The 71634-nt window shown below is 44.7% G+C and overlaps 2 protein-coding genes across 2 annotated transcripts; one reads left to right on the top strand and one right to left on the bottom strand.

Moving 5' to 3' along the window:
• Nucleotides 1-25942: 25942 nt before the first annotated feature.
• FAM43A (family with sequence similarity 43 member A) lies at nt 25943-29161 on the bottom strand. The gene has a single exon (XM_037040217.1). It carries the CDS (start codon nt 28193-28195, stop codon nt 26912-26914), a length of 1284 nt encoding a protein of 427 aa, XP_036896112.1. The 5' UTR covers nt 28196-29161; the 3' UTR covers nt 25943-26911.
• A 12843-nt stretch (nt 29162-42004) lies between these two features.
• LSG1 (large 60S subunit nuclear export GTPase 1) lies at nt 42005-70438 on the top strand. Its single transcript, XM_037040203.1, has 14 exons — nt 42005-42403; nt 43851-43977; nt 47600-47720; nt 47899-47985; nt 48519-48605; nt 54861-54921; nt 55994-56170; nt 59387-59806; nt 60733-60834; nt 60998-61141; nt 63260-63383; nt 65707-65786; nt 67085-67258; nt 70248-70438. The coding sequence occupies exons 1-14, from the start codon at nt 42305-42307 to the stop codon at nt 70425-70427; spliced, it is 1983 nt and encodes a 660-aa protein (XP_036896098.1). The 5' UTR covers nt 42005-42304; the 3' UTR covers nt 70428-70438.
• The last annotated feature ends 1196 nt before the right edge of the window (nt 70439-71634 follow it).

Genomic DNA, 71634 nt, shown 5'->3' with positions numbered 1-71634 from the left:
GCAGCACTTCCTAAGGGCTCTTTTCTTTAAAAAAAGGGGGGGGGCTGTGGTGAAGGTTTAAAAAGATCACAGCAAGTGCTTTGCATTCATGCTTTCATTCCCTCCTCTTGTGTGATCTAAGACATTGCTAATCAATCTTGGCACTTTCCCCCACTTAATACAGATTTGGCTTCAGGAGCATTTGCAACCCAGTAGCCCAAGCCATCACTACCAGTTGATCTATGAGCACGGGCAAACAAACTTAAACCTGATTGTCCTCCCTTGTCTGGTCCTTGCTAGGTATTTGTATACTCCCAAATGCACACTCAGGAACCAGACAGAGATAATGGCAGTGATGCTATGCCACGAGAGCGAGGCTTAAACTCCACCTGCCTCCAGTGTGGAGGGTCTTTCCACCCCACACTCACACTCCCTTACACTGCCTACACAGCACGTAATATTTCCCACCTTCTACCAAGGTGTATCCCTAAAAACCAAATTGTAAGTGGATTATATTTTATAGTAATAATAAAATACTTGGAGGTTGTGTTTCTGACTAAGAACTTGGCAACAACAAAAAAAATCAAGGATGATCAACAGTAGGTCATGCAAAATTATCCAACAGTAGACTCTTACGACTAATTGAAGTGTGAAACTTTAAAGTTCCTTAAAATGAGCCTAAGTATACTCTCTGTGTATGGATTAGTCAGTGTTTATAAAGTGCTCACATACCACATAAGAGCACCCAACTCTCCTGAATCACCAGTTTAACCCACCTGACACGAATATGAGAACATCAGTAAAAGGTAATTAACTTTCCAGTTTAAAGAAGTGGGTTTGCCTTCCTAGGAATTAAGGAGGCTTTGGTGGATAATTTGGGTAATACAGATTTAGAAAAGAAGCTTCCCTTGGCAGCTTTTTGGAAAAGAAAAGAAAAGAAGCTGCCAAGGGAAATCTGAACCATGGCTTTCTCTTTTTCCTAAAGAGACGACATTGGTCGATGTTTCTTGAAGCCTGCTCTGTGGGGGGCGTTGTGTGAAGGACTCTGACAAGGAAAATGATTCAAACTCATCCCGTTGACTTCAGAGCTGTACTTGTTGGGACCATGCTTTCAAAAGTAGCTGTCGCACTATTTAAGTATTTGAGAACCTCACCACAGAGCTTGATTTTATCCCAGATGTCACCTTTTTGTTTATCTTACTTTCTCGTTTTATTATACATTTTAATGTTTTTACTAATTTTGCTTAATTTACTATAATCATGTGAAAGTTTCACCCAAATGGCCTGGAATCTGCAGGAACTACTACCAGTGCTTCTCAACCCTAACTATACATCAGAATTACCCAGGGGACCTTTCAAAATCCCTGAGGCCTGGTGGCACCCCAGACTAATTAAATCAGAATCTTTACTTAGGGGTGGGGCCTAGGCATCAGGACGTTTAAAGCTCCCAGGTGATTCCGATATGCCCAGATCAAACACCAGTTTCAATTATCTTCTTCAATGAAAGCAAGCAGGTGTCCCTCCTCGCTACTCAGTAAATACATGTCCATGCCGGAAGCAGGCCTCCCAAAGCTCTTGGATTTAGTTGGCTCGGTTTGCAGAAGAGCATCTGTTTTCCCCAAATAGTGGGCTCTGGTTTCCAGTTATCTGTTAATATGATAATTAGATAACAAGAGAGAAGCCTTTGTGGATTTTGTCCATTCTTGACTCCCAGAAACTATCACACTGGACTCCTTTTCCAGGCCTCTTGATGAAATGTGAGACAAGAACACTTCACCAAATGAGTATGCTCAAGTCCAAAATCAAGGTGTCAGCAGGACCATGTGACCTCCAAAGGCTCCAGGGAAGAATCCTTCCTTGCCCCTTCAACATCGGGTGGTTCCTGGCATCCTTGGCTTGCAGCTGTATCACTCCAGTCTTTGCCAACTTCTCCCTGAGTGCCTGTGTCTCTCCTCATAAGGACAACAGTGATTGGATTTATGACCCACCTTCATCCAGTGTAACCTCATCTTAACTTAATTACATCTGCAAAGGCCCTGTTTCCAAACAAGGTGACTTTCACAGATTTTAAGAGGACATCACTGGTGAGGGGAGAGAGTGCACTCCTGAACCCATAAACCTCATAAATTACTTGTGGGGATTATTGTCCTTCATCCCCAGGATGAGGGCAGTAGAAATATCTGTCCCAGTCTATCTGTAAATCTACTTGGATACTTCATCCTTCCGTAGAATATTAGAAAGAAAGCCATCTGCCCACAATCAAAAGAAAACAATTTGTCTAATTAGGTTGGTCTTTTAAAAGTTTTTAAGACAGATGAAAAAAGCAGGTTTTATGCTTTAAGGGAGTTTTTCACATTTTATTCCACATTTTTAGCCATTTTGGAAGTTTTATGCCTATTTAGAAACAGCAAACATGTAATACTTTAAGTGTAATCAACTCATTTTTTCTCCTAATGAAGCTTAACAGACTATATCACAGACACACACACACACACACAGAGTGAACTGCAAACTCCTTTCAGTGTTCCAGTTTAACAGAACAATTCATTCTCAGTGGCCCCAGGAAGTTCAAGGGGAGCCCAGGCTGATGGTCTGCCTACATTGGAATTCCTATGTGACAATCATTTAAAGTCCCTTAACATCAGTTGATTCGACTTCATCAGTAACAAATCCAGGGCAAGTGATAGCCAGATCTATTGTTTATATTGCTCTTCAGCCCCACGGCCCAGGAGTATTTGCAACATTAAACCATGTTAGGCTTTGAGGAATGCAAAGAGGCATTTATAAAACCCCAAGAGGCCCTAAGGTTCCTGGGCTGACCTATAGGTCTGGGTTTGGGAATTCACTATTCCCACTCCCATTTCTTCGTGTCATTCGAGCTGTTACCTTGGAGATATCACAGCCCATAAGTGCTTCCCTCTGTGAAATGAGGCCCATGATCATTGGCTATAAAACATCAGGGGAGCTGGAAGAGCAGCCAGGAAACATTAACTTATTCTCACCCACAAGACATACTGGCTCCATGCTCAGAAAGACAGCAGGCAGTGAGTAGCAGATCAGGGATGGAAAAAAAGGATAGCAATAAGAAGTCAAAAACAAGGACCCAGGCACTGGAATTGGATTGCCTGGGTTCAAATCTTAGAGTCCTTGCAGGTAGGGGACAAGGCACTTAACTTCTCTAAGCTTGTTTGCTCATCTGTAAAAGGATGGTAATGACAGTGCCTGCTTCATAGAACTGTGTGGGAGTAATGTGATCACAAATGTAGCATAGTGCCCAACACATAGTAAGCACTTAGCAAGTGCCAGTTCTTATTAACTTGAGTACCATCTCTATTGAACGTTCCTGGATGCCTGCATCAGAGTCCTAAATAGTCATGCTTGGGCATAGCAGGAAGGAATAAGCATGATAGATTATTGACGTCTGCCCAAGGTGTAGAAAAGGAGAGTGGATCTACTGGAGCCACACATTTGTCATTCCTGCAAGAAATATGGATTCAACTCTGTCCTCCGAAAACCCCTTTTTCAAGGCCCTCCCTATGGGAGGTATTCAGGATAGGAGTGGTGAAGTAATTACTTGGTTAGTGCTTCTTGCTATAGTGATGTGGACAGGAAGGGAGAAAATGGGAACTAACTTGGGTTCAGAGATTGAGACAAAATCTCTCTCCCCAACATGGTTTTTGATATCTCCATTTTGTGAGTCAGGTAATCACCTGGAGTAAGCAGAGTGTTACCAGCAGGTAAATCCTTGCTTTGAAACTGAGTGGACTCGCATGCAATGTGGAAGTAAAAACCTGGAAAACTGATGGGCTGAACACCTGGAGGCAGACATGGTAGAGGAAGCAACTGGTCCCAGCTTCTCCAACAACTTAGCCCACGCCAGCTCCACTCTGGTGGTCAGCTCCCTTATTCATAAACCAAAGCCGATCATCTCAATCAGGGGCATTGTGAGGCTCAGACGGCACAAGGCTTAAAAATGTGCTCTACATGAAGCTGTTTTACAAGAGTAGGGGAGGAAATTGCACCCACCTATTAAACACCTAACCAAATATCAAAAAATATAGTCAGCTATAGTAAACCTGTTGGTATTTCCCGCAAATTTCAGCCAACCCTCTTTGGTACTTCTCTGTCTCCCTCTCTGTCTATCCTCACCCTGGGATATGTATTAAACTGTAAATGAGCCTCCACTTTACCTTTCACAACCAGTCCCTAGTCAAAACCTTTGCAGACTAGGATGTCACCACCTCATTCACCCAGAAGTTAGACTTTGGCCAAACTGCTCATTCAAAGCTAAACACTGCTCTTATAAGTATGTGGCTCCAGATGCAACATCCCAACCAAACCCTCCAGACAAGCAAGAGCCAAAGCCAAGCATTTCAAACACTGCTCCACCAACCATATCATTTTTAATTGCTGTGGCCACAGCTGTGACTTTGAGTAAAATCACTTCCATTCTCGGGGCTGCAGACCCTCCCTTAGCCTGGCGTCTGTGCCCGGAGTTGGGGGGAGCAGCCTAAGAGAGAACTAGAGCCTCACAGTCTTGCTGTGTCACACACACCTGGTGAAAGCGTCAGAGCAAGCCTCCTCAGAGTGTGCCACTTTGGTGTGCAGATTACTTTGAGCTGAAGTCAGTCACGACCCAGTAGACCAAACAAATTATCCAAGGTGATGAGAGAAGCAGAGAGAGGAAGAGGAGGAAATAGCTTGGTGGGAAGAAAATGATCAGAACCCGAAAGGCCTGCCAACATTAACTGCTGAATTTGACCTTAGGAAAAGTTAAATTATTGTGTTTTGTCTTGTGCAGACGCTGTACTTGGAACCTGGACAAGTGAGACATTATACAATCATGATGTCATGCCAACCTGGTGAGGCAGGCGCACATGCCCCATTTCCCAGAGGAAGAAAGGCAGGTGACATGGTTTACCTAAAGTATGCATCTGGCTGAGCTGGGACTCCAGACCAGGTTTCCTGGTTCTAAGACCAGGCAGGAGCATTAGTGAGCAGGCCCTGTCTGGATTTTTTTTTTGGAATATTGGCAGTGACCTGGGTTGGACTCATTTCTATGAAGAAGAAACATGAGGCAGGCAGATTAATATAACCAGGACAGTGGAGACCTATCTAAACACATGGGGAAGCCTGAGGAAGATCAAATAATCAGAATTCCCAGGCCTGCCAGGTTTCCCTGTCCCTCGGCAGGAGGTGGGTGTGAACATGTGCTGTTCTTACACAAGCCCCAAGAGTAGAGAGGCTGGAGCCACGCAAGGAGAGGCAGGCGGGTGGGTAGTACATCCGTGTGAGGGCAGTCAGGACTGAACCTTGCTGCTGAGACCTGGAATTCCCAGCAGACAGCAGGTCTGAGAGGAGCTGCCAGGTCGGACACAAAAACAGGAAGGGGAGGAAGGAGGTGTTGCGTGTGTCGGTGGGCAGGGCTGGGAGTGTGCACCATGCAGGGCATGCGCCTCGTGTTACCACACCCAGACTCCCTGCCCAGGGCTCACCAGCCCGTCTCCCCTGCTCACTTCTGCCTGTGTCATGCTCAGAGCATCCTGGGTTGGTGCCCTACTTTCTGTTTGTTTCTTTACTTACATTGTATTATAAAATACTCCCAAATACAGTCAAATGTAGAGAATAATATAATAACTTGTGCCCACCACCACGCTTTGTCAAATCCTAACATTCTTTTCCATATTTGCTTCAAATAAATTTTTTAAAGATTTTATTTATTTGTCTTTAGAGAGGAAGGGAAGGAGAGAAACATCAATGTATGGTTGCTTCTTGTGAGTCCCCTGCTGGGAACTGGCCTGCAACCCAGGCATGCGCCCTGACTGGGAATCGAACCGCAATCGTATGGTTCACACGCCCTCACTCAATCCACTGAGCTACACCAGCCAGGCCTCAAATAAATTTTTGAAAGACAAAAGCTCACAGACACCTTTGAAGCATCCCTGATTTCTTTTCTCCTCTATTCCCAGGGGCAACCATTCTCTGGAATTGGATGTTTAGTCTTCCCATGCATGACTTTTTACTTTTACCATATGTGGACATTCATATACGACCAGTGGTATTTTCACATATTTTAAATTAACCTTAATGGTATCATAGTGTTAACTTAATATAAAATAATATAACATTAATAAATTATAATAGTACCTTTTATATTATATAAGCTAGATAATATATGAAATGTGATGGTAAACAAATAAAGCAACTGCTGCTTGCTTTGTTTTTGCTAACTTTCTTGATTTGGTATTCACCTATGTTAATGCTAATTCATTTCTGTTGATGCTCTATCGTATTTCATTGTATAAAATACTATAATTTATGTATCCACTCTCCTTTTGATGGACAGGCAATTTTCCCACCTTTTTTCCAATGTTTCAATTTGTTGCTATTGCAAACAATGGCATAATGAATATTCATACACACGTGTGGGTTTGTCCAGACTACATACCTAGGAGCGAAATTGCTGGTTTGAGGAATGCATATCCTCTACCTTAGGCCTCAGTCTTTTTTCAGCCTCTTTGCTGCTCCTGGAAATCACAGGTATTTCCCCCGCCATGGGCACTCCTAGAACCGAGAGTGAGATCAGGAAGTGCTACCCACCGAAACAGAAACTGCGAGCCAGAGCACTGAGCCCGTGTGTGGGCGCTCACTCCGAGCAGGGTGTGCGTCCTTGTTGGTGTGACGCGGAGGGCCTCAAGGAGCTGAGGAAGGCAAGCTGCTGAACTCAGCCCTCAGACTAGATCTGAGCCTGCAGTGACCCCACCAGCTATATTTTGGAGCCCACCCTATAATAAACAGCTGCTTTATCTTTATTTTTTTCTGTTTAAATATTTAACTTTCTTTTCTCCTATCAAAGAAATGTCTACTCTTGATAGAAATTTTAGAAAAATATTTTTGTTAATCACCAAAAATATCACTCCTTCCAGAGATATTTGCTATTAACTTTTTAGTCTATTTCTCTCTAGTATGTTTACTTAGCACTTTTTTCTTACATACATTGTATTCTTATATTTTAACCTCATATTATATAATTGTCCATATTGTTAAAAACACTATAATTGTAATAAATTCACATTATTCTCTCTTTTCCTTAGTTTTCTGTTATCCACTTAATTATTCTTATATGTTGGATATTCAGGTTGTTCCTAATTTCTATTTTCTCAGTTAAAACACAGCGAGCATCTTCGGGGATAAATCTTGAAGGCAGTTCTAGATTCTTGAGAGGGGATCTTAGAAGTATAATTCTCAGAAGGGCAAGGGGCATTTTAAAAACTTGTGGTAGGCATTACTAAACTTTTCTAGAAAGACAACCATGTTACAGGCCCACTGACGTAGTGTTCAGAATGCCCAGCCGGCTACCTTCACCCAGCCAGCCAGCTAGTTGTAAGATCTCTTTACACTAGGGCTCAGATGTGGAAAGAGGAAGAACCTTTAAATGTTGGCGTGTCTAACCACAGACTGCTGGGTTTGGTGGAGAAGAATGCTTGGCATCCTTCCAAGCAGTGTATATTAAGCTGCTTCCTTCCATGAGAACTAACAAGACACCAAAACGGATGAATCATACTGTGAGAAAAGTTGCACTCCAGAACCAGATCTCTTATATATAGTAAACAGTTGAGATAGGCCACTAAGACATTAGTAGACGTATTATTTAAATTTCTTTAGCTTGAACAACAACAACAAAAAGACTCTGGCTAATTTAAGCAAAACAAAAAGGAATTTGTTGGAAGGCCATGGAGATAACATAGATGGGTGTGCTGTCAGGCAGGTTCTGCGCCAGCGCGCAGGCCGCAGGCAGTCATTCATGCCCTGATCATGGGGTGGCGCTCTCTGGAGCTGGGCAGGGCATGGCCTGCACAGCCACAGCAGTGACCCTGCTGGAATGGCTCACACGACAGCGCTGCCCAGACTGTCTGGGCTGAAGGACTAGGTTTTTAAATTATCATTACTATTAAAATCCACTGTACATCAATACTTGGGCAAATTAAGTAGATATAAATTACTAGAAAAATGAAATGCCACTTCATGTCTCAGCAATGTCAAGTATGATAAAAGTTACTGAACATTCAGCTTTTGAATTCACCTCACTAAAGACTGGTAACACATGGTTTGGGAAACAGCACTAGCCCACAAACCACACTTTGAGTAGTACTCACCTGGGTTGTCCAAGCTGCACACAAGTGGAACGAAATGAGTAAGTCCAGGATAATGAGATCCAGTGGTCAAATGGAGTAGACTTTTCTCTCTGCCTGTTGGTTCTATTAAAACTCATTAATTGCTTTCTCCAGATAGCAGAAAACAAAACAACGAACAGCTCTTTATTATGTCTTACAGGCTATACCACCAGAGAAAGAATTATTGATCCCAAATCCCAAAATTCCAGAGAAGGGACTAGCGGTGCAGCCCAAGTCCGGTGATCGCTCCTCTGGCGAGGAGCCCTGTTGGCCATGGTCGAGAGCAGGTGCCTAAGGAAACACCAGCGCTCTTGCGCACTGTGCGTGTGGTGCTGGGGGCAGCTCTCAGAGGGGGTGGGTGGGGTCACCAGAAAGAAGTGAATTTGCCAGCAGATAACATAGTAGATTTCCAATGATTAAGTTGCCATCTTCCTATATCTATATTAACTGGGTAGATTTTCTGAAATATACTCCACCCCAAAAAGGATTTATGATCAAACAAATGTAGAAATAACTATAGAGTTTGTTGCCTTCATAGAGATTCAAAAGATATATTAGCATACAGACTCTGAGGAGCCCTGTTTTGTTTTATTTTTAAACATCTGTTTAATTATGTTTAATCCAGCGTTTCTTTGAGCTTATTTGATCACTGAAAGGTTTTGGTTTTTTTTTGATGTAACATCCAATAACACCCTGTGGAAATTAGCGTTCCAAAAACACTTTTTAAAAAGCCCTTCTAGGTCATAGATGTTCTCCAAAAAGATGTGGCTCAAATCCTTAAATAAATAAATAAAATTAAACAAACCAGAGAGGTAGATATTCACAGAAACTTGTAACTGTTTACAAAGAGTCAATTTATAACTTAAATTAAACACCATCAAAGCTACCAGTTTCTGGGCTCAGAGTTTTGTATGTTTCATCTTGTTAACATAGGGTACATCTCTACAACTCCAAACCTTTCTCTGGAACATTCCTTTCTCAGGGCACTGTCACAGGTTGCTTAGAACACTTTTCATGTGATGCCCTCTCTGAGGTAAGGTGTATCTTTATGTCATTATGTGGCTTGGCCACAGTGGTTTGCAAAACGAACTTAATAGCACAGGGCAAGTGTTCTACCCTGCGTGCTCGTGTGATAAAAGGCCCCAGTGGGGTGAGCAATACACTTGAGTGCAGCGTTAACAGCACCCCACATCTGGGGAAGCTTGGAGGCAGAGCTGACATTAATAAGTATAATGAAGGCCTTCTCCTCCCTAATGAGAGATTAGAATCTTATACCAGATCAGCCAACTGGATTATAGGGACAAGTAAAGGGCAGAGTAAGTGGCCTGGACAATCAGGATCAGATAGATCCTGATACAGGTTGGTCACCAAGTCTGGAAACACAGACAACTATATAATAAATGGTTTATTGATATTACATTATAATGCATGTTAAAATAATACCTATGTTTCCAGACTTGTGGTTACTCTATAGTCAAAGCTATTATTTGTATCACGCTGTCACTAAATATCAGGAGGAACTGTTCTAAATGCTGTCCTTGAATTAGCTAATTTAATTCTCACAGCAACCCTATGAAGTAGGTATTACCATCGTTTCCATGGGAATAGGTGAGGAAACCAAGGCACAAAGGGATTCAGTATCTGACCCAAGATCCCACTGTTGGTGAGTGGTGGAGTTGAGCTTTGAGCCCAGGAAGCCTCATTCCAGAGCCATACTCACCACACTGCAGCTGCCGCCCCTGGAGCCCAAGACTCCTGGGCTTTGCTGAACAGCCATCAGTGAGCAGGGATTTGGTGTTCTCCACCTTATTTCTTTTTCAACCACAGGTGACATAGGAGTAATCACCATAATGCATCTACGCTGTCTTTGCAATTTGGTCCTCATCACAATCCATTATGGTAAGTCAAGCAGAAGCTATAGTTCTACTTTATAGATAAGGAAGCTGAGCCTTTAATGGGATCCCTACCTACCAAATGGCAGAACCACATCTTCTGACTTCAAGAGTCTTATGATTTTAATCATCTCATTTCCTGTGTTGGGTTCTGTGATAACCAACATCCAAGATGGTCCCCAATGATCCCTGCCTCTTATCCTCTCCCACATGAAAAAGACTCACTTGGGGAACCACCAGAGTGGTATGGAAATGACAATGATGACCTTTGAAGATAAGTCATAAAAGACGTCAGAACGTCTGGCTTGGTCTCTCCGGATCGCTCACTCAGGTGAAAGCCCACTGCCGCATTGTAAGGATGCTCCTGCAGCCCCACAGAGGTGCCCTGGAGGGGAATTAGTCTCCTGCCCACCCTGCACAAATGTGCCAATCATGTCCATCAGCCCCCACGGAAACAGATGCTCCGGCCCCAGTCATGACCGCAGCCTCAGTGGACATCTTGACGGCAATTGCACGAGATACCCTGTGATAGTTATTCTCTGCGCTAATTCGTCTGGCCTTGGGATGCACAGATTAAACATTGCTGGGTGTGTCTTTGAGGGTGCGTCTGGGTGAGACTAGCATTTGAATCCATGGATTCAGTCAAGTAGATTGTCCTTCCCAATATGAGGGGCATCATCCAATCTGTTGAGGACCTGAATAGAATAAAAAATGGAGAAATGAAGAATTCACCCCTACTTTTTCCTGCCTGGCTGCTTAAATTGAGTCACCTCATCTCATAATCTCTCTTGCCTTCAGACTGGGACTTACACCATTGGCTCTCCTGGTTCTCAGGCCTTTGGACTCTGAATCACACCAGTGGCTTTCCTGGGTTTCCAGTTTGCAGTCAGCAGATGATGGCACTTTTCAACATCCATAATTATGTGAGCCAATCCCTTATAATAAATCATCTATAGATACACTACTTGTTCCATTTTTCTGGAAAACCCTGACTAATACAGATCCCAAGCCAAATTTATTCAGTTAAGTCACTTCCGAATGCCTGACTATACAATAACTGTAAGACTGAGAAGTAATAACTGTTTATTGTTTTAAAGACAGATTTTAAACTTTTGAAAAAGTTCTGAGGAAATCTGTTTTGTAGCTATAGATAACTAATACAAGTTCCAACTCCAAACTTCTGATCCTGATAAAGGTCACTAATGAGCTAGGAAAGCCTTTGAAGTGCTCTCTGGGACTCAGGTTCCTTCCCTACTAAATAATAATAATCTAGAAAATTTCTGAGTCATTCCTAAGGTAAGTCATGAACAATTACAACTGGGTTCAGGGACAGCTCATTGAAAAGATGAACTCCTAGCACAAATAGGTCAGTTCATGGCAAACCTGCACCATGTATCTGTAAATATTGAAGGAATGTTTCAGTTGTGCCTCTGATCTATCAACCCATAAAGATCTCATTTGAGACTCTGTTAGCAATGGCCCACAAATGGTCGTGGAGTGTCTCTTAGGGGCCCTGCTCTGTGCCGAGATACCCAGAAGAAAGCGGGCCTTTGTTCACATGCGCGGTTCACCAAAAAATGCTTTCCCTTACCCCCACCTCCCACAAACCATTCCTTGCCCAACACCCATCTCTAATGCCTCTGGACCCTCCCACGTCCACCTCATCTGACCCTGCCCCCTACCTCAGGAATGGTGTGTTCATAAACGTTTAAAAAGCAGCTCTCTTGTGACAAAAGGTCCCAATTTGTACCCTTTCTTCTTCTCTGTGGTGTTACTACTTCTGCTGAGGTTGATTTAAAGCTCCCAACATGACATTCCTAAGTGCGAGTAGAGAAAAGCTATACATTGTTTCCCAAGAGAGTACCAGAGGCTCTAGCACACCCCTGCATTTTGGACACCCCACTCCCTGACTGTCCTCTTGATTATTTTGAAATGTCCCTGGGACCTTTCTCCCTCTCCCATCCCTGGCATCTTTCCCTCAGCCCAGCCTTTCATTATCTCCTGCCTGGACTGCTGTGAAGGCCTCTTCCCTGTTCTCTCCACCACCAGGCTCTCCTCACTCCCATCCCTCCTCCCCATCACCATGGAGTGAGCACACTTACACTGACCTCTCATGGCACCCCGCTGCCCATGGATTCTTAAAATCCTTCAGACTCACGGTTTCCAATGGAAAGGTCAAAGTAAGTTGTTGGATAACCAAGCTCTTTACAACCTGACCCCTGATTATCTGAAAACTAGCTCCAGCTAGTTTTCCATCTGAAAAGGAAGTTAGAGACCAGATATCACTAATATTTCTGACACTATGGTTCTAAGCCAAGTTTCTCTCTCTCTGTGCCTTAGCTTCCTCATCTATAAAATGTGAATAATATCTACCCATCTCAGAGGGCTCCTGAAGACCAAGTGAGATAATGTAAAAATACCATTGCAAGCTACACTAAAATATGTTAGTTACTATTTATGAAATTTGATTATCGTGTTAAAGTCTTTAAAACATTCCTCGGGGATTTAAGTAGATTTTAACATGATTATAGTCCTTATGGTGAACGTTAAGTCAAGGGAAAAGCTGGAGTACACTAAGGGTGAGTCCTCCTGAGTGAGGACTCCGCCCACACTTGGGTAAACTCAGAGATCAGATGTCCACTGGGTGAGCAGTGGGCAAGGCGCAGTAGGCCAGGCCTTTATCAATAGTTTCTATTATTTCGTTTTGTTCCCCAAGGCCTACACAAAGGATTGGCCATTAGAATCCAGGCATGCTTGTTTTTAAATGTTCAGTCAGCCTTTTAACAAATATGCTAAAGAGAATTAACATAACACATGCTTGTTTGCCTTTCCCAGGGAGAGCATAACTAGGTCATTCTAGTATTTCAAATGCCTTCTTTCCAACACCATTATTAGATATTACTATTACTACTCAGCCCTTTAAAAGCAAGGTCAAAATTCGGGAATAAACCAGGTCTTACTTTGATGTTAAAGTTCAATGGTGACACTCTGCCCTCTGGCCTTCATCCCCACGTCTCCAAGCCCAATAAAGGTCTAATTAGGAAATTGTTACAGTGTCCTTGAGAACTACTGGCTCACGCCTCCCTACGGTGTTCCTTCATGTGCCACCATGGCCACCCATGCCCTTCGTCTGCTGCCACTACCACGATCTTGGCTGTGCAGTTTCTGCTTCAGTCATTCCGAAGGATATTTAGAATAAAAAGCTGAATCCTAAGCAACTCACCTTTTCATCAACGTACATGATCTACAACAGTAGACAGACACAGATGGCCAGGTGGCCTGTCCACAGGGGACCATCTATCTTGCAACAGTGTAAAAACCCCTGCTGATGAAAGACACTGAGTAAGGAAGAAATGACTCACTTCTCCTACTACCCCCAAAGCAGGAGTTAGCCAGGGCCTCCAGTCCCCTGCCTAGCAGATCAGAAACATCCTCTTGGTATCTGAAAACAGGCATGAAAGCCTAATCCAGTGGTGCCATTATGAAAAGACTAAATATGTTATCAATTTTAACATCAAATTGTTATTATGGTAAAATCTTTGGTATTTGTAAATTATTTTACAGGTAAAAAAGTACTTTCCTCATGATTGGTATTCTGCTCGTATAGCCATACTGATAGATAAAACATTGGATTATTCCCATATCTGTGGGCAAATTGTCACTGACTCAAGCCTCCTTGGGTGATCCTTCTGGTGTCCCTCTGACCACCCAGTTCCTTCCCCTGGAAACTCCTCCGTCCCCCACCCCCATGTCTCTCTTTCTCTCTCTCTCTCTCACACACGCCCCTATCCAGGATCCAGGAATGGAAGAGTTAACACCTGGCCAAACAGGGGCTCCCAGGACCTGAGCTAGGCCAGTGCTATGACCAATGTCCATTCAGATAGTATGTGAACAGGCCATGCTGGTCATCAAATATTCTAATGCCCCCCGGTCTGTCTGGCCTGAGGAGCCTGCAGGGTCCTGGCACTCTGTGCCCCACACTCTGCTCCTGGCTCTGTGGAAGCCCCAGTGTGGGAACACAGGCCAGTTAGCTCCAAAAGGCATGGGGCAAATGCTGAGTGCCTGGTCAGGCCCTTCTTTAACTGTGAGGGAAGGGTGAGAAATGCTCTCAATAACTAGCCCTTAAAAGTGGCCTCCTTTCCCTCAGCTGCACCCCAAATCTCTAGGTTGAGTGCCTCTTAAAAACCAGAAATAATAACATGTAACAGTCATATGGGAAAGTCCCCAACCTGCCATCTGCATCAACTTCCCTCTATTCAATCGGATGGAGAGAGATAATAACCTATCTTAGGCTTAATTAACATCTAGGCCTTGCTGCTGGGAGATTCCCAAACCCACGTCTCCCAGTAATTGCAAACCTTTATTTATTTGGGCGCTTTGATGACAGCCACATAATGGGAGCTATGGCCCCAGCCCCACCCATAGCCTCATACTTGTCAGCTGCCAATCTCCTCTCCCCACTCCCACCTGCCCCTCCCTGTTACTCTCTTGCCTGTCTACCCACCAGTCCCCCAGTATCCAATGTCCATATCCCTCTGTCCTATGTCATTCTGTGCTTACGGAGCACTCAGAAGCTGGAGACTTGGACCACAATCCCAGATTGGCCAGTTATTTCTCCATCATCCATCATGAGATATCTGCACTTGAAGTACCCAGCACTTTGCCTTGCATTTAGTAGATGCTAAACACTTCTCAGTGGTCTCCCCTTTTACTCTATTTCACTCTTTAACCCCTAGGTCCCTCAAATGAAAACTGTGGTACTGATGTTGCCCTGCCTGCCTTCTGAGTGGTTCTAAGTGTTAGGTCAGAAAGTAGCTAGGAAGCATCATTTCTAAGTTGTACAGTAGCACATGCACAGAGGGTGGCCTCCTCCGAAGGAGAGAGGGCTGGAGTGCCAGGGGAGTCACCGGCCAGACACGGCCTTCCAAGGGGACCGTTCCTTGTCAGGGGCACCTCTGTCTAGGTCTGGCCTTCAGGGATGCAGGTCCTAAAGAAATACTGAGTCTCCATCCTCAGGAAGTTTTGTGGGAAGCAGGACTCTCAGGGAGCAATTGGAGAAGAACAGAGTAAGCTCAGCTGCGATGAGACCAGAATCTGTCTTGAGATCCAACCCCAGCCTGCCCTCCAGATTCCTCCAGGAAAACAGCAATGAAAATTCCTCAGATTTGTATCACACTTTTTCATAAAAGTGGCTTATGTTCATGATTTCCCTTGAATTTCACAATGTCGCAGGTAGTATAATGATTTACAAACAAGAACCTCGGAGAATTGCACTTCATTGTGCAACAATACCCAGGGAGCCTTATAGAACTAGGTATAAACCCCCAAACAGGCTGCAAAACCAAGGATGAGGGACTAATCCAGGAACAGAGTGCAAACCCAAGGACAGAGTAAAATCCAGAGTCAGTTATAAACCCAGAGTGGGGTACAAACCCAGAGTGGGGTACAAACCCAGGCCTCTGAGCTGGACTTCTGTGTTCCTCCTCAGGTGGCAGTTACTCCAAAAAGACACAACTTACTGAGCTTGCTGTCTCCTTCCTTCCTTCTTTCCTTCCTCCCTTCCTTCCTTCCTTCCTTCCTTCCTTCCTTCCTTCCTTCCTTCCTTCCTCTTTTTCTAGACAAGGAAGCATTTATTTAAACTATTTGCAGGTTTATCCCGAAACTTACCAAAGAATAGTAATGAATAAAGTAATGCCATAATACATGAACACCCATTCCAGTAAATTTTCCAGATAATCCTGTTAGGTACCATAAGATTTTTTAAATTTCATTTTGAATTAAAATATGCCTAAAATGCAGTATATTGCTTTTTTTAAGTTTTGAATTCTATTAGCTTATTATAAATGTAACATGCTAAGAAAAGTAAAAATCTACCCAGTACAGTATGGCATATAGTGAAAGCCTCCTCATCCTCCCACACTGAGCCAGGATGCTGATTTAGCTGGTTAGCAGAGCCCTCTCTGACTGGGGAGAGCGGGACAGCTACCAGAGCTTTTGATCTGCCTGGTACATGGGGAAGAATGAGCCGACTTGCTCTCTGCAGCCTCACGGGGAAGTGTGACAGGTCGCAGGGAGGCAAACCTTGGAACTTTGCAAGAAACAGAGCTATCCATCCAGGGGCTGAGCTGTCTTAAGAGAAAGAGATCTCCTAAAGGCCATAGGAATTTGCAGAACCCCAGAGAGGAGACAGTCCACCTCAAATGTCCCTTCTAGTTTTGAGCTAATATTTGCAGTGCCCGTTTCTGAAAAGTTACTTGAGCTCTGGACCCTGAGCTATTTAAAGCAGCCCTCAGGACCCAGTGAAAACTGGATGATGAAGGCCTTCACGCACTCCTATCGATGACGATTTCCCCCTATCCTCCGAAGCCTTAGCTTTTATAAACGTGGCCAGTGGTCATGAGATGAGTCCGGTGGAGAGACTGCACACCTCTAGGCCAAGCCCATTTCCCCTTTTTTCTGAGCCCACAGCTAGAATTCATTTTCCAGATGAGCTTGAACTTACATACAGCTGTAAGCTGAGTTCTGGAACACGGTCAGAAGTTGTATGTATCACTCTAGGCCTGCCCATTAACAGCTTCAAATGATCCTCTACACTCTCTCTTCGCTGGAGGACATTCTCTGGCCAGAGCCTATGACCCAGAGAGAATTCTGAGGCACTGAGGTGGGGGTCAGCAAACATCTTCTGGAAAGTGCCAGAGAGTAAATATCCTAGACTGGTGGGCTTCCGCCTTTGCTGCAACTACTCACCTCTGCTGTTGTAGTGCAAAGTAGGCAAAGACAACAGGTAGGTGAATGATTGTATTCCAATAAAAGTTCATACACAAAAACAGCCAGCAAACCCAATTTGGGCACAAATCCTGCTCTAGGAGATGGTGGAGCCACGATATAAGGAGCCTGGGTAGAAATAAACGCTTACTGTGTTAAGTCAGTAAGAGTGTGGGATTTGTTAAAGCAGCTGCCATTCTTTACCCTGTTTAATTACCAACCATATTCTATTCCTCTGGGACCACCCCTCCCCCTCTGGGGCAGTTGGGGTAAGTTGGCTGGCTCTCTGCTGCATTCCCTCAACACTGTGAACTGACCATACCTCTTTTATGTAGCATAGGTATTTCATGTTTTGGTCTTTTCCACTAGATTATGAGCACCATGAGAATAAAGACTATTTTTTATTGCCCTTTCTTGTTTCCTTCTTATTTCCCACCTCCAACCCCCACTTCACATTCCCTCCACTTTACCTCCAAAGCTAGCACAGTGCTTGGCACACAGTAGATACACTGCTTATGTTTCCTCGGTGAAGGAGAAAAGAGGAATGAATGAATGAATGAATGAATGAGTGAAGACACACACAAGTTAAGGTCAAAATTACCTATGTTATAAATAACTATATCATTTATCATCCAAACTAAGACACTTTGAGTGAGAGGGGGCTCTACTATATAATCATGGGCCACCTAACAATCTTGATCAAGGATCGACCACGTATACAATTGTGGTGCCCCAAAAGTATAATGGGGCTGAAAAGTTCCTATTGTCTAGTGAGCCTAGTGACATCATAGCTACTGTAGCACTGTAGCATAGCGCATTACAATGGCTTACAGTATTCAGGACAGCAACATGCTGCACGGGCTTGTAGCCTAGGAGCAGATAGATTACACCATACAACACAGGTGTGCAGTGGGTTCTACCACCTAGGTTTGTGTAAGCGCACTCTATGGTGTTCACATGACAATGGAATCATGTAATGACACATTTCTCAGAACGTATCCCCATCATTAAGTGGCACATAACTATAATTAAGTGAGGACATCAGGCACAAATAAGGACTACCTAGGAGCAAATCTATGGTCATCTTAGCAATGGCCTCTTTGAATCACAGTCTCCAGCAATATAGAGCATTCCTGAAGGAAATAGGTGATTCCTATTAGTTTAAGAACCTTATAAGATTTAAAACCAAGAAAAAAGAAAGCTCAGAGTACAATGGAAAGGAAAAGGTGATGTGATTTGAAGTTTTCCTTGGCAGGGATCTGGAGGATCAGCATAGCTCTCTCATTGCACCATGAGTTTTCACTGACCGCTTCACACTAATGCCAACCACAACAACCTGAGTTTCCAAGACAGCTCATATTTACCCTTGAGCACTGTCCCAGGCATACCCATGATGACACACACACCGCAATTGCATCAGGACAAGAGGATCCTAAATATTCCTGTGTGTACTCTATATAGACTGTCTCCAAGGAAGACCTCAGAACCTCCACATTTCTAGAAATTAGTCCGCAGAATTACTTTACGAGAAGCGTGTCCATTTCAGAAGCATCTATTTGAGAGGTAGATGAAATCAGGAATGCAAATATGTATGGGAAGTATTGGGAAATAGTGTGTGTGTGTGTGTGTGTGTGTGTGTGTGTGTGTGTGTGTGTGTGTCTGAGTATAGAATACTAATCACACTAGAAATATTGATCTTGGCTGATAATTACATGTTGACAAAATGAATCCCATTACAGGGAACAAATGAAAATCCAGCCAGAGAGCACAGCGGCTGCCCTGCTCTCTGGTCACAGCTGATGGGGGAGGCTGAGCTGGGGATGGAGCCACGTAGCATGTGTGGGCATCTAGACTTCGGCTATCTTTCCACAGAAAGCCTGCCCTTTAAATGTTCACCCACCATTTTCTATGTTTAACAGATCACTTCCTCGTGTTTGCCTCTTTCCCCTCCTTGAGCCCTGGAATACATTTCACGGAAAATGGCCACGTACACACTCACCCTGTGAGGGAGCACCACGGCGGCTCGCTCAGCCCGACTGTGTTATTTCCATCTGAGTATTCCAGCAGCAACCACTCCTTTCCTGCACTGCACTTCACAAACACCTGCTCGTCCAACATTTGGGTTTTGAGCCTCCAAATCACCTGAGAGTCAGCTTGGTTGAGTATTTCTATCTCCATTTCACAGAAAGAACTAGCCCCAAAAGGAAACTTGCCCAAGGTCAAAGATCTAATGTATGAGAAAACCAGGGCTAGATCTAGGTCTCAAGTCCAGTTTTCTTTCTGCTGTACCTTGCAGCCTCACCCACGGGAACAGAGCTCCCCACCTCACCCTAACCCAGCCCCCCAGTCTCACATTGGTCAGTTAATATGGTAACTTGCTAAGACCTGGGTCAAAGGAATATAATGGCAGAGATATAGTGTAAGATTGAAAACTGTTTTGACTTCATCAGTGTGAACTCATCCAAAAGGACATGTTAACATGGCCATGGACTCTGTGAGCTTCCTTCATCTGTAAGAGCTGCTGCTTAGATAGCAGGAAAGGCCCCCATCTCATTGGTGTGTCTACACGTCTCATCTGGACAAGCAGCGTGGTTTGGTCCATGCACAGATGGGAACACCTAACAATGTGGTGCTCTTTTACAGAGATGAGCTTCTCTACCGGAAATCCGGTGATGAGCAGTTTTCCCTAGGAGTCAGGACACTGGGAACAAGTCAACATGCAAAGGCTGAGACAAGATGATCTGTGGAGGAAGCCTTGGAGGAGGACAGACGGCAGCTGTGGGCAAGAAAATGCTGATGGTTTTGTAGCGCTGTAGATGGTACCTGGGTATCATTTGCAGATGGTTCTAGTAGTGCTTAGTTGTCTTTAACTTCATTCAAAACAATTTTGTTAGATTGCATTGTGACAGCTCTCATATCAATGTACATTTTTTAAAAAATTATCATTATTGGTGAATTTTTGTGCAGTTATTTTAATATTGAAGATGGAGGAATATACACAACATTTTGTGGGTAATTATGCTTTATTGTTCCAAGAAAGGTAAAAACACAACTAAAACACACAAAAAAGATCTATGCAGTGTATGGAGAAGGGGCTGTGACTAATAAAATGTGTCAAAAGTGGTTCATGAAGTTTCTTAGTATGGTTGACATTTTGGCCAAATAATTCTTTGCTGAGGGGCTGTCATATGCATTGGAAGGTGTTTAGCAGCAGCACCCTGGCCTCTACCACTAGAAGCCAATAGCAGGGTGTAGTTGACATACTCAAATATCCAAATTAATATAGCCATTGGTGAAAATGAAAAATGTGTCTTTTATTTTACTGAAAAAATTAAATGGACTTTTTGACCAACCCAATATATTCAAAGCCTTTTATTTTTATTTTTTATTTTTTTAAAGATTTTATTTATTTATTTATCTTTAGAGGGGAAGGAGAGGGAGAGAAACATCAATGTATGGTTGCCTTTCGTGCGTCCCCTGCTGGGAGTTGGCCTGCAGGGAACCTGCCTGCAACCCAGGCAATGTGCCCTGACTGGGAATCGAACCGCGATCATCTGGTTCGCAGGCCCGTGCTCAATCCACTGAGCTACACTATTCAAAGCCTTTTAATATTCAAGAGTTCCTCATCAAAATGTCAATTCTGGGCCTCAGTGTTCTCATCTGTAAAAAGAGGGGACTGGACTGGAGAAGCACTGAGCTTCTGTCTGGCTCTCAGAGCGAGGGAGGTAGAAGGTCTTGGAATGAGCTGGTGACCTCTTGAGCCATGGTTGGCTAATCCTAGAATGAGGGAAGGAAGAATCCCTGACAGGCAGCTAACAATAAATTCTCTTAGGAGGAGAATTCAGAACTAAGGTGTTTCCTGGATAGGGAGGAGCCTGCTGCAAAGGTTGATGGGAAAGCTTGCCCGGGTTATCAGCTCTCTCTTATTCCCAGGCTTGGTGTAGGGGGTGTAGGGGGTGTAGGGGGTGTAGGTGGGTTCCAGTCACTATTGTTAAGAAAACAAAACACTCTGCTTCCAGGTGCACTCATACCCTTTGGTCAGACACTCAGGCTCTGCCGAATTTCCTTGGATAATGTATGGATTATTTTCAAACTAACTTACCCCAACCCGAAAGATATAAGAAAAAGTATGGAACTTGGAGTAAGGAGACCTGTGTTCTGGCTACAACTTGCTGAATGAGCTTAAGCAAATCATTTGATGGGCCCTAACTTGTCCCTTAGATTCAGTGTTAGTCCCCATTTTAAGACCCACCATGGTCTCCAAGTTTTGAAGTAGTGAAAGGGGTGCCTAACAGGCAACTACTGGTCTGCCTTGGCCAGAGGAACGTCACCTCCAAGTTAGACTCTGGTGAAGGTCCAGACCACAGTGGGTCCTAAAGATGGGCTCTGACAACAGTTTCTAGCCCATGGTCAGAGGTTTCTTCTATTGTGTCCCACTAGGGGATGGAAGAAGACAGAAACACACTTGACCTTGACTTTTGCCTCTTCTTCAATTCAAAACATTTGTGCTGAAAGTCTTGCTATTCTCTAATCAAACCCACCCATTTTGCCTGTGAGAATCTTGAGGCTGGAGAAGGGAAGGGACTGAGCGGTTCCATGTGAGGGAGTCCGGGTCACTTGGACCAAGGCTCTTCCGGCAGGCTTTCTCCCTTCATTCAACTAAAATTAGAGAGCTTTGGCAATAGCCTTGGAGTAGAAATGAGACAGCCAAAGCCAATTCCAAATAAACCATCCTTCTCCAAACTAGAACCATTCCTCCCTCAGAAGGTCAAAGAAATTCCAAGGAAAATTTTGGGAATTGATCTACCTTATGTAGAGTGAAAGAGTCCATTGAATCCTAATCTTTGCTTTCCAAACACATATCCTTAAAATCTTGGCTCCCCCATCTGGATGATGATCTTGAACCTTATCAGACCTATTTTCCTGACCTAAAGTAGAATCACTTCTTTACTCCATCCTTAATGTTTCCTGAGCATCTACTAAGTCCCAAGCTCTGTGCTAAGTTTGGTGAATCCTAACAATACATGCCTAAAGATACACGCCAGTCCTTGGATTACTCAGCCAACAAGAAGGGATGATTAACAATATTCATGATGCAATGGGGAGAGCTCCCCCACCCTTAAACTAGATCTACTTTTCTAGGGTAAGGTCTCGCCAGCCTCAATCTCAAGTGGAAGCAGGAGAAGACCATGTCCTTCTGGGGGCTGCCTCCCACCCAGTAGGAGCATTCTCCCCAGGAAGGCAGGCATCTGACATCTCAATCTCCTGCATGGTGCAGCTAGTAGATACTCGCGCCCACTTGGTAATGGGAGTGGCATGTTGATGAACAGCATCACTAGTATTTATCATCAAGCATTTACCATGTATGAAATGTAGGGTATAAAAGAAAGGAGAAAAGTCAGCTGTCAGTTTCTGCCATCCCAAAGCTAAGAAGCTGGCGATAAGCCATGAAAACTGGAGGAATGTGGAAAGGGCATGAGTTTAAGAGCTTGGACCTCTGGGTCTTGGTCCACTTTTGTGTAGCTGTGGGTAGGACGGGCAGGACGTTATCCTTCTTTGCTTTGGTTCCTTCATCTCTAAGTGGGGGCAGGGCCACAGCACGCCCTGACATTGTAAGAGCAGTGCTGCCCAATAAATGTGTGCTTGATTCGTTTTTTCCCTTGAAGTTTGGGTTTTCTTTTCTTTTGGGTGATTTAAGGTCTGAGCTAGGTTTGTGGGAAGAAAGAGAATCGAAGCCAGGATCAGATGGGAAGCTGGATAATAAAAGAAACCAATGGAGAATGATGTGTTACTGGAGAAGGTGGGCTGGGAGAGCAATGAAGAGGAGATGCAGGAGAGGAAGCTATCATAAGGGCCACTCTCTGTAGAGGAGGTTAGAGACAAGGACCTTTGCTAGTGCCACTGAACAGCCTAGAGAGGGAAAGGAATGAGTGCTGACATGCAGGGACACCTAGCCATTCACACCACCCCAACAAAACGGTGGTTAGGCAAGGCTGCTCAAATTTCGTCACTTCAGAGCTGGTGGTGGGGGTTTGGTCCAAGGTACACTGTGACCTGTGAACATGAATAAGCCAGGAGGAGCAGGAAAGATCCCAGATAACAATGAGGCAAGATCCAGATGGCCATGTTGCAGAAAGACCTGGTACCTACAGTACAGAGTGCCCTGGCCCCAGCAGCCTCCTGCCTGCCTGGAGCCCGAGTCGTTTCCCACATGTCAGACATGGCTCCTCGCCCCAGCAGTCCACGCACGTTTCCAGCTCTGTCACGCATCACTTACCAGCAGATGCTAGGGCTGCTGATGCATACCACGCAGAGGAAAGACTTGTGCTTATTAAATTCCTAAATCCTGTCAGAAACGAGGGCAACTTACTCCTAATAGAATTTTTATGTTTCTCGTGATCCTTGGTGACTCCCATGAGGTTTTTAATCTCCAGTGTGGTGCTGGGGATGGATTCTACCAGCCAGTTCCCTCTTTCACAAGCAAAACCCTGAAAAGTGACTCTGTCCCTGGGAGGGAATTGTCCTTTCTTAGTAGAACAGAGCCTTTTTAATTTGTTTAAAACCTACCGTCCTGCTAGGACAGTGAAAGGGGTGTTTTCTTTAGGGAGCAGCACGTGTGTGTGTGGAATGGGCGTTCTTCACACTCTGATAGTTGGGAGAGTATGTAATACCATTGTTTATTTCACACCACCCTGCTCCTCCCTCCTTCCCCTCAACAACTGAACAAGAGAAGTCCATGTGTGGGCTCACACTGCCACCCTGCAACAGTCTCTCTTGTCGCAGAAGTCACTCCGTTTTTCAGGCATTTGATGCCGCAGTGTTGGACATGGAGGATTACTTAGGCCGGGGAAGAATGTGGAAAGTGTCTCACTGCATTTAAAATACCATCGGGTTACATAAAGGAGAAACACAGGTCTCACCTTGCAAGAAGGAAAAGCTAAATTCGATGAGTAAACCAGAGACCTCAGGCGCTGCTCTGGTACGTGTACTTCACCCACCTGTACTTCGGTTTGCTGCTGTCATACTGCTCTTTTCCCTCTGAGTGTCAGAAGCAAATTAGTTTTCATTTTTTGTTTCTGTTTGTGGGTTGTTGTTGTTGTTGGGGTTTGTGGGTTTTTTTTTTTTATTTAAAACATCTCTTCTTACGCTAGTGATATCATGCCTGGGAGACTGAGCTGTAAGAAGAGTGAATCATGTATCACCTTCACATCTCTTCTAGAATTACATCAGCCAGAACCCCAGGGTGCAGTGAGGATAAAAGCCAAAAAGTAGAGGGGAGGAAGGAGGAAGGGAGTTGGGTTTTTTGCAGGTTGCCTATTTTCTTCCTCTTTCCTCAATTCCTAAGCCCCCCTTCCCTATTTATAAGTCAGATAACAGGATAAATCAGACTTTAACAAGACAAAGTTGCCTTATATTTATTGGTAGTGTTGGTTTAAATGTCATTTGTCTGCCCTTTTTGACCAGTCACCATACCCCCATCAGTCACCGAAGAAAGCCAACCTTAGCATTCTCACTGGACACATAAACTGGGTAAGAACATGGACATGCGGACCCTGCTCACCCCCAAGTATTGGCCATATGATCTTCACCCTGTTTAATGGTCTCATTGGTTTCAAATAGCAAAGGAAATTGACAATGTGTAGAAATAATTTGAAATGTGAAATCCAGTCACGCAAGATAGCAATGGCCTACACACCTCTCTGCTGGTCAGGTGACGACAGTGTGGAAGGCACCTGATGTGGGTGTGTAGGTAAAATGGGACTTGACTTTCCTGACCTCTCTCTAGCTGGGGGGTTTAAAATGTCATTCAATGAGCCCTGGCCAGTTTGGCTCAGTTGGTGGGAGCATTGCCCCATACACTGAAAGGTCGTGCGTTCAATTCCCAGTCGGGGCACATACCCAGGTTGCAGGTTCGGTCCCCAATTGGGGCGCATGTGAGTGGCAACCTATCGATGCTCCTCTCTCACATCAGTGTTTCTCTCCTTTTCCTGAACCTTGTCTTAATGCCCCTAAGAAGCCACTGAATGTTTTTAAAATTATTTCCCACCACCTTCCCAACCTTTGCTTTTCTAAAGATAGTCTTACGCCTGAAGCACTCCCATTAATTAGGAAGAAAGATCTTCCCCTCCTATTCCTCTATGGTTCCAGAGAATTCCAGGCTCCTTCAAATTTCTGGGTCTAGCTGCTTAGAACGTATTTATGATGAAAACAAAGCAAAGTAGCCTCAGGACACGAGGGAAGGCCAGGAGTACAATCCATTTCTGCATTTCATAAAAAGGGGCCCCAAGGGGCAAAAGGAAAAATTCGTTTGCAGAAGGCATAGTTTTGGCAGTGTCTTATTTACAACTCCTAGCTGACCGGGTGTAGCCAAATTAGAGACATCTGTTTGGAGTTTACAACAGAAACAAACATACAGAATACATGAAAGCTCAAGCACACACACAGCAAGCTGCAACAGCTCTCCTCTGCCTTGACCTCCACACCATCCCCACACTGGGTCACGCTGGGTTGTAGAAGGGAATGGGTTCTCCCACCTGCCTCCCCACCCATGCCACTCTGCTCACTCATGCCATCATTGGAACCTCCCAACTCTCCCCTATCCTTGATTTTCCTCCCAGAAAACAAACAAAACAAAGATGGTCCTACTCCCCAGAAAAAGCCCAATGGAGACTTTCTTTAGGTCTCTGGTTCATTTTTAAGGCTCCCTAAGCTGTTTGTAAAGGGAAAAATTGTATTGTGTTTTAACACTTGATCATTAGCATGAACCACAGAAGGTGGTAAAACCTCCCAAGATATTGAAGCCACTCCTCCCTAAATAACCTCACGGGCCTGAGGGTGAGGAACAGAACTCACCCTGCAACTCTGAGAATTAACTCAAAGAGACCAAAGAAAGCCCATACTCCCAGAAATTAATTAAGAATATGGGACATACCTGAGAAGGCTGTTCCAAGCCACAGTACCCAGAGTGGCAAGTAGCCAGAGAGGACCCCGACTTCGCATAAAGTCCTTCCCCTAATCACCTCTGAGCAAGGCAAAGGCCACACGGCCTGACCACTAGTCCCACACTGCAAACCCCCTCTCCCACCCCCCCAGTGCCCCGCATTCTCAGCAGCAGCTCCAGACGCTCACCTGTTCTGTTCAATTTTCCTCTTTATTTCTCTCCCCACTGGCGGGCAAACAGAACCAGAGTAGTGCTACTCTTCAAAAATAACAAAATGCTTTATACACATTTCTGTATATACAACTGAACAACATTTTACATGTCCCTTTTGCACAGCAAAAGATATAAACATCCAGCTCTGATAACACAGTTATGTACAAAAACAAAGATGTCAAAAATACTTCACAACAGTGCAAAAATATTTTTACACAGTATCATGGAGTGAGATCTTTTGAACGAGAAGGAAGGTGTGTGTGTTTCTAAAGGAAAACTCCTTTTTTAGATGTTAGATGTCTTTAACTGTAAACAAAATACAACTTTCTTTCATTTCCCTCCCCCCCCCAAAAAAAAACAATTAACTGAGGAATTTGGCAGAATTTCAAGGGTCTTAGTGTGAGGTAAACAACCCAAGTACTCGCACCAAAACACTGGGGGCTCAGAGGCAGCACTAAAGCCTCAAGCCTGTGAGAGTCAATTCCTTTTCCTTTTAAATAACATGCCAACGACAATGCTAGCCTGCTCTCCCTAAGAGGGATGGGGAGGAAGTTAACCCCTCCTCCTGAGGCCCCAGCTGCCCCACAAACAGGAAACTGGCCGGCAGGCACCTGACGCCTGCGGGGCTTTGCTAACTTCTGCGGGCATTTCCCTCACCCTGGACCCCAGAGCGTTGTGCCTCTCTTCTTCCTTGTAGGGTTCTCCACCCCAGCTCCGCACATCCTGCCACATCCCCACAGGCAGCCTGAGCTCCACTTAAAACAGAGCCACATGTGTGGAGGGAGAGGGGCAGAGGGAACTCTGGGCCTTAGGCCTCCGTTTCCCCTTTCCTGCGCGCGAGCAGGGGCCGGCGGGCTGGGGTGGTGGGGAGAGGTAAGGAAGGCAGTCGAGAAGACGTGGGGGGTCACGGTGCGGCGCCAGGGCGCGCGCGTAAGGTTGCGGGGAGCTCAGTGCGAGTTCGGCTCATCTGGACTGGTGCGGTCGGTAGGGCCGGACTGGTCCCCAGCCGTGGCAGAAGTGGCGTCTGGGCCCCCGCCTTCTATGGAACTCTCGCTGCCGGTGCTCTCACCAGACAGCAGGCGTGTAACCCGCAAATCGGCCTCCAGGCTTCGCACGTCGTTGCCGAAGCTGAGCTCGCCCAGGTCGTTAATAACCTGCGACAGCTCCGCTTTCACGTCGGAGGAGCTGCTCAGCAGCAAAGGCTGCGGCCCAACCCCGGGACTCAGCGAGACCCCGCCGCCCCGCAGCGCCTCCTCCCGGCCGCTCTCCACTGTGTCCAGCAAGTCCCCACATTCAAAGTGCATAGCCACCACCAGTGCCCGCTGCTCCCCGGATTCTTCTGCCGTGTCCTCCTCTCTGACATGATTTTCCTCCTCCTCTTCCTCCTCTCCCTCCAACAGGTAGCCCTCGTTGTGCTCCTCTTCCTCTCCTTCCTGAAGCTCCTGTTCCTGCTGTTCGCCGACCAGGTCCTCAGTGATGGAGCCGAGTTTGGGCGCGCTGCGGCTACGCTCCACCGGCGGCTTGTAGCAGCAAGGTCCATGCAGGAGCAGCTTGCGCAGCGGCACTAGTGGGATGGTGTGCGCGCCCACCAGCTCCTGCTGCTGGTGACGCGCGTCGTCCCGCCGCTTAAGCCGTTTAAATTCCGCCAGTGCGTTGGCCGATGTTTGGTAGAGCAGCAGGGCCATGGCCTGCGCCTTCTCGGGCTTGGACACTAGCACCGCGTGGCAGCGCAGCATTACCGCCTTATGCTTGAGCTCGTGCCGGTACACCCAGGCGAAGACCTTGGGTAACCGCGCGTCCGCCACGCAGTAGGTAACCCGGTGCAGCAGGTAGAGGTGGCCCGGACGGCGCAACGCGCGCTCCTCCGCGTGCACCATGCGGATACCCTGCGCACTCACAGTCAGCTTCATCTTGGTGCCCTGACGGCCTGCCTCACTCTTGCTCCAGATTTTGCCCACCGCTAGGTCAGTGCAGCCGTCGCCTCGCGCCTGGATGGTGGTAGCATTGCCCAGGTAGAGCACAGTATAAGTAGGGTCCTCGCTGGTGATGTGCAGCTTCTTTCGTTTGGAGCGGAACATGCTGCCCACTCGGCTCAGCGCGCCTTCGGGGCACGCCCGCGCCAGGGAGCTGAGGGCCGAGTAGTGCAGGCTCACCGCGTAGTGCTTGGGCTTGGACGCCTGCCTTGGCGCCTCGGCCAGCAGCTCAAACTTGTGTTTCTTCCACGGCAGCATCTCCGGAGGGCGCCCCGGCGCAGCTGGGCGGCGGCGGCGGCGGCGGCGGCGGAGCTCCGGGTCCGAGTCCCGCTGAGCCACCCGCCTAGGCCGGGCTCGGCCCGGGCAAGACCGAAAAATAAAACTCTACTGGGAGTGGCCCAGTGGTAAGGAGTTGAGGGCGGGAGAGGGGTGTAGTGCTCGAGAACCCTGCGGGGGTTACGGGTAGAATTTTTTAAAAGGTTAGAAAATACTCAGCTGCGAGTGTGAAAAAAAAGCACACACAGGATTTACCCTGGTCTGGACAGGAGGAGAAGTAAAAAGTCTTAAGCAAGCAAAATGAGAAAAAGACCGAACGAGAGTGGTGTGGAAAATATCTTTAGGAAACAAACAAACAAAAAGATGCGCCCCTGAAAATAAATAGAGGGACCCCAAGCAAAAGCAGCTGAGATGGTGCGAAAATAACGCAGGAATTCCTCGGCGAATATGAAAAGGGCCCACCTCTCAAACACAATTCCCAGGGCTGGGGCCAGAAGCCTCGGAAACTCAACAGCCAGTGAGCCTAGAGGCCAGTGCTCCCACCCTCAGGGGGTGCTGGAAGCGGAGAGCCCCTCCGCCGGGCTGGTGCCAGGATCAGCTGCTTGTCCCAAGTGTGGTCAGATGGTGGGTCTGGCTGGCCGCGGAGGGCCCCGCGCAGCAGTCCCACCGTGGCTCTCACTGCATTTTGGCTCCGACCGGACGCGGGGGACTCTCGCTCCGCCGCTCACTGTCCGGGCTGGCTCTGCCGGGGTACCGCGGGGCTCCAAAGGCGGGGTGCGTACATGGTCGGCTCCGGGACGGTCGCTACCTCATTTCTTCCTTCCAGGATTGTCCAACTCCGCTCCCAGGCTTCGCTGGGTCTGCTACTCTCCTATGAAGCACGACCCCTCCGGTACTGGGAGAGCTGGCCAGCTCGCCAGCCTCACATCCTTGCGCTCCGGGAGGAACAACTCGGGTAAATATAGGCCGGAGCGAACCATTCGCTGCGCAGGGACAGGGGAGGAGCAGAGATTATCTGTTTGGGTCTCGGACGCCCGGCGGGTTCCCGGTCTCTTAAAGGGACCTGGTTGCAGCCATTGGTCAAGGGAATGGGGAGACTGCTCTAACCCAGCAATTACACCCCAAAGTTGCCAGCATCTCTTTTATCTACAGGTATCGCCAAGATCTGGGGTTACCCCTCTGGTGAAGCATCTTGAATTCTGGCACTCCACCCTCAAGATGAATTGCAACTCACTGAATAAATGTCTCCATCGAAACTTATGGAGGAGGTGGTACAAGGTGGAATTTTATGCTATAGTTTATTATGCAAAAAGGTTGGCGAAAATAGTAGCTTTTCCATTGCGTGACAGCTCTCTGAGAATGGAAGGGTGCTGTTTAATATTTTTCTTCCAGATTTTTGTTCCACTAAAGAAAATTGAGAGGGACAAAGAAAACACCAAGACATATGTTTCATTATCTGGAGCCTTTCTCCACAAGTAATAGTAAGATGGCTGGAGGGAATGATATAGTAGGTAGTCTGTAAGTAAGGTCCTGCCCACTCCTAACCCCTGCAGTGCCCCCTGCTGCTGTCAGGGTCCGAGTTATCCCAGTTTTCTGAGATAGTTTCCCAGCAATGCTTCTGTGTGATCAGAACTCAGTTTGGGTCACACAGAAGCATAAGACTGATTTGACATGCCAGTCATTCAATTTTATTACATCACTGACACATTTTAAATGAGAATTCTTAGTAAAAATTCAAATGACATTTTTTACCTGAGTGTCAAATAATGGCAGGCTACCCTTCATTGGGAATGAATAGTTACATGAATCGCACTTTTTTAAATATGTCAATTAGACAATGTAGCTTCAATCACCTGACCAGCTTGATCTATTAATTCGTTTCTGGGTTTTGAAACAACATGCTTGCTTCTATGGTCTTCTCAATCAAAGCAAAAAACAAACAAACAAAAAACCCTCTTAGCTAGAATGTGTGATAAACGCCAGGTGACCCTGTGTCAAACATCAAATTCCTCCTGCAGTTGGACGGTGTGACCCACAGTCCACAGGCCCTGTCCATGGGGAGATGGTGGACGTCTCCGGCTTCCATGCCAGATTTCAGAAGCACTGTAGCCCCTCCTGGAAATTCCCTGGCCTTCTACCTTTGCTAACTTGTAACCTTTTGACAACTCTAACCCAGTTTTCTCAGAGTCACTGGTGCTGAGTTTCCACTTAACTAACTTCTTAGTATCTTTTGGTGCCAGTCCCTGACGTAGTAGTGCCTTGCAGCCCCAATTCCCGTCTCCAAAAAGCTCCCAGTCCAGTGAAGCTCCCACCCAGCTCTGGGTTTGCAGTTCTGTGAGAGCACCCCGTATCCCCAGTGCCCAGTGCAAACAGGCACTGCTTAATTGTTGAGTTAATGAACGGGACATGCATGTGAACAAGGAGACAGAGTGAGCCAAATGCCCTGAGAAAGACCCAACACTGGAAGAAGAAAAGGTTCATTGTGACTAGGAAAATCAGAGAGGGCTCTACAGAAGTAGTAATGTATGAAGGATAAACAAGCAGGGAAGAATGAATGGGCTTTCTGGGTATAGGGGGCAATAAAGTTGTAGAACACGAAAATGCATGCACACGTGCAGATTAGGGTGGAGTTTAACGATTGTAACGATGAAAAGAAAATCTCCTGACCAAAGAAGAAAGTCTCTTGACCATTCATTTTGGTGCCCCCTAGTCTCTGAGGGGAGGAGTGGTGTTTCCATGGCCGGCCAGCCGCAGCCTGTCGTTAGACCAGAGCTGCTATGTCTCACTTCTCAGCTGCACGGACAGATACCAGGCATGAAGCTGGAAAGAGCTAGTCAGGGCTATAATAAGCTGTGTTAGCTAAAGTCAATTTCTTTCTCTCTCAAATTTCAGAATACGTTGCAGTGGCAATGAAGTAGACAGTACGTGCGTCAAACAAAAAAATCCAGTAAAAATGCACCATGACCTTTTAACTGTTCCATAATTTCAAAGTCTAAACTCTACAAAAATATACATCATACTCAACCAGTTAACATTTCCAAACTGCTTGGAAGTTCAAGGGTCAGAACGGTTTGGGGAGGAGGGGGTAGGACATGTGGGAGCTACGGTCGGCCTCAGGGTCCGCAAGGGGCACCACCAGGAGCTTCACGCAGTGGCAGGGAAACCAAAGGTGCAGAGTGGCAGGGAGGGTTCCACCGGTGGATCAGGCTTTTCAGTGGCAGCCAGAGTGTCAGTCCCAGACACACAGGCCCACGGAGTGCTCCTGTGGACTGGTTTCTGCCCCACCGGGACTGCCTTCTTAGTAAGCTTGTTTTCAACCTCAGAAGGACAGAAAGGCTCTAGATAAACAGGAACACTCCTGTGTGTGCGTCACTCTCTGTGGCTGTACTCTTAGACCCAGAAGGAGGACCAGGCTCCTTCCTGGAAGCCCGGGCCAGCCTCTGGGGCCTGCCTCACCTTTTGGGGAAGCTGGCCACCCCCTTGGAAAGCACAAGTCACAACTGAACCTTTGTTTATTTTGTTGGGAGAGCTGGCAGCACCATTTATGAGCCCACACCACAGAACTGAGATGTCGGGCATTTCCAGAACAGAACTTCAGCAAAGAGGGTTGGGAAAGGGGTTAGACACCCCACTGGAGGGCAAGCCACTTTTTTGTTGTTGTTGTTATGACGCTGCCCCATCTACTGGTGCCAGGCAGAAGTACCACTTGGTGAGATGGTTTTTCACAGAACCGGATAAACCAGTGGCTGAATCAACCAGCAGCCAAGACACAGCTGCAAAGCAACCTGGCTTCTAAGTTGACATCTGAGAGTCAGCCTTTTAACTCCCAGAAAGCTTTCAGGCTGCCTTTCTCCCACCTAATTTCCTGCATAGTGCTCCTTCCTTTTGGCTCCTTCCCCCAACATCCTATTTAATGAACACTGACTTCAGACACACAGAAAACGAAGAATCTGGAATCTTCAAAGTCACTCAACAAATATTTGTTTAGAGTCTATTGAGAATATGACGTAGTTTCTGGGGGTATTGCACTAAAGAAGGCAGACAGGTCTTCGCCCTCATGGGATTTATGTCCAATGGGGAGGTAGATAATAAGCAAACAAATAACTAACAAGATATCAGATAGCAATAAGTCTCTGAGGAAAAGGAAGAAAAAAGCATTAGGAGTGTAAGGTAGCTGGTTTAGACGGTGTGGCCAGGAAAGACATCTCTGGGCAGAAGCCTGAATGAGATGGAGCCAGCCATGCAGAGATTTGGGGAGCGGAGAGCGACATTCCATTCTGTGCGGACAAACATGGTAGCCATATAAGGCTAACGAGCACTCGAAATGCAGTTGGTCCAAATCGAGGTGGGAAGCAAGTATGGAATGCACATTGAATTTTAAAGAGGTAGTAAGACACAAAATAAAAATAAAAAGATCTCCATAATTTTACAGTAATTGTATGTTAAATGATATTTTGACTGTGTTGAGTTAAATAGACTATATTATTAAAATCAGTTTTGCTCGCTTCTTTGTACCTCTTTAATGTGGGGACTAGAAGATTAACACCTATGGATATGGACAGCACTGTGCTAGGCAAACTGTGTAGCTAATGGGAAGGCCTTAAGGTGGGAATAAGCTTAGCAGTTTCAAAAATGAGCTCCAGATTCAAAGATCCCACCATGTGATCCCAGCCTTTTACTCTGCCAGCCCTCCTAATTCCTGACTCCCATCACATGAGTCCTTTCACCTCAAGTGCAGGTCGAGAATCTACATCAGCAATCCTCACAGAGTGGACTCACCCACTAGCTACGTCAGAATTCACTGGGTCAATCCCTAGATCCCACCCATAAATTGAAATCTGTTTCAACTTCTGCTGTGATTGAGCACTTATTAAAGTTTAGGGGGCCCTGCCCTAGCCCACTTCATTTCTCCCAGTAGTATCTCCTTCCTAGCCTCTTATCTTTCTGCTCCTCCCCATCCAAGACCCTGCAGATGAGTGTCGGACCCACAGTTTCTTTACAACACACCCACCCAGCAGAGCCCTGTCCCTGGGCCACTACCACAGTGCATGTGCTCTGCTTCTGGAGCTGCACTGCTGAGGACATGCCCTCAGACACTCTACCCTCGACACACTGTGCTCTCTCCCACGGCAAGCAGAATAATGACCCCACCACAAAGATGTCTCTGTCCTAATCCCCAGAACCTGTGATTATGTCACATCGCATGGCAAAGGGGAAGGAAGATTGTAGATGGAATTAAGGTTGCTAACTAGCTGACCTTGAAACAGGGAGAGTATGCCCAGTTAAACAGATGGGCCTAATGTAATCACCAGGCTCCCTCAAAGTGGAAGTGGGGACCTCAGGAACACTATGTGAAGTGAAAGAAGCCAGACACAAAGGTCATGTATTGCAGTAGTTCATTTGTATGAACTGTCCACAACGGGTGGGTCCATAAAGACAGAACGTGGATCGGTGGCTGCCAGGAGCTGAGGGAGGGCGGAATGGGGGAACACTACTAAACAGCTGCGGGGTTTCCTTTTGGAGCCATGAAAACATCTGGGGACTAGATGTAGTGGTTGCACATTGTGATCATGCAAAATACCACTTAATTGTTTACTTTAAAATGATTAATTTTATTCTATATGCACCGCATCATGATTTATTTTTAACTGGAAAGAAGGAGGCAGGAGGGGATCAGAGTGATGCAATGTGAGAAAGTCTCCACCTCCCATTGCTGTTTTTGAAGATGGAGGAAGGGGCCAAAAGCCAAAGAACACAGGCACCTCTAGATGCTGGAGAAGGCAGGAACTAATTCTGCCCCATATCTTCCAGAAAGAACACCCTGTGACACCTTAACTGTAGCCCAGTGAGACTGGTGTGGAAGGAACTGTAAATCTGTGTTGGGTTAAGCCAGGTTTCTGGTCATTTGTCACAGCAGCAACACACCCCCCCATTCAGACATCTCTTCTCTCATCTTGACTCTATTTCTCCTCCCACTCCCCTGGTGCGTGCCCTGGAACTTCACCCCTTTTATGAAGCTGTGCACTCCCCATCAGAGCCAAGCAAGGGACCTGGTACTTCCTTAAGAAACCTGAGGCAGTCACAGCTGCTTTTACCACGTGCCAACCCAGCACCACCTCACTTAACCACATCCACACCCATTCTCACCTCTCTCCCCCAGGCTCAAAAGTCTTTCTTTTTCTGTACCTGTCCCCTCAAATCCATCCTCCAAACCACAAATCTGACCTTATACTTTTTTCCAGTATAAGCATCCAGTGGCTTCCTACCAACCACAGGTCACAGGCTCTAGTTCTCAGAAAACACATGAGGATTTTCAGGTCTGACACCTACCTGCCTCTCCAGCCTCATTTATCACTTCTCCTGGCCTTGTAATTTCTGCACTCACCATGCCCAGGAGACTGTTTCTTGTCTTCCAGCCATTCTTATGTGGTTCTGTTTAACTGGAATGACCTCCTCCTGCCACTTCTCCTGGCTGACCCCTTCTCATTTTTAAAGAGCCAACTCAGGTTCCATCTTCTCCAGAAAAATGCCCTGGCCTCCCTAACTCCTTGTCTGTGCTGCCATGTGTATCTGTACTTCTGCGCTTGCCTTGTTGTGATGGTATCTTTGTCTGCCTCCCTCCCTAAACTGTGAGCTCCTTGAGGAACATGACTGTGCTCAGTTCACCCTCTGTCCACAGCTACTAGCAAAATGCCTGCCAAGTTGGTGTACCATAAATGTGTGTGGAATGAACAACAACCTTGTGTTTATTTTCACAGTGATTAGACAATCAAAAACAGACCGTCAGAACTGAAGGAGGCCTCCCGGACAGCCGTCATTCACCACGGCCCCCCAGCTTCTGCAGATGAGGCTGTGAGAGTGAGGCACGTGGGCAGACAGCTATGTAGCAGCCGAACCAAGATTAGGACCCACGTAGCCTGCATCTAAACTCAGGGCACTTTTCTTCAGCTGAACATAAAGCCAGAGGCTTTTAAACACATAAATGTGTAGAACACACATTCTACACTCTTTGCCCTTCTGTGTGACGGGCTGTGCTTTGGGGACTTATCGCTTCATTGGATAGACTGGGCCAAAGCAGCCCTTATCCACTAATTATCCTTCTCCCTGTGACCTAAGGGCTGCCACTCACTGGGCCCTTAATCAAAAGACCTTGTGCCCTGGCCAGGTAGCTCAGTTGGTTAGAGCATCATTCAATATGCCAAGGTTGTACGTTTGATCCCTGGTCAGGGCGCATACAAGAATCAACTAATAAATGAATAAATAGGTGGAACAGCAAATTAATATCTCTCTCCCCTGCCATTTCTCCCCCTCTCCGTCTCTCTCCCTACCTTCCTTTCCTCTCTCTCTAAAATCAATCAATAAAACACAGTCCCCTTGTTCTTAGCTCTCACTGCCACCAAAGAGGTTAGAATCAAGCATGACTGTCAAGGTCATGGTCAAGATCATGATCAGGTCCATGGGAGTCTGGTGGCCCATTAGGTTCCTCTGCTCTTCCCAGGACCCTCGACCTCTCTGGGAGTTTGACTTCAAAAAGTAGCATAGACAGTAGGTAGAAAATAGATAGGAGGGAGGGCAAGAATAGTAGGGGAAATATAGAATCTAAAGAAGTTGAGACACGTGGTCATAAACTACAGGGGGGGAATGGTGGGGGAGGGGGTATGCAGGGGAATGAAGGGAGGGAATAGAACAACTGTAATGGTATAATCAATAAAATATATTTTAAAAAAACAATGAGAGTTATAGTGGTTCTTAGTCCTCAGGAAATAGTATAAAGAAGTACCAATGAAGTTAAATATGTATAGTAAATACTTGGAGACTTTAAAATTGAGAGTAGAGAGGATATTATGCAACCTACATTTTAGTTTATCTTTTGTTTTTTAATTCTCTCTGGGCATGTGGGCCTGGCTAGGGGCACGTAGGCCCCCATGTGGGCCTTTAGCTAGGCTATGCATCTGAGCTAGCAGAGAAGCAGCTGTTCAATCACAAATATTAACCATCCTGGTCTCTCCCCACTGGGTGGTGGCGAGGTACATGTGGTCTCACCCTTAAAGAGGGCATAACCCAGTATTCACTGATGCAGAGTGGACTTGAGGAGGTACTTCGGGTATGCTGCAGGAGGTGAAACACAGGTGCAAAAAACTCTGATCTATGATCATGAAGTCTGAGCTAAACACAGAGCACTTTAGCAGTTCAAGGGAAAAAGAACTTCTAGCCAATCGGTAAAGAGATGAGGGGGTGGGCTTCATGCTTCACTAAAGGATGAGCAGGTTGCTATGGACAGAGACAGAGGCAAGCAGTCCAGAGGGAGAAAATGACTCCCAAGGACACTGGCTGGTGCTGTGAACGTTTACAAACTAGGCAAAAGCAGGGAACTCAGCAGGATGGTAGTTCCCAGTGCCCTCAACCCTCACATGGCAAACAGGGCAGGATGTAATCTTCTCCCCAAGTTACCACACATGGTGGAAATCCTCATGTGTTTCCCTGAGAACCAGAGTCTGCGCACCTACTATGTGTCAGACACTATGTTAAATGCTTCTGGATGTTTCATCCTTATAAGAGTATTGTGGGGCCCGTGGCATGCTCTTCATTTTACAGAGAAAATGGGCTGAGATTTGCAGGAGTTAAGAAATTTGCCCAAGATTTCCAAAGCCTATGCTCTCTGTGTTTTAGTCAGGCCAGGGCCTAACCCTGGAGGCCGTTGACCAGATGACAGAGGTGTCTCCTAAGCTGTGGTGAGTCACTGGAGGCATTTGAGCAGGGACACGCCATGGTCAGAGCCAGAGCTCACATCCCAGCCCTGACTCACTGAGGGTCCCAGAGCGAGCCGCTGCCCCTCTCTGGGCCCTCACCTCCCTGTTTGTGAGCTGAGTAATCCCCTTCCGGTTCTACGATGGTAGGAGGCTGTTTTGGTTTCCTGGGGCTCCCATAACAAATTGCCATAATCAGAGTGGCTTAAAACAACAGAAATTTTTTCTCTCACAATCCTGGAGACAGAAAGAAAGAGCCATGCTTCCTTGCTCTTCCTAGTCTCTGGCAGTTGGCTGCAATCCTCAGCGTACAGACAGGTCACTCTAATCTTTGCCTCCATCTTCACATGATGTTTCCGTGTCTTCTCTGTGTGTGTCCAAGTCTGAATATTCTTATAAGGACACCCATCAGGGCCTTAGGGCCCGCTCCAATCCAGCATGACACTGTTCAGCCCAACACAGGGGCCTTGACAAGAAGTTGCTGGAGTGAGAGAGGAGCAATAGACAAATCAGATGTTTACAAATTCCAGAGGTCACCGCGTGGCCGAAGCCTCCAGAAAGGTTCTCACCATGACCTTTGTTTGCCATGAAGCCTCTCCCTTCATGTTTGCTAGGAATGTTTGCCACCTGAATAACACTGAGGCAGGAATGCAAAGGCATGAGAAGGAGGACAAGAAAAGTGAGACGGTGAGCCTTGCAGGTGAGCCTTTTTCATCAGTGCCACCAGAGGCAATGACCAGCCAAGAAGGAGCAGAGTGGTTTGTCCTCGCTGAAGGTGGAAGGAGGAGAAATCCCCATCCCTGCGTGGTTAGCTTTAATGCAGAATCCTTGGATGGTGACATTTCCATTTGTAGTAATAGTATTTGTGACTAATGATGATTGAATTGGCTAGATGGTAGTTCCCAGTGCCCTCAACCCTCACATGGCAAACAGGGCAGGATGCAATCTTCTCCCCAACTTACCATACATGGTGGAAGTGCTGCAAGCCAGCCCAGGCACCCTTTCTGAAACCACTGTTGTTCCTGTTACCTTAGATTGAAGGCAAGGAGTCTGTTGAGCACCTCAGTGGTCCTCTATTTCAAAACTCACTTTGAAGTATGAACTTGTTTTAGAACACTCTGACATGTGGTTGTTCAGCCATCACTTGAACCCCTCTGATGGCAGGGATCTCACTACCTTAAAAGGCTGTCTATTCCACCCTTGAAACACTCTGACTGCCAGAAGGCTCAAACAAATTGAACCTAAAATTGTGACCCTGTACTTTCTCCCCATTTGTTCTAGTTCTGCTTGCCTTTCTCAACTCAGAACAATCTTCTTTCCCTTCTCTATTTCAGTCTTCACACGGAGAGCAACTGGCCCCCACATACCCTGGGAGTCTTCACCTTTTCCTTATTCCTTCACCATCCGAGTTGACATACTAACACTTAATAGATTTGTCAGTGATTTAAGGGGAGGGGTGACGTTGAGAAAAAAATCCCCATGGTCAGAAGGCCTTCGTGGCGGAGTAGGGTCTGACCGGTAGTTTCATTCATAGCTCCACCACTGACCTGAGGCATTTTACCTTGGGTGAGTCCCTCAGTCAGGCAGATGACTGCTAAAATGTAAGCTTTTGGGGGGAAATGGGGAGTTAGGGGAAGGGAGTTTATCCAATGCTAACTCCCAAGAGTCTAGTGACAAATCAGTGAAGGAATGAATTAATTAAAGAAATCTGGTGCTTTCTCTCTGCAGATTTTAGAGTTGGTGATTATTAATTTTACTTCTGGCCTCTTTTACCTTGTTTTACTTTGCTTAACTTTATTGGATCTCAAAATTTACAAATAGCCCTGGCCAGTGTGGCTCAGGGACATTGTCCTGTAAGCTGAAAGGTCGCAGTTTGATTCTCAGTCAGGGCACACACCTGGGTTGCAGGTTTGGTCCCTAGTCAAGGCTTGTGTTAGAAGCAACCAATCGATGTTTCTCTCCCTTTCTCCCTCCCTTCCTCTCTCTCTAAAATCAGTAAGCCTGTCCTCGGGATGAGGATTTAAAAAACGTATAACTAAAAGTTCAGAACAATAGCAATGCCCTTTCTCACTTGACCATTGTGAGGAGAAAAAATAATCTCAAAATCATCTTTGAATTAAAGGCCCTGGATATTCCACATATAACTACAAGGACCAGGGTAAAATTCATAGGTGCAAATACAGTGTGCATAGGATCTTGTAGCCTGCATCACCAAAGCAAGAGGTCTTTTACACTTTTCATTGCACACACAATGACTTGCACAAGTAGCAATCAATGTTTGATTGAAGTGACTCAATGGTTTATAATAACCATTTTCAGTAGGGATAAATAGAGAATGACAGATAGTCAAAGGAAGTTTCCTTACTGATTCAGTGGCTCCGTGGCAACTGGCAGACTTGTGTTCACAGTTCCCAGCCTTATGCAGACTGCTTCAATGTCCTTGTGGAACACGGTGGTATAGAGAGTGGGAGAGGGGAGGGGCAGGGCTGCAATCTTGCCTTGGAACAATTTTTCTTCCATTGACACATTTTTGGCCAAGGGCTGAAAAGAAAAAACAGGAACCCCACCCGCTTTCACCTCTCCCTTCCCAGACTGATGTGGATCCCAGAGGCTCAACAATGTGGAGCTGGAGTTGAAAGTTACTTCAAGGTTTGTTCCCAGGTGTGGGTGTCCTGGTTGTAACTACATCTGTTTAGCCACAGTAAATCAAGTGTTATGTAACATCACAAATGAGGAACACTCCCTGTGTTGCTTTTTGGAAGCTACATAGGAGGCTTCCAATCCTGAAATCAATGGAACCTCCTTCAGGGGTCAGCTGTTTAGAGAACTGCAGCTTCATCACGAGGGGTCAGCCATATGGGAAATCAGGAGGATCTGATCAGTCTGCCAGTCATAAGCCCAGTGGAGGAGCGTCCTGACAAAGTGAAGAGGGGAGTCTGGCTGGGTTGCGTTGTTTCCTGAAGTGTGTGGGTAGAATGACTTCTACAGCTGGAGGGTATGGACCTGGGCTGATTCATCTTTGCAACCCCCTCACTTGGGCAGCAGCCAGCACCTTGCCCCACCCTTCACCACTACCATCATCACTTTCCCCTCATTCACACTTGGTCCTCTGAATATGGACCGACGATCTTATCAGCATCTTCAATTCCCTTCCTCACTCTTCTGAATGAAATAGCATCATAATCCCTCAACATGGGTGAATTATACATCTGGATTCTTACCTGCATAAACCAGTTGTTGGGGAAAAATTTGTTCAGCTGTGAAAATTGGTATGCCATAAACTACTAGGCAATGACCTTGCAGCATTATCTTACTTGCTGCTTCTGCAGGACAGGATTGTTATCCCTACTAACCAGATAAGAAAACTGAGGCTCTTCTTTCTCTATGGCAGATTTGAGGAACATCTTGGGGGAAATATTAAAATTACTTATGCCTTACTTGTTAGTTTTGAACAGTTGCTGCTATTTTAATCTTACAATGTCAGGGTCTTTTTTGATTCCCCACCAGTCTTGATTAAGTTATAATTTTATTTGGTCAAAATTTTTTGGAGCCCATGAGAATGACTACAGAAACCCAAAGTGTTTACTTTTCTAAATCTCTCAAAGTGACAAAATCTGGAAAAGGTGGTCGAAGTCCTGACTGAGCTCTAGGGATGAGATGGCAGGTTTCTTTTATATCGTCTCATTATTATTATTATTGTCATTAGAATGCAAAAGTCATTTAAACTTACTTTATGATTGTGTTTTATCTTTAACTGCTATGCTGCAAGAGAACTGTCTGCTTATTCTCTTCTATGAGTCTTCTCCATTTTACTACTGGAGATTATGTTCAAGATTTTTTTACAGATACACTGTTTCTGAGTTGAGAAATGGGAGAAACCATGTTCTGATGCTTTCCCTTACTGATCTGCACGCACTGACTTTCCACAGCCTATGCAGTACACAGTGCGGCCTTGGCACAAATCCAGAGATGGGTGGATGATATGGCCCCAGTTCGGCATGCCCTTAACTTGCTGTGACCAACTTGCAGCCAGTCCACTTCAGTGTCTTCATCCACATCACAGGAGAGTAGACTTATCTTGCTGCTCAAAGCCTGGCCCATGGACCAGACTGGCAAAACTAGCATCACCTGGGAGTTTGTTAGAAGTACAGAATCCCTGGCCACATCCCACACCTTGTAAATCAACATCTGTTACAGAAATTTCCAGGAGGGTTCATATGCACATTAAAGTTTGTAAAGCACTTGGTTCCAAATACATGTTAACAACCCTCTTTCTCTCCTTTCACCAGGAACATGTAACATAGCTGATAGGACTTGGGTTCGACTTCGGACACCACACATATCCCACCTGACTTGAGTAGGCTGCTTCCTCTACAAGCATCATATCACTGAGGTGGTCCACCTGACTAATGAAACGTAGGTAACATGCCCAGCACCTCCAGGACTCCAACCTGGCTTTTTATTTATTCCCATTATAGGACACTAACGTAAAGTGAGAACGAAAGCCCAGGCCGCAGAGCAGAGCCAGCTCGCTGTTTTCGCTTTACTTACAGGAAAATTTTAATGCAATTATAACTGGAAATTTTAAACTTTTTACAATTATAGTTGACTCTTTAAAAAGGCGGTGGTTGGTGCGCCAACCTCCAGGGCAGTAGAAAATCCTCCTATAACTACTATTTTTAAAAAAGCTTTTAGGTCAGATCCTGTTGGTTTCCCTGCAATTTGCCAAGCTCTGGAAACATTATTCCCCCTTTTGTTCCCAACTCCTTACGAGACAGGGCTTTTTTTTCCTCCCCAATAAGCAGCTCAGGAACACTAAGAAAACAAAAAGCTATTTAGTTGCTGGGACTCCAAGCGGTGGGGCCAAACCTTCAGACACCCGCTGAAAACAAGAGCCAAGAGCCAAAGTAATTCATGCAAAGGCTCAGAAACACCCTTCCCTCGAGTCCCCGCCTTCTTCGGACGAAAACAGCAGGGAGGCGGGGTTACCACCGCGAGTACCACGGGCCCTGTTTCCTAGCTCTTCCGGGTTTCTCGCTGGACGCTGATGATCGACGCACGAGTTTGGAAGATACCATGCTCTGATTCAACCCCACTATCAAATTTCGAGCCATTGCTAGAGATACCTATAGAAACTTAAGTTGCTAGAAAACTTCAGATTTTTTTTCTACTATAATTTCAAACTCGAGATATAAGGAGGCAGTTTTGAGCAAGTTATCTCTGTTTATGTTCAACGGAGGCCTTCACTACTTGGGCTCGCTCATAACGTCACTTCCTGGGGTCCGGCGCTTGAATATCGGAAAGCGTGCGTTTTAGGCACTGCAGTTTTGGCGTTTGTGTGGCTATGGGCCGCAAGAAAGCCCCGGGTACTGGATCCCTGGGCCGGGCACTTATCCGCCATCAGGCTCAGAGGAGTCGTAGCCACCGTCACACCGACTCCTGGGTGAGACAGATCTTGTCATTTTTTTCAGCCTTTCTGTCCGGCTGTGAGAGTGAATGCTGCGAATCCTGGTAGGGTTTTGAAGGATGAATACGTTTCTCTCAGGCCAATAAGCAGGTCCTTTTTACGGACGGAGGGCACAAAGGTGGAGACCTAAAAGTAGGACTAATATGATGAAGCAGGAGTGAGATCTCGAAGGGTCTTTATGTCGGGATAACAGTTTGGTCTTTGCCTTACAAGCCATGGGAGCATTTGGAAGTGAGAGACATAAATTCTACTTCTTTTTGTATTAATTAGTTCAAAGAAATGACCCCCTCCTCAAGAGTGGCTGGTTGCTACTAGAAATCCAGCGTATCTCTAATTCCTGCTTCATCCTTATTTTTTCCTAGTAGTGGCCCTTAAACTTCATCTCCAGAATGTGGCTGGCCCATTGTTTTCTCAGGGCTAGAAAAGATCGTATTTTTATGACCTTGAAAAATGGACGAAGTGTTTTGACTTGTGCTTGCTATTTTGACCCTTCATAACCCCAGGTATTTGAGACAAGAGTCTGCTAAAGTCAATGATGTCCTTGGGGGTAGCTGTCCATGTGCCGCTGATTTCCATCCATATAATATGCAGAGTAAGCCGCATTCGGTGCACATCCGGGTTCACTAGGTCAGAGTTACTCTGGACGTTAGATTACTGATAATTTCAATGGATTTGGAAGCAGCTTGTCATTAATGTAGCCTTTAGGAAGTGCTGGGAAGATTGAATATGAGTTGTAAAGAACTGGATTCCAATCCTTACTCTGACTTGCGCTGATTCTGCGGCCTTGGTCAAATCTTTTAATCTTCAGGTTTTTTTCCTTTTATTTGTACCTGCACTGAGCATGTAGCTGGAGTGGTGTTTTTCAACTCCTGGTTGCGTCTGGAAATCAGTTAAGGAGGTGGCAACTAGAGGGTTTTTAACCCAACAAAAAATAATTCAAAATATCAGTGTAGTAAGATAACTTTGCTTTTGGATTTTTTTATATTATTATTTTACTCTACTGAGTGGTACATAATTGTATCATTATGTGTATCACAGCATTTGGGTCACTGTGGAAAACTTACTCTGGGGCTCATCAAAAATTTTGGCTACTCTGTGGCTGCCAGGACCAGAGAGTCTATGTTCAAATTTTACTTCTATCACTTGTTAGTTACAACTCTAGGTAGTTTATTTTTATCTGTTTAAGTCTGTTTCCTTATCAAATAAAATAGACATTAAAATTTACTTCAAAAGATTTTGGAAATCAAATGAAAAAATGAGGTAAGAGAGTACTCCTGTAAATGTTAGTTATTACTAGTGTTGACTCTAAAGCTGCTGATGTCACACTCAAGACAGCAGAATAGTTAGTTCCTTGGTGGTTGGAGTTTGTTTGGATGTCAAAAGAGAAGAGAGGAGCTGTATTTTTACCCTGTTTTGTTCACAGCTGCACACAAGTGAACTCAATGATGGCTATGATTGGGGTCGCCTTAACCTTCAGTCGGTGACTGAGCAAAGCTCCCTGGATGACTTCCTTGCCACTGCAGAACTTGCAGGAACAGAGTTTGTAGCTGGTGAGTTGTTTATTGCCGAGGGTTTGTGACATGGTCACATTTCTGTCTTTGCTGACTAGATACAAATAAGTCTACTTGGAACTGTTTTGCAGACCCTATTAAATTCATAAGTGAGCTGCCTTTAACACAAGGGGACATACCCCAGAAGCATTGTGGGGAGGTCTAGTAGTACTCAAGGTGTGAGCTACAGAATGTGCCACAGCTTGTGGGTTGAGCCTGAGAATTTGCATTTCTAACACATTCTCAGATGATGCTGTATTTTCACAGTGAATACTTGGAAACAATGCTCAATAGGTGGAAAAATGGCTAAGTAAACGATGGTACGGACATGCTGTACAATACTACTCGATCATTAAAAGGAATGCAGTAAGTTTCTGAGTACTAACATGAAGGATCTCCAAGACCAATTACCAGTTATGAAAAGACCAAGTTAGTGCAGAATAGTGCGTATAGTATGGCAGCACTTGCATTTAAAAAATCTTACCTAGGTACTAGACTTAATGGGATGATCACTTCGTAAGTTACATAAAAGTCTGATTATGACGTTGTATCCCTAAAACTAATTAAAATACTGTATATCCACTGTAATTGAAAAAAAATTTTAAATATTTTTCAAAATGAATTAATCCATATATGCATGTGTATTAGAGGGGGAAACTTGGAAAGCTGCACGTTGAATCAGTAATCTTGAGGGAGGGAACTGGAGTTGCAGGAGTGGGAAGAGGGTTGGGGGTTGGTCAGAGAAAGGTGTGCCTTTATGGTTGAATTTTTTACAAGGAGATGTGATGTATTGTGTAAATGTGTAAGTAAAAGTTAATTTTTAAAACCATGAAACAAAATAGAGATTAATGAGGAAATGGAGCAAAGTTTGACTCTAGAAGGGGGCGGCAACAGAATGCAATCAAAAATGAAGTTGGAGGGGTGAGCTTCCTATGAAAGTGCTGCGTCCTCTGAAGCTGAGAGAAGGAAGAAGGAAGCCGAAGGGGAGTGCACGCATTTAGAAATGTGTGGGTGAGAAGCTGAGAGGGGTGCGTATCTTAATAGTTTGAATTTTTCTCTTAGTAAGGTAGGAGGCCATCTTCTGAAAGGAAATAGGCAGAAGAGAGGAGTAGGGAGCTGAAGAAGAGTATTTACAGTTTAGAGAATGAGAGAGAAAAACCACGATTGAAGACTTTCTTCTTCTGTGGAAAATCCTAAGGACTTAGCTGATGTTGAGCCCACACACTTGTAGTGATACTGATATTGTGATACAATAAGAAATTTATATATTTGGTCCTCTGCCTGGGTTCTTGACATGAAAATTTCAAAATTACCTCTGGAATCTCTGGTGTGATTGGAGTGTCATTTTGTATGCTGTGGGAATTGGAGGTTGGGGACCCCTGGGTACCTTCAGAATGAGGGTTGGTCTTTTAAACAGAACGGGGCATAATTAGACTTGGAACTTGGAGCCCCACCTCTGGGTAGGGGAGAGGGTCTGGATTATAATCACTAATGAGCAATGATTTAAAAAATCGTGCCTACATAATGAGACCTTCATGAACCTTTTGAAAATCCACTAAAATTTCTTACTAAAATTTATTGTAAACCTTCCCTTTCTTTTCATTAATAATGTAAAGGTGGTAGAACTTTATTCACAATTCTGTGGCCTGCAGACAACACTGGCTGCTAGACACACAAGGACAGTGATCCCTAACCCGGAGGCTACGGGTTTCAGCCATCTGTGCACCCCTAGGACTGCATGCGGGATTGTGTGCGTGTGTGCGTTGGTGCATTTTTGGATGCAGTGGTGGTCTGTGGTTTTTCAATAAGTTCTCCTGTGAGTCCCTGACCTAACAAAGGAATGCCAAATAATGGCAAGTGTGAAATGCTCCCTGGGGACTCTACTTTTTAAAAGATAGCACTCATTTTTAATTTTTAGTAAATAAGGGAAAGTTTGGTGTTGTGATGTAGTAACATATATATTTGGTCTTCGTCCCCAGTGTCTGATACAGAAGGCTTCTAAAATCCTTACAACTTCTTGAGTGATGGAGGCTAGAGAGCGGTTGTGCTATGAGGTGGCTAGTGGGCCCCTAGGTAACTTCTGTGTGGGTGGGGAGGGGCTGAGTACCACAGGAACCACCAACTGGGTGATTAGAGTGTGGGAATTTTCAGGAAATACCCACCCCCCACACACAGCCTCTGGAGATGCTGACGGTTGAGTTAATCACCACTGACCAATAATCATTCATGCCTACGTGATGAAGCCTCTATAAAACCCATTCATGGATTTGGCACCTGGAGTAAAGTGGTGGGACAGAGCCCTTATACCTGTGGAGTCTGAATTGTAGGACACCAGCTGATGTGTGGAGAGTTGGAGACTCGGTTGCTGGTGTGGGAAACCCGCATACTTGGGGTCAGAAGTGTTGGTAGTAAACACAGTTCAGAGACCGGTGGCTGCATTGTTGTATGGGTACTTGGCACAGCACTCCCAGGGCCCATGTGAAATGTACGAAAATGAGGAGAAAAGGCAGTTGGCTTTACCTGAGGTTGGAGATTTGGGAATGGGTGCAGTGGAATAATGAATGCGGATGTCCAATTAGTGGCCGAATGTGTGGGCTGTATGGTTTTAGGCAAATAGGGAAAGAAGTGAAGCTACGAGCTGGGTGATGGGCTGGGAAAAGAGTAGGGAATCAGGGCTAGAGGTGTTTACAGTGGTTGGCCACTGGGTGGGAGGTGACCACTGAAGGAGGAATCAGTGTGAAAGAATTACCAAGTGCATGTAGCTCGAGGGTGTGTGTTTTGACTGTTGGCTGAGGATGACACACAAGAGAATGGTGGCTGAACTCTAGGTTACTAGACTGAGCAGACCAAAGTCCTAGGCGGTGTTGGTGGTCTGAGAAGGGTGACAGACTACACTTCGCCTAAAGGTCATTAGCAATGTTGCTGAAGATGTTGTGTTATCTTTGAATAGGACCTTCTCTTGGCATTTTGGTAATAGGCTTAGCTGGCTTTCTAGGTTCTTATCTCAGTGAGGTCACCTGCCCAAGGGGACTAGAGAGCTGGGTGAGGTGTGTGGTGAAATGGAGTGACCTGGAGCAGCTCTGGAACGGCTGCCTGGGCAGGAGAAGGGCGGGTAGTAGAGCCCTAGTATAGAGGTCTCTGTGGTTTATGCATGGACTTCACATTTATTTCATTCATATACAGCATTGATCGGGTGTTCACCATAAATATCTTATGTCAGTTAAAGCGGCGTAGTAGTTCACCGTTTATAACTGAAGTGAGATGACTGCATCTTGGCTTCCCCACCCATTCCCACTGGTTTACGTAAAATGAATGAAGAGATTGATTGTAGTGAATCTTTACAACTGCTGCCCACTCTTACTGCATTTAGCATATGGAGTTTTATAAAATTAGTACTTGAAAAAGTAGTTGACCTTTTGAAAACTTAATAAAGTTTTTTTTTCTTTCTTTTGGTAGAAAAATTTCATTCGGAAATTATAATTTATTCACGGCTAGAGGAATCTAAATCAAAAAAGCTTAAGTTCTGTTTTAGGTGCTCATATTTTTAGTTTTTCAAGTAATGACCAATATTCGCTATCTATATTGCCTCTTAAGTAACAGTACTTTTCTGTTCCATGAACAGAGAAGCTTAATATTAAGTTTGTGCTTCCTGAGGCCAAAACTGGATTGCTGTCTTTCGAGGAGAGCCAGAGAATTAAGAAGCTGCATGAAGAAAACAAACAGTTTTTGTGCATACCAAGGAGGTGAGTTGAACAACAAAGTAGGACTTTACAAGGCACCACAAGGCCACTGAGGATAAATTTTTTAAGGTGGCATACACTTTTTTCCTGCTAGCTTCTCTCAGCAGCCATTATTAATCCAAATCTTCTGTTTTATTTTGGTAACTCACGTGGAACTTTTTTGCCTCTGTGATTGTTTCAGACCAAAGTGGGACAAAAATACTAGCCCTGAAGCACTCAAACAGGCAGAGAAAGATAACTTTCTAGAATGGAGGCGTCAGCTTGTCCGGTGAGTGTTAGACTATTTGAAGATTCGCCTTGAAATTTCAAGTCCGATATTTTGGTGTGTTTGCATGGCTGTTTGCATTTTAAAATCTTGATTCTTTAAAAAGAAAAATGGCAGATTTCCTCTTTTGCGTGCAAATTGGGGTATGTGCAGACAGCACTGCTGGCTGCCTGGGAAGCCTTGCACAAAGGCGGCGAGTTGGCTGGGCTGCTCCAGCTCTGTCCTGTTCTCTCCTTTGTACTCTTCTCCAGCCTTGGTCACCCCGGAGGAGAGCACCGCTCATCCAGTGGTCCTCCCGAAGGAGGGGGATGCCTTGGAGAAACGTCACTTCCTGTGATGGATAACCTTTCAGGGTTTAAGTAGATTAAGTATAAAACTTGGATTTGTTTTTCTTTATAGCCTCCGAAGAAAGTATCTAAAAATAATTTGACAGTATTTGTGTACTTGCTTTTTAATGCCGTGTATTCAAGTATTTATATTACTCAAAACCTTCTATTATAATCTGGCAAAGTTATAAACCTATCATTTTAAGCCAGGCTAGAAGAGGAACAAAAGCTGATATTGACTCCGTTTGAAAGAAATTTGGACTTTTGGCGCCAGCTCTGGAGGGTGATTGAGAGAAGGTAAATGACCACTGGGGGGTGGTGAAGTTGTTGTAATATTATATTGGATTTGGTTTTAATATATGTTTACAGGCCCCGGGATGGGGCGGGCAGGATTAAGCTATGCAAAAGGGCTGTTGAGAATTATCATGAAGACTGAAAGTATGATTCTGTATTTTTTCATACAGATTTTTTTGTTATTAGATGAACACATTGACAAGCTTGTAGAATGGTGAATGTTTTCTGTAAGATGAGTTCTGAAGCAACTGTAATTATTTCAGCAAACGTATATTGAATTTCGACTGGTGATATGGAAGACATGGGTGTGAGAAGGGATAGGTGCCTCCCTGCAGAGAGAGGGTGACGGGGGCCAGCAAAGAGCCAGGCACCAGGGCATACCGGTGAGCGGAATGCAGTCCTCGCACTTAGGTGCCGCAAACCTGGGGAAGTACAGGGCAGAGTGCAGTTCCTACTTCATTGCAGACAGAAAAAAGTGGGCCAAGTCACAGCAGGAGAAGGACCAGTTGATAAAGGTTGGGGGAGGGGGTGAGATGATTTATTTTAATTGGGATTTGAACCTGAGAAATTAAGAATGGGAGATTTTTCAGCCGTTTTTTTGTGCGCTGATTATTGATGTTGATGCATCAGCTTTCTCCAGTCTCACCTCTTGGTGTAGTTCAGCGATTTTCAACTAGTGTACTGCAAAACTTTTCAAAGCATGCAGTGCCTGGCTATTCAGGCAGGCGCACTGACCTCCCTACCCTTAGATTGTCAAATTAAAAAATGCCAACAGCCAACACAACAATAGCTGTCCAGTGTGAATGAATCAAAATGACACCTATTTTTTGGGCAGGTTGGCAAAAACAATGATTTGGTGTGCCACAGACTTTAGTATTAGTTTACATGTGCTGTGAGATGAAGAGGGTTGAAAATCATTGGTAGAGTTAAAAGGGTTTTGTTCTCTTCAGAGTGTCTGAGTTATTTACAAGGACTCCATAAATAAAACTTATATTTAAAATGATTTTTTTTAAACATTTTGATTTTTTTTTAAGATTTTATTTATCTTTAGAGGGGAAGGGAAGGAGAGAGGGAGGGAAACATGGCTGCCTCTCATGCGTCCGCTCATGGGAACTGGCCTGCAACCCGGGCATGTGCCCTGACTGGGAATTGAACCTCAATCCTCTGGTTTGCAGGCCCACGCTCAATCCACTGAGCTATACCAGCCAGGGCTGAAATGATCATTTTTAACAAGGAAGCTTCAGGTTGTATTTTTTTTTAAATCTATAAGATACACCAAGTGAGAACGTTAGGAAACAGAATGTTTTACTGGTTCTTGGAAAAGATTGTTTGCGCATTTAGCATTGTTAGGGAAAAACAAACAAGCAAACAAAACACCTCTTGGATTAAATTTGTGAACCAGGTGGGATGTGGTTGCCTGGTTGAATGCAACAGGGGAATGTCCTAAGTGTGGGGGCTCAGTGTGATTTCAGGCCCATCCCCCACCCTTGCCTTCAGAACTACCCGTGATGCTTCTAATCCTGGGCTTTCTCTGGGACACTGGAGCAGGAACAGGCTTGCTTCTTATGGGCTTGGCATTTCTAAGTTGCTGTTCTTTCTTTCTCTTTGTCCTAATGAGTTCCAGCCTTTCTGTTCATTTTTTTTTTTTAGATTTTGAGAAGGAGCAGAGATAACCATGTGTGTTCTTCCATGTCAACAGGACAGCCCTTTACCCACTTCTTGTGCCCCTCAATAAGTGATTGGTTTCCCTAGCATGAGCCTGTGCTTGTGAAACTTTTAGCATCAATTGGACTATAGTATTATTTGCTTTATTTTTCTTTCGTGATATTTCTCTTTTCATAAGAGGGAACGTATTTCTACTTCACTGCATATAGTGTATTTTATTTTTTAATTCTATTGTTTATGTTATTACAGTTGTCCCAGTTTTTCCCCCTTTAACCCCCTCTGCCCAGCACCCCCCATTCCCTCAGGCAGTCCCCACACCATTGTTCCTGTCCATGGGCCAAGCATATAAGTTCTTTGGCTACTCCATTTCCTATCCTCTATTTTACATCCCAGTGGCTATTCTGTAACTGCCTATTTGTACTTCCTAATCCTTTCCCCTCTTCACCCATTCCCCCATACCCCCACCCCAAATATGGCAACCATCAAAACACTTTATCATGATTCTCTCTGTTCTGCTTATTTGCTTAGTTTGTTAGATTAATAGTTTTGTTCCTAGTTTTGAATATTTTGTTGTTCATAGATTTGATCTTTCTCTTAAATAAGTTCCCTTAACATTTCATATAATTGTTTGGTGATGATAAACTCCTTTAGTTTTTTTCTTGTCTGGGAAGCTCTTTATCTGCCCTTTGATTCTAAATGATATCTTTCCTGGGTAGAGCAATCTTGGCTATAAGTCCCTGCTTCTCATGACTTTGAATATTTCTTTTCAGTCCTTTCTTGCCTGCAAAGTTTCTTTTGAGAAATCAGCCGACAATCTTATGGAAACTCCTTTGTAGTTTACTAACTGTTTGTCTTAACTGCTTTTAAGATTCTCTATTTATCTTTAATCTTTGGCATTTTAATTGTGATGTATCTTGGAGTAGGCCTCTGTATCCATCATGTTTGGGACTCTGTGCTTCCTGTGTGCTATGTGAAATGTCTCTTTCCTTCACCAAATGAGGGAAGTTTTCTTTCATTATTTTTCTAAAGAGATTTCTAATTTCTTGCTCTCTCTTTTCTCTTTGTGGCATCTCTAGATACAAAAGTTGGATTGCTGAAAGTTACTCCACAGGCCGCTTACACAGTCCTCATTTTTTGGATTCTCTTTTCTTCTCCTGTTCCAGTTGGTAGTTTTTTGCTTTCTTATGTTCCAAATCATTGATCTGATTCTCTGCTTCATCCACTCTACTACTATTACCCTGTAAATTGTTTTTTATTTCAGTTAGTGTATCCTTTATTTCTGACTGGATCTTTTTTATGCTGTTGAGGTTCTCACTAACTTTCTTAAGTGTCCGTATAACCAATGTTTTGAGCTCTGCGTCTGATCTCCATTTTGTTTAGTTCTTTTTTGAGAGTTTTGATCTGTCCTTTCATTTGGGCCATGTTTCTTTGTCTCCTTGTTTTTGCAGCCTCCCTGTGTTTGTTTCTATGTATTGGATACAACTGCTTTGACTTCATGTCTTGGTAGTGTGGCCTAATGTGGTAGGTGTCCTGTATGGTGCATTGGCACAGCCTCCCCTATCACCAAAGCTGGGTGCTCAAGGTGCACCCTTTGTGTGGGCTGAGTACACCCTCCTTTGTAGTTGAGCTTTGATTGCTGTTGGCAGATCAGTGGGAGGGATATACCCAGGTCAGTCAGCTGCAGGGACTGACTATGACCACTGACCACCAGCCTCCACCCTCCATGAAGGATCAGTTGTGCAGGGGCAGGGTCGAGGTGCTTCTGTGTCGACTCTGTGGTCCACTGGGGTTTCCCAGGTGGTGCAAGCCAAGGTTAGCACCCACCTGTGTTTTGCTAGGGCCACCCTGCCTAAGTTATAAAGCGATCGTCGATGACTATTACTGGTGCTGGGTGTGGAGATTCCTAGGCAAAGCCAAGCTGTGAATCGAGGCTGGTTGCTGCTAATGCCAGGCCTTGGGCCCCTTAGCAAGGGGTATAGGGGCTGGGGTCTCACTGAGGCTGGCTGTTGCTTGTTTGAGAGATTTTAGGAAGTTATGAAGCATGAGCATTTGTATGGAAAAGCAGCTTGGGGCAAGGCAGAGTTGTAAGGAGTCTTTGGGGATCTCCAGGGCAAGGCAAACAGTGCTAGCCAGAGTGATGGAGTAGATAAGCCACCAGCCTACCTACTCTGTGCAGGGAGGGTTCAGAAAAGAGACGGTGGCTCACCTTTCAATCCGGGAGAAAGCTGTTCCCCAGCTCTCACCTTGATGGCAGACACTTCAGTTCTTCCCTGTATGCCACTGGTGTCTTTCAAGCTGCTACCCTGGTGCTGAAGCTCAGAAGGAATGAATCTGATTAAGTTTGCGTGTGGGTTCTTTAAGAGGAGCTGCTTGGGACTCCAGAAATTTCTTCCATGGACTCAATCCCTGCTGGTTTCTGCAGCCAGAAGTTATGGGGGCTTATCTTTGTGGTACTGGAACCTTGGCTAGGGGGCCTGGTGTTGGGCTGGGATTCCTCGCTTCTGAGATATCCCTCCCAAATTTTTATCCACCACATGTGGGTGAGAGACCAGCCCATTCCACAGCTGTGCCTCTCCTACCAATCTGGATGGATGTGGTTTCTTTAATTCCCTAGTTGTCAGACTCCATTCGACTCGATTTCTGATGGTTCTGAGTAATGGTTAGTCTGTATTTCAGTTGTAACTTTGATGTGGCTGTGCAAGGAGGCTAGCCGTGTTTCCCTGTTTGAATATAGTGTGTTCTATATGGCAGTTGATCTGAGTTACATAGAATTATTATCAGTAAAGTGACTACTGCCACATCCTTTAACAGGAAATATGTATTGGTGGGTTCTACACAACAGATGTCTCCTGTTTGGTAACAGGCAGCTAAGCCATCTGTCTCTTTAATTTCAAAAGTAATTACCAGAAAAGATTTGATGCATAACATGTATTGAAGTGCAGGAAGCTGCTGTGGCACTGAGGGCAGAACCTGGCATTCCAGCAGCGCAGGTGCTTCCACTGCGTCACACCAGCCCTTCCTGGTACCCAGTTGGCACTTTCTGTGCACCCTGATTCCGCACACGGAGCAAGCTCTGGTAAACTGGTCGTGTTTTCTTACTGGTGTTTCTAAGCTGGTTATTCTTATTATTTCTGCATGTTTGATAGGTACATATATTGTTTGTTAGACCTTGTAATTTTAGCTCATTAGGCTTTGTCCTTTTTTTGCAGTCATTTCTACATGTACTCTTAAATCATCACAGCACTGACTGTGGCCGATTATTACCTTAAAGAAGAAAATGTGAGGATCTGCTTAATTTGAGAATTTAAAAACAATTTGTCATAAATTAGCAAGTCTGTGAATTCCTTTGAATCACCTAATTATGGTGGAAATGTAACTACCCCAAAGGAAGTGCACTTTGATTGTGGGAAACCCTGTCCTGAGCGGTGGCCGTGACTTCATGCACGTCCTCGGTACTCAGCGTGGTTGAGGAGGAGTGTGCTCCGAAAAGGCGAACCAGACATGGACGTGGGGGGACCACAGTGAGGGGTAGGCAGTACATCTGCTTCTTACTCCTTTCCAGTGGCAGTCACAGCTGGCCCTTAAAAAAGCACCTACCTATCCACAGAAGCTGGGGAAGGGAGGGTCCTCCCAGGGAAGTGAACCATGTATTCGTGCAGTGCTGGGCTGCTGTAGTCCTACCACATTTCTTAGGGATTCGAGGGGCCTGTCAGCTGTGGAAAGGTTTCTTATTGCTGCATCTTCTTGTATGTGACTGAAGAAGTTGAACTCATCACTCCTCCTTCAGGATGGCAACTTCAGTGAATAATTTGCCGTTCTGGATTCTTGCTATCTAAACACGTTCTTGGAATGGGTGGATGATTATTTGCTAGGTATATGCTTTGTCTTATCAGCCTTGGGTTTAAATAAGATACAGGCTTTGCAAGTGGCAGCTGTCAGCAAGTGATATATTAGTTTTCTTTTGAGGCCTTAGCACAATATGGATCAGGTACTGAATATACAGTAGACCTCACTTTATGTTTCCTGGAGAGGTTACTAGAAGATACAGTTAAAATGTTAGCAGTGAAACATCACCAGAGCCCCACTAGGCCATCCATATAAGCGGAGGAGGAGGTTACGATTATGAGTGTGGCCCCTGGTCCAGACCGCCTCAGTTCCCATTCTGGCTCCTTCATATCATAGCTGGTGACCTTGAAGAAGTTACTCTATTGTTCTAAGCTTTAGTTTCCTCCTATACAAACTGGGAGTGATTGTACCTTTATTTTTATTTTTTTCTAAGATTTTATTTATTTATTTTTAGAAGGGAAGGGAAGGGAAGGAGAGAAATATCAATGTATGGTTGCTTCTCATGCGTCCCCTGCTGGGAACTAGACTGCAACCCAGGCATGTTCCCTGACTGGGAATCGAACTGCGATTGTGTGGTTCGCAGGCCCACACTCAATCCACTGAGCTACACCAGCCAGGGCTGATTGTACCTTTAAAAAGTTACATATGTCAAATGCTTAATATGTGAAAAGTGTTTTCTACTATTACGTATGGTTGGTATTTCCTTTAACTTCACAAAGATTACAGTATCCCACATTTGTCTTGCAGTGATATTGTGGTCCAGATAGTGGATGCTCGAAACCCGCTCCTGTTTAGATGTGAGGATTTGGTAAGTAAAGTGTGGCAAGATTCAGACTCAGTTCTTGGAGGAGCAGTGGGAGGACAGCATCCCTGATCACAGTAACTCTAGGCAGGCACTCTGTCCTCTCTCTGGCTGTGTTTAATTAGGCCCTCCTTTCCTCTCAAGGTCAGGAGCTTGTTTAGACAGGTGTTTTCTCTTCTCAAACAGTTGTTTGCATCTGCAGGAAGGCACAGACAATGACCAGAACTTTCTAGCTTTTAGTTTAGAAGCCACTTTGTGAACAGGCTTTTGCCAATGTTTCTCATTTTTGGAGACACCAGTCACAATAGCATTTTACTTCATCATATTCCTGGTTGCTTCTTACCTATCCCATTGCATTTTCTCATTTACCAGTTATTACACCCTGTGGCGGCTTACAAATAAACTAAGTTTGTAAGCTGCCACAGGGGGTAAGAAGGTGTGAGAATCACATGAAATAATGTAACATAGACTTTGAATAATAAAACACTCTATACACATGAGGTATTTCTACTGAGAACCGCAGTAGTAATAGTACAGATTCTTTTTAAATCCACGGGTGAATAACAAGAACCTTAATGGTGAAACTCTCATGAAGTCAGCTTTTATATTTCTGGTGTATTTCCTTGTGGTAAGCCAAATTTGGGGATTAATTTCAATTACTGAGTCTTGGTTTCCTCTTAGACTTCAGAAATAATTTTCACATTAAATATTGTTGACTGCCATCACTTGGTTGAAAAATAGTCCCTGCTGGCTCACAGACCTAGTTGTGCAGTTTTTAACTTTGTTTAGGAGAAACGATTCAGCGTTATTAAAGAGAAGAGGACCTGTTACACCTCATCAGGGCAGGAAATCGTTGCTTTTTGTAACCCCTTCCACTTTCTTATGTGATATAACTTCTTTTCAGGGCTTACTGAGAGGATTGGTAGAATGTACCCTGATTAAAAATATTTAAATAAGGAATGGCTTAAAAGTGGGAGCATACTTAAATAAGGAATGACTTAAAAGTGGGATATTCGGTATAATTAGGCTAATTTTTACATGTTTGAGGGGCCTTCCTAAATACCTTTGTCTTGCCTAGGAATGTTACGTGAAAGAAATCGATGACAGTAAGGAAAATGTCACTCTGATAAATAAGGCGGACCTGCTGACTTCTGAGCAGCGGGGCGCCTGGGCCACGTACTTTGAAAAAAAAAATGTGAAGGTTGTCTTCTGGTCAGCTTTGGCCGAAGCCATTCCTCCAGTTGCTGACTCAAAGGTAACCTGGGGCGGTTTTCCAGGTTGGGTTGCAGGGAACAGGATTTTGGTTTCTGGTTAGTGTGCCTTGCTTTTTTTACGCAGATTTATGGCACTTTGGGAGTGTTTTGTTTGATTGTTTCCCCCCACCCCCCAGTCCTGTGACAAGAGCAGGGGGACCTATGGAAAAGGAGTCACAGGTGGCTTTTCCCTGCCGTCCCCACGGCTCTGTGTTGCACACTGATACTCGCTGTGATTGTCTTTTAACCCAAAGTTTATATTAACTGTTCGGGATTTATTTTTCTAATAAAAGTAATAACTACCTGTAAAAAGATACTAGTGATAAAATCTTAGAACTAGAAGAGACTTAAGGTAGTGTCTTTTCTCCTCTCTTCCTCCTTTCCTTTCCTATTTATCAGCCGTCTGTTGACTGTTAAGTGTGTAGACTGTGGGTGCATAAATACGACACCCACCCTTTGCCGAGCGCTCAAGTTGGTGAGCTCTCACTCTGAAGGAAATCTTCTCCCACCTCCCTGGCAAATAGTCATGCAACCTCTCTGACCGCTTTAAATGACAGAGACCAGGCAGTTCATTCTTTTTTGAGTTTTGAAAGTTCTGTAGTTGAGTGAAGCAAAGGCGTTTCCCAACCTTTGATCTAAGGACTGTTCACTTGTTTCCTTAGCTCTGCAAACTGGATTTTCTGCTTTCCTATTGTTCATGGACACACCTTCGGGGCACTGATCTGGAGTGCCTGCCTGCCTGTGTCGGGATGGTGCGAAAATTAGTGGAGCCTAATTGAATCCATTGTTCCAGGTGTGGTTTACCCAGGGCTTTATTACAGAGGGACTGTTATTTCTTGTGATCAGAATACTCCCAATAATTCAGACCTTGTGTTAATTCATCCCTTTTCAAAGGATCTATATTATGCTCTTGGCTCATTGGAGCTGTGAACAGCCGACTCCCTCAAACACTTAAAAGAAAGACTTAGATGTCATCCTGTCCTTACATGTGGAAACGTTTCATTTTGTTTTTCTTAACCTAGATGTCGCTGTTCCTTTTAAATATTAGTGATTTGGGCCAGGGTAGAGTTCATTTTGGTTGTGCAGTTTACTTTTCTATCTTTGAGTCATCTGCACAGTTTGTGTGTTTGCCCTTTGTCTTCTTTCCAGTCACTGATAACCTTGTTGAATAGATGAGGACCAAGGTTAGAGCTCTGTAACTGTGGACTCAGCCCTGCCTGATGAATACAGATGTATGTGCAAGGATGTAACAGTAACAATTATTATGTTATTGTTGTTAAAAACTAAATCAGAGAAAATTTATTTTCTGCCAGGTACCGCTATTCTGAGCACTATATATTTTATTCCTCTAATCTTCTCAACAGTAAGCGTAAGTGCTCATTGTCCTCCAGCTCTGGCTTCATGGTTTGTCCTCTTCATCATTTCTGTTGTTTCAGTCAGTGTGTCGCTGAAGTGTTTTAATCAGTATTTATCATTCTTTGGCTTATCTCTGATGCACCAACCCAGCAACCCTGTCAAAAATGGAAAAAGGGGAAAAAAATGGAAAAAGGATTAGTTCCTATGTCTGTGATATTCCTTGCACTGTTAACCAAGCAGCAGATGTCAGAGGAATACGGAATTTGCTGGCGTGGTCTGTCCTCGGAGCCCCTGTTACCCAGTGTCTCTTTCTTCCCAGAGCTTACCCACTAACTGTGGAATTGCCTCCGTGTCAGGTTCTGGGTTAACAGTGTATGGTTTATGGAAGATAGTCTTTTTTCCTTTTTAAAAGTTAGGCCCCATTTACTACTTTCAAGTCTTCAGAAATCTCTGGTTTTCATGATTTCCCAAGAGAAAAATACCAGTTACCACTCTGATATTCTGTTTATAATCTTGCCTGTCATTTGTCTATCAAATCTATCAAATGTGAACTCATTAAAAATATTTTGATATTCACTGTTTTCTCACCTATATAAGTTTGTTTTGTTTGTCTACAGATACATAACCTCTTCTTTTTTTTTTTAAAAAAAAACATTTTTTTTGAGTTGAGTACCTCCGTTTTCTCTTGGTCATCTGTTAAACTGCACTGTATTCCTCATAAGATTGGCTCTTCCCTTCTTTTTACTTTGGTGTGACCACCACGAAGCCCTTTCATTGTCCTCATCGCTCTCCCTGAACCTGTGCAGGCGCGTCAGTCCGCATTCTTGGTTTTTGCCTCTTTCCGTATTTTGAAATGATTCAGAAGTTCCATTGCTTGCTCATTCATCATAGAAATTTCTTCCAGTTCCGTGTTTCCTTTCGATTGCCAGGCATTACTATGAAATACCCATTTTTCCTCACAGTTATTTACGTTGCTTTCCTAAAACATAGGGAACCTGTTTAACTGAGTTCATCATGTCCCCTTCTGTGATGTCTGTGCATTCTAACACTACAGATTATTTGGAACTGATACAAGGTTTCTTTACTTCACTTCTAAATGCAAACAAGTTCACCCTTGTTGGTACAAATTAGTAATACTGTAAATTGTTTTGTTTTTGCTTTGTGGTCGATAGGAATTCAAAAGAATTAATACACTATGAATAGTACATGATTTTTCTCTTTCTCCAGAGGAAACCTTTAATTGGGGAATAATTTCTACTTACAGAGTTGAGTTTGTTGATTCTGCATTGTATACACAGGGAGCTGTCTCCACAGCGCTTTGATTTATTAAAGGCAATTTAAAAGGTTTTTAAAAACAGCAGTTTCCTTAAACAAGCAAACCATTGTCTTTAAAAATGGAGATGTAAAATGAAGCTCAAACTACCAATTAAACCCTTCTTGCTTTGTACAAAGAAGAAAATGTTTTGTCATTAGTGAGATGGGCTGTTTTTTTTCTGCAGCCCATTGCAAAGTGATGCACTGCCAAAGAATTCAGCTTGACACAGGCTTCCCTAAACCCTTGCTTTCTTTGAAGACTGTCTATTCCAAAAGTTATACATATTATTGTACAAAGTTCAAACACCACACGGAAGTATAAAGTGAAGGTCCACCGCTCCTCCCCCAAGGGCACCACTGTGGGTAGCGCGCTTGTGCCCTCGCCCTGCAAGGCTGACATTGTCCCCTCCCTGCAATCACCACCTCTGGTCTCCTTCAGAACTTTTACTATTCTCTGCTCATCTTGGATAACCAGCTTGGGTATTTTCACTGGAGAGAAAAAGTGCAGTTGTTACACACGTCTGAATTTTTGTTTTCTATTACTTCAGGAACAAGTGAACGGAGATGCTGAAGAAGACGACAGAACCGACTCTGAAAACTCCAGCTGCGACGAGGCTGAACTTCCACATGGTGGGGCTCAGCATCTCCTAGACAAGGATTCTCTCTCAGTTAGTGAAGCTGTCACTAGTGACGAAGACGAGAGTGAGTATGAGGACTGCCAGGAGGAGGAGGAGGAAGAAGATTGGCAGACATGTTCAGAAGAGGACAGCAACCCTAACGAAGAAGCCTGTGGCCAGAGCTGGAAGAAAAGCTGTACAGTGGATTCTGAGGCTCAGGGCGCAAAAACCCCGCAGAAGAGGCAAATTCACAACTTCAGCCACTTGGTATCAAAGCAGGAGTTGCTGGACATCTTTAAGCAGCTGCACACCGGGAAGAAGGTGAAAGACCAGCACCTGACTGTTGGACTGGTAAGGTGAAGCATGTCATAAATCAGCTACCACGAGGGTCTTTATTCTCCATCCTTTGGTTGCTGCACTGGAACCCAGGTCTCTGGTATCGAGAGAAACATTAATCCTCACTTAATAGCCACTGCCACTGTCCACTTTAGGTCTTGTAATAGAGATGGAGGGGCTGGGATTGGTATTTTACGGTCTTCCAGTCCTGCTGATGGAGGATTCTCGGAACCGTGTAAAAGCGTGAATTGGATTTGGGGGCCATGGGGGAAGCCTGAGAAAAAGCAGAGAACCAAGATGGCATAATTTGAGTAGTAAGTTTGCTTTGTCATTTTGGAACTTCTTTTGTTCCTGGATATGATCCTCCTTGATGTGAGGCGATGTGACGTTTCGTGTTTACTGATAGCTGTGGGGAGGCAGAGGTAGAACAGTGGGTACTGTTTCTCCCAGAACCCTAGAGTAATTGAAGAGTTTTAGTAGCTCAATAACCCACATCAAGTGATTGTACCATTTGAAGTTTTTGGCCAGCAAGACAGAAACTTGGTAATGTTAATAAAGATGATTGTACGTTGTGGTGATGAAAGTACCTGATGTTGAGCTTCACCCAGTATGGAAGATCCAGTGAAATGCCTGTAGGTGGGAGCAGGGGAAGAGCTGGGGACAGGGCAGTGGGTTTTACTGTAGCATCTGCTCTGAGAGCAAAACCTGTAAAAACGAAATGCACTTACCCAGCTTGACTGTTTCATCACTGGAGACGAATCTGAATAAACACACCCATGCCACGGGACGGGGGAGGGTGCCTGGCAGCATCAACGTGCAGCACAGATAGTCCTCCGAAGCCAGTGGACGCATGGGCTGGAGTTGCCGCTCTTCGTGTAACGCCCTTGGGTCTTTGACGGATGCACCACTCGCCTGCTCAGTAACTTCTGCATCTCCTGTAGGTGGGCTACCCAAATGTCGGTAAGAGTTCAACAATCAACACCATCATGGGCAACAAGAAAGTGTCTGTGTCCGCCACACCTGGTCACACCAAGCATTTTCAGGTACTCATTTCTAAACATGGGCCTCTGCATTGTCTTCTCAGCCAGTTCCTCCCACTGGGTATTTTCCAAATGCCTTTCCTGTGCCCTCGTGTGCCTTTCAGGTGCTGCTCCTTCGCTTTCTCTGCTGTAGGCCCGCGTAAACCTCTCTTAACGTGTCTTTCAGACTCTCTTCGTAGAACCTGGCCTCTGCCTATGTGACTGCCCAGGCCTGGTGATGCCATCCTTCGTCTCTACCAAGGCGGAAATGATCTGCAATGGAATCCTCCCAATCGACCAGATGAGGGACCACGTTCCACCTGTGTCATTAATATCCTTTCTGCTTTGCAAAGATCCTGGTGGTTATGTGGGGATTGGGGCTTTGGGTTTGTATCGGACAGTGCCTCGCATTTGATGTCTTTAGGACTGGTATCTGAGAATGGAAAATCTGAAATGCTTACTAGTGCTTGGCCCAGGTTCACGCAGCAAGACAGCAGCAGGACTTCAGAATGAGAGCCTCACGTCCTGGCTGCAGCAGGGCGGCCTGTATAAGTGGAGGATCCCAGGCTGGGATCTCAGCCACTGATCCCAAACCTGTTTGAATCCTGACACTGCTGTTTTACTGAGGGACCTTGGAAAACTTGCTTAACCTTCCAGAGTCTTTCCTTTTCTATTAAATGAGGGCACTAATCTCTACCTCACAGTTAATTAAGAGAATTTAACCATAGCTAACGTGTATTGAATTTTTGCTATGTAATTTGCTAAACACTTACCAAGTAATACGTCGTTTAATTTTCAAGACATCCCTTGAGGTGGGTACTATTATTGGGAAAATTGAGGCACACAGAAGTTAAACAATTTACCTCAGATCTCACACTTAGTGAGTACAGATTAGGAACTTTGCTGTCAGCAGTGTAATGAGTTAACTTGCATAAAGCAGCTAGGCTAGAGTCTGGCGTGGAAAACGTACTCAAAGATAGATCTATTAAGGACTGCAGGGCCCTGGCTGGTGTAGCTCAGTGGATTGAGCTTGGGCCTGTGAAGCAAAGGGTTGCTGGTTCAATTCCCAGTCAGAGCACATGCCTGGGTTGCAGGCCAGGTCCCCAGTAGGGGACACATGAGAGGCAACCACACACTGATGTTTCTTTCCCACTCTTTCTCCTTCCCTTCCTCTCTTTCTAAATATATATATATATTTAGAAACTATATATATATATTGTTTTTTAAACTGCAGGGTCTAAGGTTTAACCGTACTGAAAGCTAACGAGTTGATCCTACTATTTGGTGGGTGCTAGCTAAAGAGGAGACTCTGTGAAGCCTGGCGTACAAATTTGTTCATTTATAAGTGGGGTCAAATCCCAGGCCCAGCATGATTCTTGACAGGATTCTTCATAACTACACTTAAGGCCACAACTTTTGTTTATCCCGTTTTGTTTCCTCGGATTCATTCACTATGATAAATAAAATATGGTATATCTCTAACATAGGATACAGTCGTTTAAAAGAATGTGTAAAGTCCAGCATAAGGAATATAGCCAGTAATACTGTAATAATGGATGGTGCCAGGTGGGGACTAGACCTATTGGAGGATCACTTTAAAATTATGTAATTGGCCCTGGCTGGTGTGGCCCAGTGGATTGAGCACTGGACTGGGAACCAAAGGGTCGCTGGTTCCATTCCTAGTTGGGACACATGCCTGGGTTGTGGGCTGGGTCCCCAGTAGGGAGCGTGTGAGAGGCAATCACACATTGATATTTCTCTCCCTTTCTCCCTCCCTTTCTCTCTCTAAAAATAAATAAAATTGTGTAATTGTCTAACCACTATGTTTGTACACCTGAATCTAATACAAAATAAACTAATTGAAAATTTTTCAAAAAGAATGTGTTACATCTACTTGTAGTAATAACCTGGAGAATCTCAGAGCATTTACTATAAGCCAGATGAGGTTGGGTTCTGTGGAGGCTGCAGGTGCGAGTGCGAGGTGAGTCTGCCCTTTCAGGATTCAGTCTGTTGGGGATGTGTGGCGTGTACGTGAATAACTAGTACAAGATAGCAATAGAACGTCACAAGTAGATTAAGAAGACTCTGTGGACAATTAGACATAGACGTAGGGATCGGAAACAAAGACTCTTAGTGCTTTATGTCTTAATTAGGATCATCTTGCAAATTGGTAGTTCATTTAGATAAAAGCGTGTTACCTTTACAATGTATTGCAGAGATATTTTAATAATTGTCACTTAAAAGGATTCATTTGGAAGTGATGGTTGGTTCATAAGGCTTCATTTTCTTTAAAAAGCCTTGTTAAGTTAATGAATAACTCTACTGCTGTTTTGGAGAGGTGAAAAGGGTTTTGCCATCGAAGTGCTGACGTACTGTGTTCTTCCGAGCATGTGTCAGATGCCGTGGGGAGAAGGGTTTAGTTCAAGGGTGGCTTCCTTGACAAGCTTACATTTGCCAGAATATTCCAAGACATGTTTTAGAAGCTACCTATGGCATTAATATCATAAAGCCTCGAGAGGATGAAGATCCCCATCGACCTCCAACGTCAGAAGAACTGCTGACAGCTTATGGATGTGAGTTGTGATTTATTTGAAAACATGAACCAAAAATAATATAGCTAATGAGAAATTGTTCTCTGCAAAGATAACAAATTCAGAATATTTTCTTAGCATTTTTCAGTTAATCTTCCATGGTTGATATTTTTGTTTTCTCTGTTGGCCTTGCCTAGGAAGTGGCCTCCTCCTGGTCGCTGGTTTGGTGGTGGCTTTAGGGTCCAGCAGTCAAGGAGGGAGAGCTGAGCGCTACCTGAGTGGTATTTTCCTTCATTGTGTGAAGTGCTTTGTAGAAGTTAGGGAAGGAGATAGTTCATATCCCTCACCTTTTCCCCAGGTTTGCCCTTTCCTCACCGTCATTACAGAAGGCGATCCTTGCTTCCCTCGTCTCGGGCCCTTCCCACATAGGAGGCCTCCGTGTGCGCAGTGTTCCGAGCTCCCCCAGGAAGCGCAGGTCCACAGCCTTGTAAAGGGAAAGCCCGAGGATGTTCACTGCGCTGATGGTACCCGAGTGCAGGCACTGAGGTTCTGACCTGAGGCTACGTAGGCTTCTTGTGGAGACTTCTCCCAAACAGGGAGGGAAGTGCATATGCTCACCAGAGCTGGATCGGAGAGCTGTGACGGGAGCGTCAGAAGGGAAAGACCTCTGAGTCGACAGGGGAGCTGGTTAGGACGGGGACATGAGACGGCCTCCTTCCTCTTCATCAGTCCCTTGTGAGCCTTGTTTAACATTAAAATGAGTCCACAGCTGTCCCGCCTCCCAGTTTTACCCCCATTCCACATGGGAGTTATCTTAGCGTATCATTTTTCCATTTTTGAGTGTGATTTGTTTACCTTAAATACACACTTCGAAGGTGGTCTGGGGAGCTGCGGCTACCTAAAGAAATACCGCTGTCAGAGACCTTTCTGTGTGCGTGACCTGACTTTAAAGGGGTGTCTCCACCTGGGAAGGAGTTCAGTCTGAGAATTTACTGGCAGAAAAAGGTGATTTGATAGGAACAACGCTTAAGTCAGACCTTGAATTTCACCTTCATTCATAGACTTTAAAGAGGATAAATACTAATAAGCATTTGTGGTAAGACTGATAATAGTCACAAAATCATAGGACAAGAGACCCTGAAGATTACACCATCTCTCATTCTCTGTAAGACAAGTAATCTGAAATCAGTGAATACCTTGCCCAAGCTGGTGTCTGGTGGGTGGCTTAGCCTGGATGAGAACCCGGATCCCCTCACGCAGACCTGTCTCTCTGCACTGTCCTATGCAAGCAGAGTAAGGGAAAAGCCAGTTTGTAGGAAGGGATGACGGCACAAGCAGTTTCAAAGATTGCCATCTGCGGGCTCGTAAAGAACTATCTCTGACAGTTCATTTTAAGACATTACTAAAGCTCAGTTTGCATTCTTTAAATACCAGTTCAGTTGAGCGGCTATTTGTGTGTTTGTTAGCAATTTATACTCGTATTTCTTTTGGGAATCACCTTTTCCCTACACATTATTTGTTTTTGTCTTGATTTGTAGTTCTTCGTTACATGTGCCACAAATGTTTTTCCCAATGTTTATGGTTTCTTTGGCACTACAGAAGTTAACAGTTTTAATAGATTGTTTATTTTTCCTTTTTCCCCCTTGGCTTGATTGGATTTGGTGTTTTACTTGGGGAAGGCCTTCCATATTCCTAAAGAATAAAACTGTTGTCTGTAGTATCTTTTATTTTTAAAAACCTTTAGATTTTAATCTGCCTGAATGTACTTTTGTGTGCCGTGTGAACTCTGGGATTCCGTTTTCTTCTAAGCTGGAAGAGCCAAACACAGCTAGTGTGTGAGGGAGCTGAGTTCTGGAACTGAGTTCTGAACTCAGCTGCTCTGCCGAAGCCTGTGCTCTTGCCCACTGCGCTCTGCAGCTCCCTTCCAACTGAGTTAGTGTTAAGGGGCCTTTGTTGTGTGTGTGTGGGAGGGGAGGGACTGGAAAAGGCCTGAGGGTGTGTACGGGAGAACTTGCTCTGTTGCTTTTGGTTTGCTAATATTGACAACACAGTAGTCTACAAGGCTCTTTGAATAAATGTTTAAAATAAAGAAATGGAAGAAACAAGTGGAGTAGAAGTTGCATGTGTTACAGTGTGGTGCTAGGATATTGGATGAAACAAATGGTCTATTCCATCTCCTGGGTTATCAGAGATGTTGGTATAATGCTAGCCAAATACTTTCTGCAATGGTAATTGACTTTTAAAATAAAGAGTCAGAGTGTGTAGTGAGGTAAGGGAAAGGACTAAGCTCCCATCACCTCAGTTGCCTATGTTGTGGTGTTCTGTCCTCGAACTTAGGTTTTGTGGAATCCATTTCTCCTCACAGGTATGCGGGGGTTCATGACGGCACACGGGCAGCCGGACCAGCCACGGTCTGCACGCTACGTCCTGAAGGATTACGTCAGTGTGAGTGAGCCCTGCTTCTTGTCGCTCTTGAGTAAATGGGTCTTCTTTCTCCATAGTGTGAGTTTAGGAAGTGATGACCTATTAAATTATAAAGGAGGTATATTCTCGTTGAGACTGGTTTGTAGCTGGATTTATATTCTTGATGCAAGAGAGCTAGCATCATACAAATCAGTGAAGTGGCTGAAAACAATGTGAAAGAGATGAAGGTCTCTGAACCCCTGTTGTCAGTGAAAATGATAAATTAATGTCTGGTTTTCCAACCCCTATAGCACAGTCTTCCGTGTAATACAGTTGTTTATATGCCCTACACTTCAATCTAGTAATGATAATAATAGCTAACATGTATTTAACCCTACCAGGAATAGTTGTGAATGTTTTACATGTATCATCTCATTAAACATAACTGAGTCTGTGAGGTTATTATTCTCCTTTTATAAATGAGGATGTGCTAAGTTTTGGGTTTTCCTCACCAGGGAGAGAGTAGCTAATACTGCCCATCTCATGGGCTTATTACGGAAAATATGAGAGAACAGTGTACAGATGTGGAGATACACACACACTGAAGCTCAGTGTCTGGCACATAATCAGCGCCAGTAATTTTTATGTATCAAGCTCTTAATTCTTTCCACAAATGAGCATTACAGGGCCCTGGTGATAACAGGTTTGAGGATTTCGCTGCATTCCCTCCTCGGTACCCCAGTAGCAGGGCTCTTAGAGCATAGAAATAAAAGTGGGCAGTCACCTTCTCTTGCCTTCAGTTCAGAGGGAAATAGTGGAATGTTTTATGAATACATTTTTTTTTTACCATTTATAGAAGTGAAGGATGGGAAGGCACATTAGAAACAGTCACAGTTTTTGGAGTGTTTGTGGCGGAACGAGGGAAGTCTGCCCCAGTGAACAGCTGCAGCCAGCCCAGTGTCCCCATTAGCACAGCCCTACTTCCAGTTGTGTCCTCGTCTTCGCTCTGGAGAATACACATTATAAATGTAGTCATAGAAGTGTGCTGAAGAATGCTTCAGTAGACGTGCAAATGAGCCAAAAAGGAGCACAAAAGGAGAGATTTTATTCTTGCCTGGCGGCTGTGGCAGGAGGCTAGGCCTCTGGACCACCAAGGCCCATCATCAGTTTGATAGGGCTCTTCAGCTGCAGTGGGCCAGCTCCGTTCAGCTAGTAACCGAAAGCAGGAAGCCCTGTCCAAGTGTGCCTGGCGGGGGGCCTGTCCAAGGACTGTTTCTCTGTTCTGGGATGGCTCAGATGGCCCTTGTGATGCGCTGTTATCATTTATGTGGTCTTTATAGGGTAAACTTCTGTACTGTCACCCTCCTCCGGGAAGAGACCCCGTGACCTTTCAGTATCAACACCAGCAACTGAGAGAGAACAAATGGGCTGGTGGTGAAATAAAAACACAGCCATGTGTCAAAAAGAAAGCAGAACAGATTGAAAATGTTGTTGACAAAAGCTTTTTCCATCAGGTGAGTTTTAAAGTTTTTCTTAATTTCTCCTCCAGCACATTCTGTATAACATCTTTGTTGGCATACAATCCACACGTTGTTACACTAAATTCACCTTTTTAAAATACACAGTTCAGTAGTTTATGTTATATTCACAGAGTTGTGTGACTGTAACCACTATCTAATTTTAGAACATTTTTATGACTCTAAAAAGCAACCCCAGACTTATTAGCAGTTGCTCCCCATTTCCCTCTCCCACCAGGCCCTGCCAACCACTAATTTACCTTCTCCGTAGATTTGCCTGTTCTGGACATTTTTTATAAATGGAATCATACACTATGTGGTGTTTTGGGACTGGTTTCTTTAGTTGGCTTTAGTGACGTCAGGGTTCATCCATGTAGCAGGACCTTATTCCTTTTTATTGCCAAGTAATATTTCATTGAATGGATAAAACACATTTTGTTTATCCATTTAATTAGTTGATGGACAGATATCTGGGTTGTTTCCACTTGTCTGTTAGGAATAATGCTGCTGTGAACATGGATGGGCAAGTTTTTGTGTGGGCATATATTTTCTGTTCTCTTGGGTATATTTTTAGGAATGAGATTGCTAGGTCTTATAGTAACTCCACATTTTATGTTCCAGAGCAGCTGCTACATTACATGTCCACTAGCATGTATGAGGGTTCTAATTTCTCCACATTCCTGCTAATATTTATTTTCTGTCTTTTTTTATTTTATTTACTTTTACTTTTTAGAGAGAGAGGGGAGGGGAGGAAGAGAAACAAGGGAGGGAGAAAGAGAGAAGAGAAACATCTATTGGTTGCCTGTCATACACCTCCTACTGGGGACCTGGCCCGCAACCCAGGCATGCGCCCTGACCGAGAATCATACCAGTGACCTTTTGGTTTGCAGGCCAGTGCTCAACCCACTGAGCCACACCAGCAGGGCTCTCCCTTTTTTATTTTAGCCACCCTGTATGTGTGAAGTGATGCTTCCCTAATGACTGCTGATGTTGAGCGTCTTTTATGTGCTCATTGGCATGTATACATCTCTCTTCCTTGGAGGATTGTTCATGGTGGTTGGGTTGTAAGAGTTCTTTGTATATTCTGGGTATGAGCCTTTATCGTTTACAGTTTGCAGATTTTTCTCACATTTAGTGGATTGTCTTTTCTCTGAGCTATCACATTTTAATCACTGTGTTTATATTACAGGTACAATTTTTTAATTTAAAAAACTTTTCCAGTTATAATTGGCATACAATGTTATATTAGTTCTGAGGACAACATAGTGGTCAGACATCTCTGTAACTTAATGGTGGTCACCCTGATAAGTCTGGTACAATCTGGCACATCATTAGTCCAGTTTAAAGACCAAATTTATGTGCAGAACAGTTAAGTCTTACAATCATTCCTAATATGTATTTTTAAATACTTCTGTGACTACTATAACCATAAAAAATAGGAGGCAGGAGTCAGATGGACACAGAGGATGACTTTTCCTCTGTCTGTGTGGCGCCTTATCCGTGCACCTCACACCACGGTCCTGCCGAGGCGCACCAGGCCGGCACATTCTCCCCCTTCATCCTTGAAGACTCCGAGGCTAAAGAAGGCGCTGTGACTTAAGGACAGCTGGGTGTGGATTTAAGTTATTGTGATTCCTCGTTTGAATTACTTCAAGTCTGCTAATATTTAGAAGAAAATTTACCAATAAGCCGAAAAATTAGAAATTCTTTCCTGGGTCTACCACTGTCATACAGGATATTTAAGTTGAAGTTTTAAGTGTTTGCAAAAAGTTTCTAACGGTCACGTATAAGAAAGATGAAAAGTTACAGTTAACTATGGAATAATTAGGTATCTAAGCTTTAGTTTCTAGAGTAATATTTTACTATTTTAAGAAGACCATGCGATACTGCTTTATGCTTATAAATTATACCAGATTAAATTTTTTCTAGTAAGTAAACTTAAAATTTGTGTTTTTTTTAATTTAAATCACAAGTTTACAACTTTTTTGAGCACTATGTGCCAACTCTCACACTGACTGTGAACAAGAATAAGGTCTGAAAATTGATCAGACACAATTACTGCCTTGAGGGGACATCACATTCTAGCAAAAGGGAGATTGGCAAGGTAACAAATAACGTGCCATGCCGTGTTAGGTCTGGGGGAGAGGTGTGAGTCAGGGACTCTGAACCGGAGAACAGTTAGGTCGGGGCTGAGAGCAGAGCAGGTGAGTGAGAGCTATCTGTAGAGAGGAAGTGATGTTTAAGCTGGACTTTGAGAGACAAATAAAAATGCACCAGGTGAAAGGAATGGTGAGGGCCAGATTTCTAGGCAGGAGGAGTTGCACGAACAAAGGCTGATGGGAGTGTGGGGTTTATCATTAAAGAGGCCACGTTGTAGGTGACACTGTGCCTTGTGAGAGGATCTGAACTTGATTCCCCCCGGCTACGAGGAGACATCAGAGGTTTGTGAGGACAGGAATGGAGCGACTGTGATTAGAGAACTCTTATAGAAATGAGTCTTGCAGTGGCCCGGTGAAAACTAATGAGCACCTAGGTTAGAACAGTGGGAAGAGATGAGCAAAATTCCAGAGACAAGGATCAACATAACTTAGAGGCCCGCTGACTATAATAGATGAGGAAGACAGAATGCGCCGTCTTGGCAGCTGGGTGGATTCCTGTACCACTCACTAAAACAAAGAACAGAGAGTCATTTTATAAGTAAATGTAGACTGACTGAGGCAGGTTGGGTTTCGACATCAAGACAGATTTCCAGGAAGTAGCTAGTTCTATGATTCTCGGCACAGATAATTTTTGAGGCTGTGGAACTAAGCAAAACTGAGGGAAAGAGAATGAACTGAACACACAGTACTGAAAACTTAGCATTTAATGGGGAGAAAGGACCAGGTAAAGATATGGAAGTCCACTATCTTGGAGTTCTCCATAAATAGTACTGTACATATCTTCTAAAGGAGACTGCTGATAGCTCAATATTCTCTCTCGTTGTTAGGAAAATGTGAGAGCTTTGACCAGAGGTGTCCAGGCTGTGGTGGGCTACAAGCCTGGGAGCGGCCTGGTGACCACAGCCACTGTGAACTCTGAGAGCGGCACTGGGAAGCCCTGGAAAAAACATGGCAACAGAAATAAAAAAGAGAAAAGTCGTAGACTCTACAAGCACCTGGATACATGAATGCAACAGAAGTGGCGTCTGCGCTGTGCATCTTGGAAAAGAGCAGAAGCTGCTGCTGGCCTGTGGTGCCACAGAACGGACCCTGCTCTGGTGGCGCGCAGCCCACCCAGCAGTCGGTGGCAGGACTGCAGAGCTGCTGGAGCACCCGCTCGGCCTGCGGCAGACGTCCGGGCGCCCCGGAAGCCGCCTCCTGTAGAGGGCTGGGTTTAGGGTGGGAGAAGGAACGTGTGTGTATTTGTTTGGTAAACGGACACAAACTCGTGATTTGGGAATTTTTTGAAAAGATATTAAAATTAAATTTCCAGATGTATATTTGTATAAACACACATACAAATGTATACTAATTTATAAGTTGGGAGTTTTTTGAACAGATCATTAAAATTAAATTGCCACTAACATGTTTTATTGGTTTATGTACATTCACTGCCATTTGGACATTTCACATTCTTTATAGACAATTTGAATTTGCTAAAACCTGACTGGGTTTTTAGATGAATTCTCTTAGGCACATCCTTTAGATTAATGGTCTCACCTCACGTGTACTCAGCACACCCCTGCTAGGGCAGACGGCATATCAAGTCTTGGAATGGGGGGCTGGCGTGTGTTTTTCTATAGCTCCCCCTCAGGGGGTGAGAAAACAGGCAGGCAGCTTGTGTGCATTTTAGGTGTAGGGATCCCTGGTGACCGTAGTACTTCCTCACAACCATTAAGAGGAAGACAAGGGCAGTTTACCTTCTACAGTCACTCACTCTAGTGTATCTGTAGTGCACTATGGCCGTTTAAGCCGCTGGCTTCTTCACCTTTGTCTCTGTCTTCCTCTGAGCCATGTTCCCTTAATGGAGACCGTGACCTTGGTTTCTGTTACAGGTGTTTGTGGAGATCTAATGGAAGTGGTGGCTGCCCTCTCTAGAAAAACACACCTTCCCGTGTACACAGCTCTGCAAAGTAGAAGATTTATAGACCCCTAATTCAGACTTTTATAGACTCCCAAATTCAGCCATGAGTTCAGAGTTAAGCCCTGCCTTGAGGTGGGCAAAGGGGGATAAATGCGGATGGAAGGAGACTGGGGCATTGGGCGCACAGTGCAGTGTGCAGATGGTGTTGGGCTGAGTTGTACATTTGAAACCTGCATGGTTCTGTGAATCGGTGTCACCCCGATCAATTCAACTAAAAAAGATACTTGAAAATGTGTTATATCTGGGGAGTG

This window comes from Sturnira hondurensis, unplaced genomic scaffold (genome assembly GCF_014824575.4).
Source record: "Sturnira hondurensis isolate 20B ecotype Veracruz unplaced genomic scaffold, ASM1482457v3 Scaffold0000396, whole genome shotgun sequence".
Lineage (NCBI taxonomy): Eukaryota > Metazoa > Chordata > Mammalia > Chiroptera > Phyllostomidae > Sturnira > Sturnira hondurensis.
This window is presented reverse-complemented; position numbering and strand designations above follow the sequence as displayed.

Bases quoted from the DNA above. Each gene is read 5' to 3' on its own strand.
- FAM43A (XM_037040217.1), bottom strand. From the start codon at position 28,195: ATGCTGCCGTGGAAGAAACACAAGTTTGAGCTGCTGGCCGAGGCGCCA.
- LSG1 (XM_037040203.1), top strand. From the start codon at position 42,305: ATGGGCCGCAAGAAAGCCCCGGGTACTGGATCCCTGGGCCGGGCACTT. The intron at 47,721-47,898 runs GTGAGTTGAACA...TGATTGTTTCAG, and splicing joins TTTTTGTGCATACCAAGGAG to ACCAAAGTGGGACAAAAATA. The intron at 65,787-67,084 runs GTGAGTGAGCCC...TGGTCTTTATAG, and splicing joins TCCTGAAGGATTACGTCAGT to GGTAAACTTCTGTACTGTCA.